The sequence below is a fragment of the Vigna umbellata genome, chromosome 11 (assembly GCF_029865625.1).
Source record: "Vigna umbellata cultivar VRB3 chromosome 11, Vumbellata_1.0, whole genome shotgun sequence".
NCBI classification, from domain to species: Eukaryota; Viridiplantae; Streptophyta; class Magnoliopsida; order Fabales; family Fabaceae; genus Vigna; species Vigna umbellata.
Window position 1 is genome coordinate 6,991,041 of NC_142175.1, and position 50,897 is coordinate 7,041,937.

General features: G+C 33.3%; 1 protein-coding gene across 4 annotated transcripts; it reads left to right on the plus strand.

The window, feature by feature from the left end:
• The first annotated feature begins 4,696 nt into the window (after positions 1 to 4,696).
• Positions 4,697 to 45,544, plus strand: LOC148190871 (uncharacterized). Of its 4 annotated transcripts, XR_015782859.1 has the most exons (15): positions 4,697 to 5,443; positions 18,493 to 21,554; positions 21,642 to 21,890; positions 22,027 to 22,746; positions 22,941 to 23,756; positions 24,341 to 24,973; positions 31,790 to 32,452; positions 32,722 to 33,465; positions 42,950 to 43,066; positions 43,259 to 43,336; positions 43,440 to 43,538; positions 43,681 to 43,773; positions 43,872 to 43,904; positions 44,722 to 44,804; positions 45,327 to 45,544. XR_015782859.1 is itself a non-coding variant. In XM_088101621.1 (13 exons), the coding sequence occupies exons 2-12, from the start codon at positions 18,531 to 18,533 to the stop codon at positions 43,768 to 43,770; spliced, it is 7,233 nt and encodes a 2,410-aa protein (XP_087957747.1). In that variant the 5' UTR covers positions 4,697 to 5,443; positions 18,493 to 18,530; the 3' UTR covers positions 43,771 to 43,773; positions 44,722 to 44,807. The 4 variants fall into 4 exon arrangements, 2 of the variants coding, with proteins under 2 accessions (XP_087957747.1, XP_087957748.1); XR_015782860.1 differs by lacking the exon at positions 43,259 to 43,336; XM_088101621.1 differs by lacking the exons at positions 43,872 to 43,904; positions 45,327 to 45,544 and having other exon boundaries at positions 44,722 to 44,807.
• Positions 45,545 to 50,897: the final 5,353 nt, after the last annotated feature.

Here is a 50,897-nt window from a genome sequence, read left to right on the forward strand (position 1 = left end):
TTGGGAAAGGCGGCGGCGACATTGAGCTTTGGGTTTAGGGTTCCTGTTGTTCTCCGATTTTGGGGATTGGGGTTTGTGGAAATTGGGAAATTAGGGATTTTCATTGATTGGAATTGTGGTTTTGATCGTTTTGTTTTTGCGAGTAGAGGTTGTGAAGTTTTCGAATTGGGGTTGGTTTTGATTGCGCGTTTTGGGATCTGAGGAGTGGCGCCAATGAAGGTGCCGGTGTGGGCTGTTCTTGTTGAGATGCATCGTGGATAGGAGTTCGGTGGTCTCCACCACTGTCGTAGGCTCAGCGTGACCGTGTTTGGAAGGCGATGGGGATGAATTAATGATTCCCCTGTGACAGCGGTGTCCGGTGGCGCGACGGAGGCTGATGGATGGACCTGATTTGGAGGCGTTCTCTGCGCTGGGTCTGACCCGCAAAGAGGCACGATTTCGCAAAGGTGTTTACAGTGGTGTTAATGGCTCACGGGGGAGAATCCTTGCGATGATGCGGCAGCTTCGTCTTGATGGAGTAGCTTTATCCGAAGAAATGATTCGTGGAGGCCGAGGCTCCTCTTGTGGCTTCTTTGGGATGGCACTCGGCCCAACGGTGGGCGCCAAAATGTTTCAGTGTACATGTTGTCCGGTGTGTCTTTGTTGCTCCTGGGTGTCTGGGACGTTTGCTCTTCTTCGATTGTTGTTGTTCATACTCGCCAAAGGAAGGGGAGGTACCTGCAAAGATACTCCGACGCTTAAGTCAGATGTGAGTTATGGAGCCTCAGCTCTCAAGAGAGTGATTATGATACTGTTCTGAAATATTATTTAGGGTCTCTAGACATAAAGAGAACGTACCTGAACTTTTCCCCTGTCATTGTATTTATAAGCAAAATAAAAATAACCACCTTACCTAAAAATGTGGTTAGTTACTTAACTATTTAAAATATCTAAGATATTTTATGTAATAAATATCTTACTACATAACATATATATATATATATATATATATATATATATATATAGTTAAGTTATTACACGATATACTCAATTGGTATCCAAATTAATGAATTCATTTTATTATGTTGGATATGAATCGATGCATCTGAACATGGTATGAGTCTCGTGGAAAGATTTTATAGTGACATTATATTAGTGTAATTCTCTAGTCTCAAGTAGAGATTATGTGGTGAGATTGGCAGGAGGTCCTAGCCTATCTCCAGTTATGGTTATAGGTGTTGATGGACTAACCTTTGTGGATGACATGATGTATTGTATTTGGCTATGATTTTTATTGTATGAGGAGTGGAGGTCACCATAAGTGCACGACCACCCGAGACTTTCATCAATGTTACATCTAGATAATAGAGTCTAGTATAATCATTTGCATCTTATATGAATTTTATTGTGAATGAGTTATAAGTAGTACTAGTATTATATATGCCTGATTTTTTAATTGTCTTTTGCATGATGGTAACTTACCCTTGTTTGTATTTGTGTTGGTATATATATTTGTACGATGATCGTATAATGTGTATGTTATATGGGAGTAGAGGAGGGAATGATGTCAAATTTAGTGCAAGTGAAGAGAGAGTCAAAAGAATAGTAGAGAAGAGTTTGAATTATCTTTATGAGTGTTGTATTTGAAATTTGAATTTAAAAATATATATCATATGTGAAATCCTTTATATTTTCTGGTGAATGATTGTATAAATGTTACAATATATATAGGTTTAATACCTATTTTGGTCCCTAGGTTTGGTAGGTTTGTTCAAAGTGGTCCTACCTTTTTTCAGATGTTCACAATTGTCCCATATTTTGTAAAAACTGTTCAAGTTGGTCCTTTTTCTTACAACGTTAAAAATGCTAACGGTAGAAATACATGGCAAGATCAGCCCAATTGACTTGTCAATGTTAAAAGTCTTTGGCCATAATTAAACCCTTTCAATTACAATTAAATTTACTTTACCTTAATTAAACCCTAATTCATTATCATAAAACCCTAATTAGAAACTTCTTCTCCTATCTGTTTTCAAGTTCTCCCTTTCTGTTTTATGGTTCTCGGACACACTTAGCCTTGGGCTGTCCTTGCGAGTTTCGCAAGATTTTCTTCTTCTCCTTTGCCTTGGTTAATGGTCATCTTCTACTTTTCTGGTTAGGCAACGTGCTTGACTAGTTGAATTTGGGTTCTGTTAATTAGGATTTCTCTACAAGTTTTGATTTCGCGATTTGGGGCTAGGGTTTTGATTTGGGTTATGTTGTTTAGGGTTTTTGTTCTTGATTCTTGTCTACAAGTTTTGATCCCGCGATTTGGCACTAAGTTTTGATTTGGGTTCTGTTGTTTGAGGTTTCTTTTCTTGATTATTCTCCACAAGTTTTGATCTCGTGATTCGGGATTAGGGTTTCGATTTGAGTTCTGTTATTTGGGGTTTTTGTTCTTGATTCTTCTTTAATGGTTTTTATCCTGCGATTTTGAGGTAGTGTTTTTGATTTGGGTTATGTTATTTGGAATTTCTGTTATTAATTCTTCTCTACATTTGGGACTAGGATTTTGATTTGAGATTTTGTAAGTTTTTTCATTTCGAGGGTGATGATTGCGGTTTGTGGTTTTTCGGTGGTGGTTTGGTTTGAAGTTTCCAGTGGTGGTTTGGGTGCGAGCAACTTTTGGGTTTAGTAAGAAGACGAGAATCTATTAAGAATAACTTTTTTACGTCATTAATTTTTATTTTTAAAATTGACACCTTAATTGACCTTAGTGTGTCACGCAATTAATAACTGAACATTCATTCAGTTTTGACGAAAGAGACAATTACACCGTTAACAATTAATCCCATAAGCAAAAAGAACCAACTTGAACCATTTTTACAAAATATGAAACAACTGTAAACATCTAAAAAAAGTATGACTACTTTAAACAAATCTACACCAAATAACTATTAAACTTATATATTAACTATGTAAAATAGGAAAAAAAAATGAGATGTTACCTATATTACTTAATTATTTATTTAAAAAACGTGAGAGGTTTTGTTTAATTCATATAAAACATGTTCGATGTAAAAGAAGATATGATATTTGTTCCTTTTATTCAAAATGTCTTGGATAAGGAAGAGCAAATGATTATTAGTGTCATTATTATTGATGTAGGTAATGAGGTCTTCACGTTTTCTATATTTTTACGTCATCACATTGATCATAATTATCTCTATGATAATGTAAGTGATAATATCAATAACTTCTTATCTAAGTTTAAAATTAAACAATAAAATAAATTTGTCGCCAAATGATTGTTTTATATTAATTATTACATATCTCATATTTCTTGAGACGTATAGACAATTATTAAGTAAGAGATGAGATAAGACAAGAGTCGCATTACTTAATTGACAAAAAAAGTTTAAAGACAAATAATTAATTTTTTTTTAAAATTTAATACTATATATACTGAAAAATTAATTGAAAGTCAATTAGAAATATTTAAATTTATGAAAACTTAAAAATTTAACTAAACCAAAATAAAATATAATGTTTACAACTAATTACGGAGATATCTTTCACAAGATACTCTTTTTTGATGGTGTCATCACGATGCCTCTTGGTCTGGTATATATTTATTAGAATCATGATAATTTTACATTCAAATTATTATTTAATTACAACATTCTATATTTTTTTAATATAGTATTTTATTATGAAATGTAATTTTGAGAGATAAAAAGTGGTATCAATATATTTTTCCTATTTATTATTATATGAACTGAAGGAAAGTTTTTAATGTACACCTTTTTATATTTCCACTCTTTTTAATATCTAATAAAAATTAATATTTATACTTTTTATTAATTTATTTTAAATTATTTTATATTTTAAAATAAACATATTATTTGTTTAATGTTAGAAGAATGTTGAATGAAGAAATTAAATATTTGTGTGTGAAACCCCATTGAAAGGGTAATGTGCTACGGATATTTTAGAAGGACTTCAGGAGTGTTCTAATCCAATCAGTCACGTAAAGAATAATAAAATAAAATCAATTTAAAATCCCAATAGATACCTAACGAAGAGGCATTACCTTTACCTTTTCTTTTGCTTTATTCTTTTCTTGTCTTTATTCTTTTCTTGTCTTTATTCTTTATTCTTTATTCTTTTCCTTTTTCTTTTTCTATTTCATTATTCTGTTACATTATCTCTATCTCATACTTCACTCTACTTCTTTCTAAATTTCGAATTTCATTTTCCATATATATCAAAATCAGAGCAGCAGATATATTTTGAAACATTTCTATATAAATAATTTTTAAATTTTGCAAGTTTAAAATTTGCTCTAATATTTATTAATTTCCTACATCAATGTTTAACTGTTTTTGTTACTTCAGTAAGTAGACAAAAGTTATTCTTTCAATTGATTTATCTTCACAGAGTTTTGGATTTGTTTGGCAACGTAATTATAAATTTAATTTCTTTTAAAAAAAATTTGTATTAAATTTTTTAGTACTTCTATTTATTTTTCTAAAGTTGTATTTGAAAATTATTTTATTTAAATTATTTAATCTAATTAATAAAAATATATTTATCTTTTCAGAAATTTTAATTTTTTATTTTTCAATTTAAATTATTGATACATTAATTAAATTTTTATTGTTAATAATATTCACATTGTTGCTTTTATTTGTAGGACTAAATCTTTTTTTTTTATTTTGAGTTATATAAAAAATATTAGAATGAATGATAATTAATAAAAAGAAATTAAGTAGACTACAAAATATATTAAAATATAAGGATGATATTAGTAGAAAATAAAAGACTAACAGCAATAAACTATAAAATAGTCGAAGTAATGTTGAACTTATAACTTAAAAACTCTTAAAATAAACTGCTTTCAAGTATTTCTCCCATAATTTTTGTTGATAAAACTAATTTTTGAAAATAATTAAATAAACTAATAAAAAGTTATTAGTCTTATCAAATCTAATGCAATGAGAGAATGATCACCCTAAAAGAATATTATAATAAAAAAGAGAACCCTAAATTAATTATTAACACAACATTTGCTATAAATAGATCAAATTCATAGCTCAACGAAAATATTATTTTCCACTGACAAAGGTAAAACCTCTGAATGCTGAAAGAAAAGTGCGTGAAATATATCATTTAACTCAATCGAAGAAGCTGGTGGGGATCACTTTCTCGTACACTCTCAGAACTCTTTTGTAGTGATTATCGGTGTTACGATTTGGAACAGTGACAAGTAAAGGCAAATCACAACTTAAGGTTATCCAATTCGAGTAACACATGTTTGTTTCGTAGCTTATATAAATATCAATCTATCAATAACTTGAAGTTTGACAGAGCAGCAGCAGTTCTAAACGAAGGGAAATATTCAGAAAGGGAAAGAAATGGAAAATGGAGTTGATGATGGTGACGAATCCGAGGTTTCTTATTCTTAGTCTGTCTCACACTCCAGGTTAGATCTCTAACAGTACCCTTAGTTAGTGTTACTTCAGATCTTTTAAGGATCCATTGCTCAAATGATACTCCAAATAAATATACAAGCTCTATTTAGCTGAATTAGTGTCGGTTATTGTGTTCATCACAGAAATTTATTGAGATAAACTAGATCACTTGGGTTATGCTTCGGAGTATTTATTAAGATTGATTAGATTTTCATACATAACTCAAAATCTATATAAGAGATTATGATATTATTTTTAATATTGTTACCACCATCAAATCATTTTATTATTGAAATTAATTTTTTTTGCTGTTTTTCAGCTTTGTCTGCATTCTTAGTATAGATTTAATCCTTATAAAACATAATAATATTTATAATTATTTTGGTGATAAGATTATATTATATTTATATGATTTTTACTACTCACTAACATCAACAAAAATTATATTTTTCTGCTTAGTTATCAAGGTTTTTTCTCTTATGGAATATGTGGGTAACTAGGAAATACATCAAAAAAATTTTAAATAATTTATGGTCGATTTTCTTTTACTCCAAGTCTTTTCAAGTGTCATGAATACCAAAAGTTAAACTTCTATTTAAAACATAAATATTTCAATTTATAGCTTCTGACCAATGACCAAAAGTTAAACTTGCAAGCTTTCTCACTCTGTTGTTTTCTTTTTCCTTTAAGATACACCATAATATGGTGTAAGAAGTTGTAAGTCTTTTTAATCTTCCCCACAAATTTGTGAAGAGAGTCACCATAATTAGTTAGGAGAGTTTTAATGACCTTTCAAGATTTCTTTTCGGATCTTGCCTTGAAAGTTTTAAATGCATCACATATTTCTTACTTTTCCTATAAAAAAATGAATAATTAAATCTATTATATAAATGTTTTATTGGACTACATAAGTCTAAATGCATCGGATCCAAAACATTCTTTGTTTTTCATGAAAAATGAGATTGATGTTGTTTGTCAACTCCACATTATTCACACATTTGAGAAATAATTTGTGAAGAACACAGTACAATTTCTTTTTGTTTGAAGATCTCTAATCATTCAAAATTCAAATTCCCATAATGATAATGTCAAAGTTAAAAAGAATCTTTAACTTTTACTATTAAACTAAATTGAATGATTTTAATATTTAAAAGAACAATTAGTTTTATTTTTTACAGCAATAATAACACCTCTGATAGAATCATAATTTGTTTGCTACTAGTGATAGACCGATAAACCTATTTTTTGTAATTATCCAACACTAACAAATCGTATTTCAAATAGGAAACATATAACACAGAAGCAATTGTTTCAAAAAAATTATTATTGATTTTTTATTTCAATGTCACCTTTTTTCACATCACTTTTTTTTTTACCATAAAGAAATCCCCAGAGCACACACCAGACTGGAAATCTTCATTAGAAATGAAAAAAAGAAGATTTTACTTTCCACTCATATGGTTTTGCAACCCAACATATCATAATTATGATTCAACATATTTATGTCTTGAACAACTATGAGCAATGTCTCTACTTCTCCTTTCTTCTTTGTTAGATTTGATCTCTCTCACTTTTTCTTATCATAAAGCAACTTAGTATAATATTAAGAAGAATAATGACCAAATTTATTACATCTAAAACATTATAACTTAGATTTTTCATGTTCATTTCCTCTGCCTCTTTTCTGAGTTTGATCGTTATGGCTCTTGATTTTTTTTTTTTCAAATCTCTTGCACATTTCTCCCTTGTCTTTTTCCTCTACATCTACCAGGTCCTTTGAAATTGTTGAAATGAATATTGGTAGAAGATTTTAAAGCTTGTTCCTCAACTTCTAGTTTTATTTTATATTTATGAATTAATAATAAGTTTTATAGTTCATCAAGTGAAATATCACCAATGTCTTTAGATTCTTTACATAGCATATACAACAAAACTAAATTTTTGTGCTAAAGATCGAAATACCGATTCAATAATTGTCTCTACAATTTTGTCACCGTATGAGTACACCATATTTTACAATTGGCATGACATCTGCAAAGTAGTCTACAATAATTGTCAAAACAAATATTTTTTATCACAAAGACATCATATTCAAATGACCTGCTAGTAGTCTTTGAATCTAATTTTTTTTTCATAAACCTACACACTAGTATAGGAAAGGGAAACAATTATGATTGTTTTTGACAATCGATAACAGTTCTACAACCGATCACTAGTGCAGAAAGGGCTTTAAATGTCTGATCTTTTGGCTTTTTGACGTCCGACCTATACCTAACGTCTTTGTGGGTGACGTTAGTCAGACGTCCGCTGTGTCAAGCTCGGCGTCTATATAGACGTCCGAGACACACACCCCGACATCTGACTAGATGTCCAAGGCACACCCCCCGACGTCTATAGATACATCCGATGAAGCGGCCCCGGACGTTTATATGCCTGAATGGGTTGTTTAGGGATTAGGGGGTTTGGACGTCGGTTTGTGCACTGTCAGACGTCTATAGACGTCCATTAGTGCACTAACAGACGTCTACTAGGCGTTTTTTTTAAATCAATTTATTTTTGCATTAAAACCACACCTGAAAAGCAGAACAATATAGTATAGTATATCTGCGTTTCATATAAAGAAAGTTCTACTTAATGTACAAAATAATCCAATACCAAAACTATCAAGATATAAACTTAAACTAAAACTAAGCAATGTTCAACAACAAATAAAACTGTTCCTAACTCCATCTTTGCAAAAGATAAGTTGTCCACTCCTGCCTTATCTGCCTAATTGTGTCCTCTGGTATAGGAGATGTACTCTTGAAGCGCTGCAAAATTGAAGAAAGATTCATTATGGTTTCGTATATGTTTAAAGATGAATTTGATTTGTAATGTATTCAAGGTATGCATCATTACCTCATTCTAATCATCTGTAATGACAGCTCGAATGATGGTCTTAATCCAACACATGACATAGAAGCCACATTCCCATGAATCCTACTGCTGGTTACACTAAAATGACAAACTAAATAGTCAAGAATTTAGATCGTTCAATAATATAGAAAATGAATTAGAACTATAAATGACTTACAACCTTTGAATATAAAATTTGAACTAGTTGACCTCGAGATTTACCAATAATTCTGTACAGATTTAAAACACAGTAAAATTATCATAACTATATTTATCATAAGAGTTTAAGGTGAACATCAAATTCAAAGTCATTTTTGGAGAAACACTTACCCTTGAAGCATGGTTCTCAAGTCATTTTTCATCTTCTTGTGCAACGAACAAAACCATATAATTTTACATTGTTTGAGAATGATGACCATTAGCTGCCAGTGCGACCTATCACGAAGGACAAATAGTTATTTAACTAAGTAATTAAGGAAACCTTAATAATGAACTTTTACATATAACAACATCTACCCATCAATGTATGGCACAAGGTATACGTCTCTTTTTGACTCATCCATCCATGTTTGCAAATAATGTTGTTTGTTTTCAAGTGTGTTACCAGAAGGTTGAATGGTCTGAGGTTCAACAAATCCGTACATGGAAGACCGACCTTGGTCTACAACGATTGTGTCCATGTACCTAAAACAACAAAGTTAAGTTGTTAGAAACTATAGGAATAAAAAAAAAGAAATATGGAAGACAAAATTAACTATCTTACATGCACCACAATTGAATGATGGAAATATTCAACATCTTGTCTCCCCCAATCACCTCCAATGCATCAGACAATGTGATATATACTGACACATGGGGGGCAGACCAAATACTCTCAAATCCTAGTATAGTTCTAATGGTGCTCTCTTCAACCTAGGTAATCTTGTCATTAGCTTTGATAGAGGATCATCCTCCGCTTCAGCCATGTCATCACTTCATGTATGATTTTATCATGAATCGGCTACTTCTGAGGACGTGTGAACTGAAGATAAGAATTTCATCAAAGAGTTATCAACAAATATTTTTAAACTTAACATAGAAATACTAATAACAAAGACATTATACCTGTGGAGTAGCGATGTGTGACATGATCAATGCTCTGGGCCAGGCTATAAATGATCCTATGACCTCTCCCACAAAATTAATTTCTGGAGTGGGTACAGGCACCTGAACTTGGGGATCTCGAATCTCGTCAATCGTCACAGGCACGTGGTGGGGTAATATGGGAACACCATGAATAGTCTGCCCTCCCTCAAGCACTCGTCCGACAGCCACAATGCGTGGGGGATCTCCATCAATCAACAACTCATATTGACCGCTATACTGAGTAGGTTCTACAGCAGAGCATGATCCTCAAGTGCTGACACGAGGTGGTGTGGGAGTTTCAGCGGGCCCCGTGTTGCCCTACGACATGGAATGCAACTTCTCTTCAAGCGCTCTTTGTATTTCTTTTTGTTCTTGTAGTTGCTCCATGAATCGTTGCTCCATTGATCTCATGCTTTGGTTGAGTCTTTCCTCCCACTGAAGATCCATCTGCCTTAGTGCCTCCTGACTCATTGATTGAGCAGTTTTCTGTGTAGGGCCAAAGTAGTCACGAAGATCAATTGCCCCAAGAACTCCACGTACACGTCCTGGATGCTCGGGCTTTCCAATGGCCGTTGTTAGAATGTCGTTCCTACCTTGGCCAACAAATGTTCCCTGAGTCTGCTGCTCAACCAATTCATCCTGCACATAAGAAAACCAAGTTACTTAGAAGACATGCTGTGATAGATACACAATCAAACAATGTTTAGAATTTGAACTTACAATTCTTTGTGAGATCAAGGCAGCTAAGGAAGATGTCATGTTCCCATCAAATTTAGTCCGAGCAGCCATCTACAGCTCGTACCTAGCAGGTGCAGGTGCTAGGTCCGGCGACTCAAGTCCCAAGACATCCACTCCTCCTCTGTGAAGGTATACTGCTGACATGGATTTTCATGTTGTCTGTCTCCAAAGACATATAGTCGTGTCAGCCTTGTCTTGAAATCCCTCCATCTTATCACTATATGCGATAACACTTTCTTTCTAACTTGTATTGTGTTTGGAATATCATAATGTTGCTATTTAAAACAAAACACATGTTATTGATTTGAAAAGATGAAAGAAATAAGTATATCAACAATATTGTAAGTAAACATACCTGAATATCTTGCCATAAGAGGTTCTTGTCGACCTCTGGGACGTCATCCCAAGTTGCATGAAGGAAAGAGACATGACTTTTTGCTAACTTACCCAGATAACTCCTAAACCTATCAGCATTTGGCCTTGATGCCTGACCTGATCTGGGGTCAATGTCAACATGTCTCCTCTGCCCATCAACCTGTCCGGATGTGACATCTACCAATCGTGTGATGCCTCGACCACGTCTAGTCTGTCCCGATCCTGAGTCTAAGGCCGACATACTTGAAAAATTATACAAGGTTAGTAATAATTCAATTATGATGAACATAAATATAAAGTCAATACAAAAATATCACAACCTATTAAGATATTGTTTTCTCCCAAAGCCCTTCGTTGTGATCACTACGAATTGCCTGGATGACATCGGCAACGTCATCAACTGGGTCTTCAATGGGTCTAGATGCAACAGATTTTGTCTCAAGTATATCAAGAGAATCGTCATCATCATGTCCATGCATGTTTTTTCCTTATAAAACCACTGACCATTTTTTATTCGTTGAATCATTTACGTAAAATATTTATCTTGCTTGACTAGCCATGATAAGTGGTTCATCAGTGTAATTCATCTTGTTCAACTCTACCAATGTGAAACCAAGGTCATCTGTTATGACACCAGAATTTATATCAACCCATTTACACTTGAAAACTGGGACTCTAAAAGTGACATAATCAACTTCCCATATTTCTTGTATTATTCCAAAATAACTCATGGATGCTATGATTGGATTTTTGTCTTTAGAACTAGCAAAGTGGACAACCTCAACTTGTAGTGTGACGTCACTATTTTGAACTCTACTTTTGTCATCTTCTACCTTTGTCTGAAAAGAAATATTGTTTATATAGTTCTCACCATATGTAATGACATCTGCGTTTGGTCCACGAGATAACCTCAATAAACTTTCAAAAACATGTGGAGTCGCATAAATCTTTTTCTTAAACCAATGTAAGAAGGTTTTCACATGTTCACTAAGATGTCATTTTTCACTTATTCTTGGGTTTGATGCCTTTATTTCATTAACGTGGTCAGAAATGTAAGCAATCACATCAACAGTGTTGTTTAAGATGTGCAAATAAGCTTAGTCAACTTCTTTTCTGCTAACACTTTGAATTCTCACACCTCGAACACCCTTACCTTCACATTTTCCTTCATGTCTGCTCTTGGGAAGACCCACTGGTTCACAAGATGGCATATAACTTGAACAAAATTCAATGGCTTCCTCTACAACGTATCCCTCTATGATTGAAGCTTCTGGTCTATACTGATTCTTGACATATCCCTTTAAGATCTTCATGTATCTTTCAACTGGGTACGTCCACCTTAAGAAGACCGACCCACATATTCGAATTTCTCTAACTAGATGAACAATCAAATGTACCATGATATCAAAAAAAGAAGGTGGAAAATACATCTCTAATTGACATAGTAGTCTTTTTCCTTCATTTTCCAATTCATCTAAACCTCGAGGGTCAACAACTTTCTTGCAAATGACATTAAAGAACAAACTCAGGCGTGTCAGAATACCCCTAACAGAAGGAGGTAATATGCCTCGAATAACAACAGGTAACAATTGTTGCATCAATACATGACAATCGTGAGACTTTATACCAACTAACTTTAACTCTTGCATAGAAACAAGGTTAGTAATATTTGAAGAATAACCTTGTGGAACCTTCACACTTCTTAAACAGTTACAAAAACTTTGTTTTTCTTTTTTAGAAAGTATGTGACAGGCTGGGGGCAGATAGGTGCGTCTTCCTATTATCTGTGGATGTAACTTAGATAGGATTCCCATGTCAACCAAATCTTGTCGTGCTTTTATTCCGTCTTTGCTCTTCCCTTTGACGTTTAATAAAGTTCCGATGACATTGTCACAAACATTTTTTTCAACGTGCATCACATCAATACAATGTCTAACATCAAGTTGACACCAATATGGAAGCTTAAAAAATATTAATCGTTTCTTCCAAATGTTTTTTGCAAGGGTACTTTAATGATGTTTTCCAACATAATGTCAATGTTTTTGACTTCGTTGTACACCTCTTCACCATTTCGGGGTCTGCACACAACCTCATCCTAAGCACTTCCATTAAATGCTTTTTTCAATCTATGATATGGGTGATTACAAGGAAGGAATTTCGATGTCTTGTATATACCGTCTTCTGTCCATGCTTCAATTGAAGGTAACTAGTGTTTTCTTCACATATGGGACATGCAAAATGACCTGTAACACTATAACCGCTTAAGTTTCCATACGCTGGGAAATCATTTATAATGCAAAACATTGCATGCAAACGGAACTATTCCTGAACATGTGAATCAAACACGTCGACCCCTTCTTCCCACAACAATTTCAAATCATCAATTAAAGGTTTTAAGTAAACATCAATGTCATTTCTAGGTTGTCTAGGACCCGATATCATCATGGACAACATCACATATTTTCTCTTCATGCACAACATAGGAGAAAGATTGTAAATCATCAACATAACTGGCCATGAACTGTGTTTGCTACTTAAGTTTCCATAAGGATTCATACCATCAGTTGCAAGTGAAAGTCTTAAGTTTCTTGGATCTGCACCAAATTCTGGAAATTTTTCATCAATCTTTTTCCATTGGGGTGAATCAGCAGGGTGTCGAAGAAGATTATCGCACTTTCTTTCGTCAAAGTGCCATTTAAGGTTCTTTGCATCTTCTTTAACAAAAAACATACATTTGAACCTAGGTATTATAGGCAGATACCACATCACCTTAGCAGGTGCACCATTTTACCTTCATCAATAGTGTTTCTGTCAGATTTCTTTTTAAAACGGGATAAACCACATGTTGGACAATACTTTAGTGAAGCAAACTCCTTTGTGTATAAAACACAATCATTAGGACAAACATGTATCTTTTGATATTCAAGACCCATTGGACATAAACAAATTTTGCCTCGTAATTACGAATAGGTAAAGTATTATTTTTTGGAAGCATCTCCTTTAACAACTCCAACAACTTGGTGAAACTTTTATCGGTCCATCCATTCCTTGCTTTTAAACTAAACAACTTTAAAGTTGCAGACAGACGTGTAAAGTTCGAGCATCCGGGGAACAACAGTTGCTCTGAATCATTTATAAGAGAATCATACAAATTAACTCTTCCAAAATTATCTTTACCGACATCACGTATCATGTCCTCTAAATGATCACTCATCCATTCTTCCACATAATTCGTTCCTCGTGACGTGGTAGGCTGGTCCAATACTTCTCCATGCCAAGTCCAAACGGTATAAGTCCTCATGGTGTCGAACATGAATAGATGGTCACGCACATTGCCTAAGTCTTGCCGTATTTGATTAAGACAACACACGCAAGGACAAAAATATGTCCCGTTCACAGACTTAGCATTTTGTTCAACGTATTGCAAGAACTCTGAAACACCCTTATCATATTCTTCACTGATGCGACTTTCATTCATCTAGCTTCAATCCATTCTATGTTCGTAAAATCATCAGTTTAAGTTTTTAACTCTCACAAGGTTAGGTCCTACCCATTCAAAAAAAATATTTTTCATAATTTGCTAAGACACGTGCAAAGAAGTCTGCATCATAAATTTGATAAGATTTCGACAATATTTCACATTAGTCTCTGAAATACACGAAATGAGAGTAGTCAACGATGACCACAATTAAATATGCATCCGGAGAACAACACAAATGCTGAACCGAAATTTTATCAATCTTATCCATAAACTCCAACTTACATGTTATTGCAAATTATGAAAATTAATTTTCTCAAACTATCCAATCGGACAATTCAAAATTTAACACAAACGATTAAAAGATTAATCGTTTGTGTTAAATTTCAAACGAGAACTAAGTGTCACTCAATGATTTGATTCTTATAATCTAACATGACAATTATAATAACACAACTAATACATGCATATTCAAAAGCCAATAACACATGCAAACCTTAAAGTAAAAAACATACATACACAAAACCCAATAACATGCATACAAAAAAATTATCCACGAAGAAGCTAACCTGAAAAGTAGATTCCAAATGAAATAGAGGGAAATCGAGGAGTGCACGACCTAAAACGTAGGCCAAAAACAGTCAAAAACGTCGCCCAAGAACACGTAAGAAATTGCACAGAAAACGATTTTTAATCGGTTCAAATCAAAGATATTTCATCACAGAACAATTTAATCGGATTAAAAGTAAATTTAAACGGTCCAAAACAGAGAAAACGCACCTGGAAATGCAATGCCACAAAGTGAAATCGCGGGGAAGATGTCGAACAGTGAGCATAACTCCTCACGGGTTTGCGTTTTAGTATAAATGGCACTGGACGTCCGGTACTGGAAGGCCCCGACGTTTATAATATTATAGACGTTGGGGCCATAACTAATATGACGTGTTTTGGATTTAAATATTGATATTCACGGGGGGTTTAGACGTCTGCTGGAGGGGCCCCGACGTGTATAATATTATAGACGTTGGGACCCCTCCACAACGAACGTTTAAGAGGCTGAAACAATTAACTCTTCAACTACCCTGTCAGTCGCTTAAACGTCCATTGTGGAGGGGCCCCGACGTGTATAATATTATACACGTCGGGGCCCCTCCAACGAACGTTTAAGAGGCTGAAGCAATTAACTCTTCAACCAACCTGTCAACTGCTTAAACGTCCGTTGTGGATGGGCCCCGACGTCTATAATATTATAGACGTTGGAGCCTTTCCCCAACGGACGTTTAAGAGGCTGAAACAATTAACTCTTCAACTAACTGTCAGCCGCTTAAACGTCCGTTGTGGAGGGCCCCGATGTCTATAATATTATAAACGTCGGAGTCCCTCCACAACGAACATCTACAGTCAAAATTATTTGCGAAAATGTCACCAATCAATTATTTACGTTGGTGTTTTCGTGGACGGACGTCTATTAGGTGACGTGAAAGGCAACTTTTGCACTAGTGAATGCGTACTAAGACAAAGTAAAAAAAAAAGTTTTTAGCCTGGATTATAGACCGGAGCAAAAAAAAATCCATATTTTGCTTTGGTTAAAAAAAAGGAAACACTAAATTGAAAATAAAAAAAAATGGGTCTATGACAGTGGTTATGAGAAGAACAAATGCCATAGAACATTTTTTTTCTTTGGTTTTACAAATAATAGAGGCAATAGACTATATTTGATATGATATAATTATTTATTTTTAAGAGTTTATGACAATGGATGTTAGAAGAATCGTTGTCATAGATCCATTTTTGCTTCAGTTATAAAAATAATCAAGGCCAAAAGTATTTTTTTAATATTTTTATATTGAATTAAATCAGAGAGCGTTTGAACCAAGTTTGCCTTCTTGGTGGTCGAAAGTAACATATAGTCTAGAAAACGAAGGAGTAAATGAGGAGTGTGTTTTGTTCATCTCCTGTTTGCATGTTATTCTCCAGCAACACATAGCTTCCAAAACCTATAATGACCACAATATTTCAAAATATAAACAAAAAGTATTAAGCTTTATCTTGAGAGGAAAAATCTGAAACAACCTAGGAATGAACTAAATGGGCACAATCAAAGAAAGGGTGTGGTTTACATGAGCCATTGTAGAATTTTTCATTGCCAAAATCACAAACCAGACCACTATCTACAATTGTGTACAAGAACCAAGGTATATTACACGAGTTAATATGTCAAATCTGCAATATTGTGCAAACACAAAAAAAAAAGACAATTGCGCTTACCACAACAACAAAGACAAATGAAGCGATGACGACAACAAGCAACAAACACAGCTAGACGACGACAAGGTGCGAAGCAGTGATGGCTACTAGGACATGAGGGTGGCCTTCAAGTTGAAAAATGAAGTCAATCGACGAGTGGAGTACGACACTCGTTCGCGAAGGAAGGAAGAAGAGAAATGTGAAATGGTAACTTACGTTTCTTTTGCGAACATAACTCTAGGCGATTCGTATGGTAGCGATTATTTGTAATAATCGAGACCATATGTCCTTCCCAAAAATTAAAAGAGAAAACACGTAACAATTTTGAAATTTTGATTAACCTTTTGGATCTTGGTTGTTTAAGGAATCGTTATAAAAAGTAACTACGATAGCAATTGTTCAAATAACCAAGGTTATATGTCCTTTCGAGAAAAAAAACATGTGGCAATTTTTGATTAACCTTTTTACCTTGGTTGTTTAGAAAACTGCCGCTGAAAGTAGATTTGACAATGATTGTTCAAATAACCGACACCATTGTCCTTCCCAAGAAAAAAGTGTCAATTTTGAAAATTTGATCAACTTTTTGGTCTCAATTGTTTAAGAGATTGCTGGAGAAAATAGATATGACACTAATTATTCAAATAACCAAAGTCATATATCTTATTCGATAAAAAAATAAAAAATAGCGAAATTTTTGAAAATTTTTGAAAATATTGACACACCTTTCAGTTTTTATTCTTAATTAACCAATGTAAAAAATGATATATGTTTCAGTTTTACAATCGAGACTTGTAAGTTCGTAAAATTTTAAAAAATGTCACCGAGTGGTTGCAATGTTGACATATTATCATACTCACCATCAAAATAACAAATTTCTATTGTTATAGAAAGGATCCTCCTTCACTTACCATTTGTTAATGCAAAGAAAGTCTTAAAAACGAAGAATTTTGCTTTGATACAAATATTAGAAGGATGTCAAAACGAACTCTTCGTGAAGGGCTATGTTAAAATTGGGAAAAACTAAGCTTTCATCATTTCATGCATGTGAATGAAAAGAATTTTAAGCTTTAAAAGAAATAGAAGCACGAACCTTTAGAATCAGAAACTAGTGCGACTACATTAATAATATACATATCAATTCAAAAAGGATGTAATATCCTAAAACAATCAATGTTGAAAGAGTTTGTTACAATAATCAGAGAAAAAAAATAAAGAAATCTACGATCGATGAAGGTGGGAAAATTGTACACCCAAGTTCTTTTTTCAACAAACTTTTAAACTCCTTTAAACTCTTGCGCCCAGTTATAATCAAACACTTCAAAATAAAAAGATTCTTATCAATTCCAACTTAAGCGAAAGTCTAACCTCGTTTAAGTAAAAATACATTTCTCTTTGATAGATTTGGAGGTGTCCTTTGCATGAATGATAAGTAAAAATATTGTTGGGTCTCTCGAGGAGGAGGTTCTCTATGGATTAGAGAAACACGAATAACATTTGAGCAAACTATGCTCTTTACCAAAAACCTTAAGACAATAAGTTAATGAGTCTTTCAATTTATGCTCTAGTTTCTCATTTGTATCCAATGTGGAACTTGAACTCACACTTAGATTCCAACATTTATTCCATGTTCTATATAATCTTCCTCACTTGCAAAGACTTTCACTCGTCTAAGTCTTAAGAAAACAATAGTGGAGAGCTCCCAAGTAGTATACAAATAGTCATTTTTAATATTTCAAAATAATACAAGCCATAATATGAACTCGTTAACATTCAGTTGGAGACGTGCAACAAATGGCAATACATAAAGGACTAATAGGGTAGAATATGAAGTGAAAACAGATTAATTATTAAGTCCATGGAGTTATTTCAAATCTTAAAATTTATAAAACTATTTTAAATATTTTTAATTCATTAAACATAAATAATTTAAAATTAAAACTGCAAAACAATCGTTTTAAAGTCTATAAAATATGACAAATATATCACTTAACCATTCAAAACTTGTAAAAGGTTTTTAAATACCAATCCAATACATTACAAACTTAATATTTTTTTTCCATGCTAGTGTTTAGCTTGTCTTTATAAATTGATTGATTTGATTTTAAGACATGTATTATGATTTTTTTTATTTATTAAACATTATCTTTTTTTCTCCAATACCGATTGATTAATATGTTTTCGTTTGACGTTTTGTTGGCAAAGAGATGTAGTTTGACTTGGTGAGATAATCCAGCTCCAAGATGGATTGTTTGGGGCCTTTTAACAAATCTATAGAAGAAGTTATTACTTTTGTATGGAAACATGGTGTTCGACATTTGAGTTACATTATCCATTATAACAAAAATGTTCTTGAACTTAAGGATAGTGTTAAAGGTCTTATATTTGAACAAGAGAGAATAGATCATGAATGTGATCAGGCTGCGAAAAATCTACAAAACATTGAAGGTAAGGTTTTTGAATGGATTCAAAAAGTGAGGGAAATCAGGACCACAGTGGAGGATTTTGAGAACAATAATGGCCACCAAAAGGCCCGATTCCTCAATTGTTATGTTTTTCCGTACTTGTGGAATAGACATAGGTTAGGAAGAAAAGCAAAAAAGTTTGAACTGGATGTTAAAAAGCTAATTGATGAGTCCCCCAAGTTTGATGAAATTTCTTACAGGCAAGATGTAGCATCTAATGATACCACATTGTATAATTATGGTTATGTAGAATTTGGTTCTACAAAATCCATAATGGAAAAAATAATGACTGAACTTAAAGATTCCTCTGTTAGAATGATTGGAATATATGGGCCAGGTGGTGTTGGTAAGAGCACTTTAATAAAAGAAATTGGAAGGAAAGCTAAAGACAGTAAGTTATTTGATTTGGTGGTTAAAGTGGAAATAACAGCCAACCCAAATCTACAAAAAATTCAAGAAGAAATGGCTTATGTGTTAGGATTACGATTGGAAGGGGAAGGTGAAAATGTGAGAGCTGATTGTCTACGAAGAAGGTTAAAGAAAGAAAAAGGGAACACCCTTTTAATCTTAGATGACCTTTGGGAAAAATTAGACCTAAACAAGCTAGGGATTCCACTTGATGACGACGACGACGATGATGATTTAAGTAATGAAAACAAGAATCTTAATCACCAAAAGTTGGAAAAAAACAGTGATAAAAAGGATCCTAGTCGCAAAGTATTGAAAACAGAAAAAATCCGTAGTGGTCAAAAAGGGTGCAAAATTTTGCTAACTTCACGGGATAAAAAAGTGTTGTGTGTTGACATGAATGTAAAGTCGACTTTTTTCCTGAAGGCATTGGATGAAAAAGATGCTTTGGTGTTGTTTCAAAAGTTGTCCGGTATACATAATAAAATGTCTGACTCTAAGCAAGAAATTGTGATGAAGTATTGTGCAGGGTTACCCATGGCAATAGTTTCAGTTGCAAGGGCATTAAGAAACACGAGTGAGTCAGTTTGGGAAGCTACAATAGAACAACTTAAAAAGCAATATTTGGTTGGAGAGCAAACACCAATGGATATTTCAGTGAAGGTGAGTTATGACCATCTTGAAAATGAAGAAATCAAGTCTATTTTCTTACTTTGTGCTCAAATGGGTCATCAACCACTAATTATGGACTTACTGAAATATTCTTTTGGGTTGGGTATACTTGAAGGGGTGTCCTCTATTTGGGAAGCTCGGGACATAATTAAGACATCAATCCAAAAGCTAAAAGACTCAGGCTTGCTGTTGGATGAAAGTTCTAATAATCATTTCAATATGCATGACATGGTTCGAGATGCTGCTTTGTCTATAGCACACAAGCATCACAATGTTTTTACTTTGAGAAATGGAAAACTTGATGATTGGCCCGAACTTGAAAGTTGCACTTCTATTTCTATATGCAACAGTGATATCATCGATGAGTTTCCTGCATTCATAAATTGTCCTCAACTTAAATTTTTCCAAATAGACACTAAAGATCCCTCTTTGAAAATACCTAAGGGTTTTTTTAGAGCAATGAAAAATATGAGAGTTTTAATAATGACTGGTTTTCATATGTCAAAATTACCATATTCAATTCAATGCCTGTTCAAACTCAGAATGCTTTGTTTGGAGCAATGTACTTTATTAGATTGCAACTTATCTATGGTAGGACAACTGAAAAAATTAAGAATTCTCAGCTTCTCTGGATCTCAACTTAAAAGTTTGCCAGCCAAGTTACAATGCATGGATAAGTTACGACTGCTAGACATTAGCGATTGTTCTAAATTGAACATTATTCCACCTAATCTTATATCGAGTTTGACGTGTTTGGAAGAGCTATATATAAGAAAAAGCTTGATCAAAGTGTTGGAGGAAGAAGAGACCAACAAAGGTCAAGATTTGTTTCTTTCTGAACTAAGGAATTTGCATCAATTGAAAGTGGTGGATTTAAGCATCTCATGTGTGTCACTTTTACCCAATCACTTGTTTTTTGACAGTTTAAAAGATTATAAGATTGTGATTGGACACTTTGAATCATTTTCTGTTGGAGAATTTAGGATGCCCGATAAGTTTGAAGCATTCCGAGTTTTGGCATTGCAACTGAAGGATTACATTGACATTCACTCACAAGAAAGTATAAAGTTCTTGTTTAAAACAGTACAAAGTTTGTTGTTGGGAAAGATAGCTGGTGTTGAAAATGTTGTCAATGACTTGAATATAGAAGGATTTCCAGATTTGAAACACTTATCCATCGTAAATAACAATGAAATAAAATATGTCAATTCAACAAAATTGTCTAATTATGCGAATGTTTTTCCAAATTTGGAATCTTTGCGTATTTACAATTTGGAGAATTTAGAGATGATATGTAATGGTCCAGTCACAGTTGCGTCATTTGATAAATTAAAAGCCATCAAAGTTGAGATGTGTTACCAATTGAAGAATCTCTTCTCCTTTAACATGATTAAATATCCTATTGGTGCAGAAATAAGTGAGATTTCTGAATGTAGTTCTTACATGAATAAATTTCTTACTAGTATAGAAATGATTGAGGTTTGTGAATGTGGATCATTAAAGGAGATCCTTCAAATACCAATGGATTACGGTAAGGTTGAGTTGCTTAAGTTGCACACTCTGTCACTTCAATCGTTACCAAAATTTACATGTTTCTATACCGAAGTGAAGAAGTCTTTCTGGCCACCTTTAACAGAGGCTCAAACTACAAATAGAGATGTCACAGAAAGTACTATTCAAGATGACCACAGTGAGCAGAAGCCTCTTTTTTCCGGTGAACTGGTATGTATATGACATTACACATTTTTCATATAATATTAAATAATTAGTTTAATGTGGTAAATATATTAATTGTGTATGTGTTTTCAGGTTGAAATTCCAAACTTAGAGAAATTGACTTTATCCTTACTCAACATTCGTAAGATATGGAACAACCAACACTCATCAAGTTCCTACTTTCAAAACTTGATAAAATTAGTAGTGAAAGATTGTGATAAATTGACATATCTATGTTCATCATCTATGGCTAGCAGTTTGAAGAAATTGAAAAGTCTTGTCATAAGTGGGTGTTGGAATATGGAGAAAATTTTTGAGATCGAAACAATTAGTGAAGACAAGGTGAGTATTGGTACAAATAAGTGAAATGTATGCAGTTAATTTAAATTTAAGTTTAAGGTTCTTTATCATATTCCACCTTGTGTATTTTTCATTTGGCTTCTATATGTAAAAATTGTTCATTTTTATTAAAATGCAGGTTTGTGTCTTCCCTAAGTTGGAGGAAATTTGTCTTAACCAAATGAATAGGCTAACAAATATATGGAAAACTGAAGTGAGTGTTGATTCTTTTTCTAGTCTCACTTTGGTGAAAATTGAAAACTGCAATAAATTGGACAATATTTTTCCTAGTCATATGGAAGGATGGTTTGAAAGTTTGATCAACGTGGAAGTTTCTAAATGCAAGTCTGTGAAAGAGATTTTTGAAATCAATGATTTGCAAGAAATAGATGAATTTGGTGGGATAGATACAAATTTGCAAGTTATTCTTCTTGAAAACCTCCCAAAGTTGAAGCAGTTGTGGAGCAAAGATCCAAATGGAATTCTCAACTTTCATAAGTTGCGGACCATAGAGGTATCTCATTGTGATGAACTAAGGAATTTGTTTCCAGCTTCTATGGCAAAGGATATATCAAATCTTGAACGCATGTCAGTATTGTATTGTGAAAAAATGGTGGAAATTGTTGCAAGTAAAGGTGCATCAGAAGTTAACAATGATCCATTAGTGTTTCCTGAACTAAGCTATGTGAGATTGTATTCACTATCAAACATCAAGCATTTCTACAAGGAGAGACATCTTATAAAGTGCCCAAATTTAAAGGAGTTCAGTGTGGTGAACTGTGTGAAGCTTAAAATATTTTCCGAAGAAATCAGTAGAATAACAAACAAAGAAGAAAGATGTATTTTCTCAGCTGAAGAGGTAAGCAATACTCCAATTTTCTCAAAGTTTAGGCAAAACGATGATAGTAAATTTTTTTATTATATGTTAGGTAGGGAATAGAAAATAACAAACAAAAGTAAATATAAAATCATAACAATTTGAAGGGGGTGCTGGAGGTATTTAGTTCATTCTTCATAGTATTTACTTCTCTTTCTTTTACTTTTATTGTTTAGGTATTGTCGAATTTGGAGTACATGGAAATTGACTTCAACCAAGCACAAAAATTACTACCCAACTATCAAATGCACAATCTAAAAGAGCTTAGTTTAAAAGATGTCACAAGTGTCGATCTTTTCAACCAGTTTTCGTACATAATGCCGAATCTAGAAAAGTTGAAATTGACTTCCTATTATCCAGATGAAGAGTCAGAGTCAAATGGAGACATTGCACACAAGAAAAGATTGGTGATCGTATTACAGTTGAAGGAACTAGTTTTGTTGTATTCAGATATAAAGGATCTAGGATTTGAACGATACCAAGTTCTCCAGAGACTAGAGGTTTTGAGCTTAGAAGATTGCGACGAATTGAAAACTTTAGCTCCTTCATCTGTATCGTTGAGTTACTTGACATATTTGGAACTAAAGTCATGTTACGGATTAAGAAACTTAATGGCATCCTCCACGGCCCAAAGCATGGTTCAACTTAAGACTATGAAGGTAATCAACTGTCTTAATTTAAAGGAAATAGTAAGCAATAAGAAAAACGAAGAAGGCAAAGTGAAGAAAATTGTATTCAGCAAATTGATCTCTATAGAACTTGTGAGGTTAAAGAACCTGGCAAGCTTTTGCAGTTACAAGGACTATGAATTTGAATTTCCATCACTGGAAATATTGATTATAAGAGAATGCATGAAGATGGTAAAATTCAGTGAGAGAGAGCCAATAGTACCAAAGTTAAAGGATGTATTTGGTGTGGAAGGAGATGAAAAAGCAAAATGGCAATGGGAAAGTGACTTGAATGCCACCAGACAAAAAGTTTTTAATGAAAAGGTATTTACTTCTGTGGAAAGAAAAAAAAATTAAAATTATATATCTTTAGATTATATATCTTTCCTTGAATATATATTTTTATATATTATTCGTATTTATATATATATATATATATATATATATATATATATATTATAAAGTTGATATTTTAAAATAAAAATTTCACAAACGGCTATGGTAATAAGTGAGTGATTTTTAATTTAAAATAATTTAATTTTTTTAAGGATGATATAAAACTGTTAATAAGTTTACTTATATATATTTTCATTGTTATCACTATGAGCTCTTTTAAATTAATAAATTTATTTTAGATATATAAGTATTTTAACAAATTTACAGTATTACATATAATACTTGTCTAAATATACAAGGAAAAACTAGTATTACTATCTATTTTATATTATATTAATAGGTATGTTAAAGTAAATGAGTATATTAAATTTAATTAATATCTACAAAATATTTACAATATTAGTTTGATAAAAAAAAGTAATGTTAAGGGTTAAATTTAAAAATAAAAAATAGTTAATCTAATTTTTATTTTAAAGGTAGAGAATTAATTCAATAATTTGTCTGATTCACAGGTGAGTTTCGCATATAGTGAAGATCTGGGGCTTGATGATTTTATTATAGAGCAACTATGGCATAGCAGTGATTGGGTGCGGCAAAAGAGCTTTGGGTATTTGAAAAAATTGAGTGCATGGGGATGTGATAGTCTAGTGCATATAATTCCATCTCATTTGCTTTCTTGCTTTCACAATCTGGAAGAGTTACAAGTAGTGGATTGCAAAGCTGCACAGGTCATCTTTAATGTCAGCGACGAGAACAGGGTGATGACAAAACCTTCCGGATTATTCCGTCTGAAAATATTGTCTTTATATGATCTACCAAAACTGACGCATATATGGGATAAGGATCCCGAGGGAATTATTGGCCTTCAACTCCTAAAGGAAATAACTGTTTGTTATTGTTGGAGTCTTAGAAGCTTGTTTCCAGCATCAGTGGCCAAGGATCTGACCAGACTTCAAGTGCTTGAAGTAAGAAAGTGTGAAAAATTGGCAGAAATATTTAAGGAATTGGAAGAGATATTTATGAAGAATGAAAGGAGTGGAGAAGAAGAAGGATCAACACAAGAGTCTGTATTTCATCGTCTCACCACATTGACGCTAGAAGAATTGCCAAGCCTCAAATACTCTATCCACTGCTCCAAAAAACAGGTAATTCTCACAACTTTGCCTTTATGACCACTCAAAATTAGTTTATATATATATATATATATATATATATATATATATATTAATGCTTATGGACACTATCTATTCTTACTCATATTCATTTCTTTTATAAAATATAAATTTCTTTTTGTTAATAGCTTGATTATCCGAGAAAAAAATTTACTGTTTAAAACAAAAAAGTTATATTAATAGCTTGATTACTTTAGAAAAAAAAATTACTCACTACTAAAAACGACTTTGACGTGGATGTTTTTCAAATTTAAACCTTGATAAAAACACTAATATTATATGGAAAGACGTAAATTAATGTTGAAAAAAAAAATATATTGATTGACGTTGGTAATTGTTTTGTTTTTACGTTAACTGACGTAAAAAATTATCCAATTTTTTACCTTAATTAAAGTAAAAAATTAATAATCTCCGACGTTAATCAATGTCTTTTTTTTTATTTTCTAACATCAATCAATTTTCTTTTGTTTTTTTAATAAATAGTGATACATTTCTATAACTTTACCAGCACCATAAAGAGAAAAAATAAAATGTAACTTAATTTTGACATTTTATATATTTAGAACTCAAGTATTAAATATGGACTATAAACAAAAACTAAGTGAATATACTATAGTGAATATATAATAATATTAACTTGGTATTTTTCGTTTTTGATAGTTATAGTTATTTTTTTGGTTGGAATATTTGTTTGATTACTCCTTATAACCCTTATAACCCTTATTTAAGAGAAAACCCCACGAACCCTTATTTTGGGTCTAGTGTGAACTTTAAAAATTATTTGAAAAGTTAACTACGACAGATTTTTAAACGATCATAACATTTAGTCTAGTTATTTAATTTGACAATATTATATATGTATTTGGAGTAGGAAAATATTTCCATTCACGTGGAATGTGGCTAGCTATTCTTCAAGGTTTTCTAGAAAAAATGTCATTTTTTATTGTTTTTCAATTTGTTTTATTTTTTCTATACTTTGTAAAAATATTTCATATACTTAGACATTGAATTTTGATCTACAATTTTTTGTGGGAGGTTTCTCATGATATTTTGGTGCTTTTAACAAATTTTCAAGTCCTTTGGAGTTATTTTGAATACACTCTCAATTTTACCCATAACAAGCAAGTTTGACAATATCAATATTAATAATACAACAAACAAGTTCAATAATATCAATATCAACAATACAACAAACAAGTTCAACCTTCTTCAAAATGAAAACGAAAACAAAAACAAACCTTCTTGAAGGTGTGTTCGTCAGAATAAAGTGTTGTCGCTAGTAAGGGAGAAAGGAGAACACATTTATGCTTCAAAGATTACCTGGGCACGAAACCAATCGGTCAAAACGAAAGAAAATCAATGTGCATTTGTATAAAATGAAAGAAAGATTACATGTGTTGGTCGTTGAAAGTTTCGTCCAAGAAAGGTTTGAGCATAGAAGAGGGTCTCGGACAAAGATAAAATGAATGAATTTTCAACCTCTTGCTCAAAATTTTAATGAATTCACTAACATATAACGTCTTAAAAGTGATATTCCGACTTCTTATAGCCTTTTGACGTTTGAAACTAAAACATTTGACGTCATACATGAGTACATTTTCACCTTTCCACCAAAGATTTTCATGAAATTTACCCAATATGATGTCAGAAATTCAGAATTCTGACGTCTAGCTAATAACCAATTGATGGCGGAAAAGTCTAAATTTTGACGTCCTACTTGAAGTTCTATAAACAAAAATGCCATCAACCATTTTTAATATTGGCTTTTTCATTTTTGACGTTGAACATAAGACGTTGAAGCCTTATTTTACACTAGTGACTGTTTAGAACAAAACAATTATATGATACCACAACCTCGTTTGCTAGTTGATCCAAATTCTTAATGTAGATAACTTTGTTAAATATTACATTCAAAAAGAAGCACAATTTTGTTAATGTGTCTTTAACGTTCTTAGGTAATATGCCCCAAATAGTTATTGGTAGAAGTTGATACATTAATACATGACAACCATGAGATTTTAAACGAAGTAATTTATAATCTTTCATAGATACAACTCGTTTAAAATTAGAAAAGTAACGGTGGAACTTTCACACCTTGTAAAAACTTACAAAAACTTCTCTTCTCTTCTCTTGTTTACACAATGTGTAATATATTGGAGGCAAATATGTCCATTTACCATGTAATATTGGGAATAATTGTTCTCTTATACCCATTTCAACTAGGTCCAAGCGAGCATTGAGACCATCTTTTGTCTTCCCTTGAATATTGAGGAGTATTCTGATAATACTGTCAAAAAAATTTCCCTCTATATGCATAACATATAAACAATATTTAACATCAAACAGCCTCCAATATGGGAAATTAAATAAAATTAATATCTTCTTCCATATGTTGGTTGAAGTGCCTTTTTTTTGCGTTTTTTCAAGAATAACCCCAATGTCATATACACACTCATATACTTGTGATCCACTTAAAACCATTGGAGCTAATTCATTTTCTTGAAACTCGTTAAATGTTTTCTTTGATTTCTTATATAGATGGTTTGTACTAAGAAACCTCTAATGTCCAAGGTATATTGTTTTCCTTTCATGTTGTAGTTGATGGTAACATGTTCCTTCTTCATATATAAGGCTTGCTTTATGACCCTCAGTGCTATAGCCACTTAAATTACAATAAGCTGAAAAATCGTTCATTGTACAAATAACATGACATGCAACTTGAACGAATCACCGGTGTACCCATCAAACATATCAACTCCTTCCACCCATATAACATCTCCAAATCTTCAACTAATAGGACTAAATAAATATCAGTGTCATTTTCTAGTTGTCTTGGACCTGAGATAATCAAGGATAACATCACATATTTGCGTTTAATGCACAACCACAAAGGTAAATTGTAAATCACTAACATCAAAGGACATGACTTATGTTTAATGATCAAGTTTCCATATGGATTCGTTGCATCTAAAGCAAGTCCAAACCTAATATTCCTTGAATCATTAAAGAAATTTGGGAACATGGAATCAATATTCTTTCATTGCGAACCATCTACCAGATGCCTCTAATTCCCATATTTTATACGTCTATCTGCCTCCAATACATGGAATTAATATTCTTCCATTGCATACCATCTATCAGATGCCTCAAATTCCCATATTTTATATGTGCATGCCATGTCATGAGTTTTGCATAATTTGGACGACTAAATCATTGTTTCAACTGTTGAACAAGAGGAAGACATCACAAGATTTTTGTAGGAGGACCCTTTAAAATACAAGAAAAGCGCTCGAAATTGGGGGAGGGGATTGCGAGAGAGCAGGGTTGAATAATTTTTTCAAAAAATATTTCATAAAACAATGCTTGTCAGCGATAGCAGGGGGTTAGATGGTCTGATATAAGCGTTAATTAAATGATTGTGTTAATAAGGTGTTTTAAGTAAACATTTCAAGTAAAGAGAATAATAATATAAAAGTTTTATAGTGGTTCACTCAACTTAAGCAACGTCCAACAATCTCCCTCAAGAATTGTTGAGAGGTTCCATTAATCTTATCCAAGATTACAACTGAGTTTAACCAATTTCTAGTTGAAAGTATATTATCACCACTCCTGGTCCCCTAGTCAATCCTGACTAGTCTGAGTATTCTAAACCACTCTTGGTTTCCCTAGTTAATTTTGACTAGTCCGAGTTTAACCACTCTTGGTATCCAAGTATTCTAACCACTCCTAATATCCCTTGTCAATCTTGACTAATATGAGTTTATCCATTCCTAGTTTTCAAGTATTACAACCACTCTTGGTTCCCTAGTCAATTCTGACTAGTACATATAGCTTAATACAATTGTTTCAATAAAAACATAATTAATGTTCAATTACAAATCAGGTTTGCATAACTCTCAAGGAGAGGATCAATATAATACAATACAATACAATATGTAACCATTTAAGATTCTTCCTCTTAGGTTGAAGAGCATAAGGCGATATATGCTTGAGGTAGAGTAGAGATAATGTTTAATGATCTTTCTTGAGCATATATTATCTTTCTTTCTCTCTATCTCTCTCTCTCTCTCCTTTTCTTTATTCTAGGTTCATTTTCCTCAATTTGAACAACTTCTTCTCTTTAGTGGATCTTTTTTATATAGCCTTCTTGAGAAATGACTGTTCGACATAGAGTTGACTTTTGGATAGACTTCATAGCCTTTTTAGGAAGTTGGTCAGACTTAGGTCTATGTTACAACGTGACAATACTTTATTAGTGCTTTCATTCAAATGTAGTTAATTTGCTCTTTTAGTGTAAAGCGTGAGGAAACATTTTAAGAATGTCTTCTTATCACTCAACACATTTTTGTCCTTTGTCGAACACTTATGAACAAAGCTTTTTTATTGACATTACCTGCACAGATAACTAGAACAAAACATGCAAGCAAAGAAACACATTTTTGTACAACATTAAATGTTTTAAACGTTTATGATTGTTAAGCACATTGTGTGTTCAAAGCATTTTGTCACATGTTAGCATGTTTTGATAAATGCATTGTACGGAGGAAAAAAATTTGGTATATGATCTTTTAAGCCTTTTCTTTCATAACGTCGTCTAGGCTCAAATATATCATTTAGCGATGCTTATCACAACTTGATGTTAATATGCCTTATCATTTTGTTCAAGTAGTATGCTGATTAGACATTTTGTTTGGAGTTTTATAGTGTTTGACACTCTTTATGTCATATGCCTTGAACATGTTTGAGATATCAGATAATTGTATATCTCCTAAAGACGTTTAGCGTGTTATTTTGATATCCTAGATAATGTTGTGTCACACTGTTAGTAGCTTTCCACATTTGTATGTTGAATTTTAAGCATGAACACTCAACTCAACATTTACATAGATTATGCTTCTTATGTATCAGATGTTGCTTTCATTTAGAAAAATTTACTTCAAGCATTGCATTCTTCATGTTTATCTTGTTTGATACACTGGATATATGGTTATATCTAATAGACACATGTGTCATCCAACATTATCCTTTAGTACATGTCATCATTAAACATTATATCTTATGATTAATATTTCGTTGAGTTTTTGTTTGTTAAACTTCAAAACACGAGTTGTTGGATAATCTAGTTTCTCTAGACGATCTTGTCTCAACACCTTTACTAATCACATTCAAATTTACCCTCTTTCTATTTGTATTGTGATACTTCACATTGTGGAGATTGATGTAACTTGGCAAACATGCTCTTGTATAAAACACAATCATTTGAGCATGCATGAATTCTTTTTATGCTCCATACCCACGTGACACAATATCTTCTTTGCATCATAATTGCATATTAGTAATGTGTTACTTTCACGAAGTATGTCACTCAACAACTCAAGCAATTATATAAAGCTTTTATTAGTCTACCCATTTCTTGCCTTCATATTGAACAATTTTAATACCACTAACAATCGAGTGTACTTAGTGCATTCTGGATACAAAATCTTTTTTGCATCACTACACAAGTTTTCATACACATGAGCAAATTGGAAAGAATCATATTCGACATCATCTATCATGTCCTCTTATCGATCACCCATTCCAAAATAAACTTCTTCTGCTTCTAGTTAAGGGTGAGTTATTGACATGCTTATTAATTCACCATGCCATGTCTACTTTGTGTGGATCTTTAGGAATTCATCACCTAGAATATACTCTCGAAAAACTTAAGTTAGTAGTTTTATCTCATTAAAACAATTAACACACAAGTAATTAAATCTTTCGTTAATTTTTGGATCATTCATCTTTGAAAATTCAAGTAATTGCTTCACTCCTCCACTTTCATATTCATTTGTGCGTATCAAATTTATCTAACTCTGATCCATTGTTTTTTGTAAAAACCAACACCTCTCCTTTTAGGTTGAGCTAAGAAACAAATAAACACAATTAAGAGTTTCCAATCTGTTGGACCGCCTATCTGGTTTGTAATAAAAGATTTTGTTTCATATAAAAAGAATGGGTTCATTCATTTCATGAATTTAAGTTCATAAACTCATTAGAGTTTATGAATTACCTTGAAATCATAACAAGTCATTCACATAATGCACGTTGCATACAAAGCTATCGTATAAAATGCACATAACTTAAGTTGTATTCATAACTTACCAAACTAAACTATTTTCTTCAATGCTTTCAGTTCACTCATTTCATGTGTTTAATTAAGATCATAAACTCGTTAGAGTTTATCACCTACCTTAAAATCATAACAAATCATTCACGTAATGCATCTGAGTTACAAAATTGATCGTATAAGCACACATCACCTAAGTTGTATTTACAACTTACCAAACTAAAATATTTCCTTCAATGCTTTCAGTTTGTTATTGTAAGCCCAGGGGACAAAAAGCTACAAGCTTAGTGGCTTGTCGCTAGCCTAAGGCTCAAAATGAACAATGATGATAGTGGTACTAACGACAACATAGTTTCCCTACAATTTGCATGTTGCCTCCAAGAAACCTGTAGCGAAAGACAATTGTGAAAGATAGACTCAATATACATTAAGGACCTCAACAAAGAGGAAAAATAACTACTTGTCAAACGGACCCTGAAACTAACACATTAATAGTCTATTTCTAAACTAAAACTCTTCAATTTCTAGTGTTCACAGTGAAGCTTGAAACTTATCTATCCAAAAATGCAACAGATATACATACTTTTAAGATTTAAATGTACATTCATAATTCATCTTAAAAGTTATCAGTTCAAACAAATTTGGATGTTATGAAAATCTAAATCTAATTTCTTTTGCAGGTGAGTACATCAAATTTGGGTGAGAGAGATATACAAGAGTTATGTCTTGGCTCACGACCCATCCCAAACTCCAACTTCAGTTTCTTGGAATCTCTAACTATGGATGGTTGCGATTTTTTATCATATGTAGTTCTACCATTCAGTTTGCTTCCTTTCTTAACTAGTTTGGAAACGTTAGAAGTTCGAAACTGTGATTCTGTCAAATCCATTTTTGATGTCAAATGTACATCACAAAGCAGAGATGTGACATCTATAGGGCAAACACTCCCTTTTTCTCTGAAGAAATTAACTATATCGAAACTGCCAAATCTGAAGAATGTTTGGAATGAAGATCCTCAAGTAATTGTAAGCATGAACCATTTACAAGAAGTTTGTGTTAAGAAATGTGAAGGCCTTACAAGTGTGTTTCCAGCATCAAAAGACAAATATCTTTTGAAACTTGAAAATCTAGTAGTGAAAGAATGTAAAGGATTGTTGACTATTTTTGCAGAGGATAATATAAATCCAAGAACAAAGCTAGAGCTTAAAATTTCATGTCCCTTTGTGAGATCATTGCAACTAAGGGATTTACCCAACTTGAAATATTTTTACTACAGCTCACTGTATTGTGACATTTTTACAGATCTAGAATCACATACCGAGAATCAAGTCGGTTCTGGAAAGGTATGTACTTACTGTTTTGTCACTTCCTCTTCGACTGTAAATTAAAGATAGAATCATCGGTTTCTATAATTGTTTGTCATTGTTTCATGAGTTGTACGAAATATTGCGAAAATTAAAATATGAAAATTTCACGTACAATGCCATCACGTGGCTAATTTGCCACCAACTATAACTTATTAGGAATCTGTCATATTTATGTCATTGTATACAAAAGAGATGGATCTCTAGTTATCAAAAAATAACATCCTTTTTCATGTGCTTTTTCTCAGCTAATCAAGTGTTTGAAATTGGGGGAAAGTGGAGTAGATATGATTTTGCAAGGAGAATTTAAGAGAAACATCCTACACAACATAAAAGCACTTACTCTCTGCTTGGGTTCGGATGTATTTCGATATAAAATTGTAGAACAGGTTCCTAATATAGAGAAACTTGTGGTGTGTGATGGCTCCTTCAAGAAGATGTTCTGTCGTGAAAGTCCTGATAATGTGTTACAGCAGCTGAAAGTATTACAGTTGGAGTCCCTTGAAGAGCTGGTTTCCATTGGGCTAGAGAACTCTTGGACGAATTCCTTTGTCAGAAACATCGAAACCTTTGAAGTCATTAGTTGTTGGAGTTTAAAAAACTTGGTAGCCTGCACAGTGTCTTTCTCCAATCTGACATATTTGAAAGTATATGGTTGCCATAGCTTATCATATTTGTTGACATCCTCAACAGCGAAGTGTTTGGGTAAACTCAAACGAATGGACATAAGACAGTGTAATTCAATGGAAGAGATAGTGTGTAAGGAAGATGGGGAGGAATCTGAGGATGAGATAATATTTCCGCAACTCAGTTGTTTGAATCTTAGAAGTTTATCAAAGCTCAAAAGGTTCTACAGAGGGAGTTTAGGTTTTCCATCCTTGGAGGAACTGTCAATAACGTATTGCGATGGGATGCTAACTTTTGATTTCGAAGAGGTTATTCCATTGGGAACCGAGCTCAACTCTGTATTGTGGGAGATATATCTGAGAAAGGTACGTGTTTAATATTTTTAATGATTCTTGTCTTTATAATATATAGTGATTTAATTTATCACTTTGCCATATATAGAAAAACATATAACCATAGGTTATATTATTATTCAATCATAATTTTTCCTTGTTTATTTTTTAAAAATAATTATCTTGAATCATATCTAATACTAGTAGAAAAATAAGAAATTATTACAATTTTTCAACTAACATTAGTTAATTTTAGTTTATGAAAGAATTTTTTTCTTATATATTTATTTATTCCTAAAAGAACTCATGACAGAATAATTTGTTGTATATAATTTAGTATTTACATAAAGTTGTTTTAAAGTTTATTAACAATAAACTATAAGTGATGGAAATTATTCAAAAATATGACATTGGAGGTATTAAATAATATGGGCACTATTCATCATCAACGGAGTTCTATTCATTGTTGAACATAGAATTGTCTTAAATTGTATATAAGAAATTTTAGAAATTTCTAGATATAATGGTATTTGAATGATTTCAATTGAAATTTCTTATTTTTAAGTTAGTTTTGCATAAATTAATTAAAATATGTAAGATTTTAATTTATTATAAAGCAACTTAATTTAAGGAAAAATAAATCTATTTAAAAGTTATTTTGATAACTTGATTCTAATATTGAGTCTAAGTTTACTTATTCGTGTGATTCACCTAAATACCTTGGTACAACCTCCACCCGCATTCCTTTATTAATGTGATTCACCCTTGTCTTGTATAAGAACATCTTAATAGTGTATAACCCACCCCAAACCCAATATTAACATCACCTGGCGAAGGCACAATCAATCAGGGTGCCTTCAAGATCTCACATATCACACAACCCCAAACACAACGTCAGGTTATATCTCACGATATTCCCTCTTGAAACCCCATGCATCATGGAAGGCATTTTTGAAAATGAAAAAAAAAGGCCAAGAATCTACACCCTCTTGCATGAACTAAAGAACCCTCATGCCCATTACATAGAAACATAGTTACACAACCCAAAACACAAGGAACCCCATTTAAAAATAAGAAACCCAATGCATCAAACCAAGAACCCATGCCACACATGTTGTTTACGTGACTATCAATGGGTCCCATGTACATGTATTTAGACTGACCATATCACTATTGGGTATATTAAAGACAAGCATTAAAGGGAAATGATAGCGGTTATTTTCGCTTATATGCAGCGGTTTCGTAACCGAGACATATACAGACGAGACAAAAAGGGGTAGGCTTTTTGCCTCGGTTCCGAACCGAAGCAAAAAGGTGTGTGATTTTTCCTCGATTCAAATCCAACCGAGGCAGTAGAGGTTTTTTTTTTCGTTTTCACCATTCGCCATATGAGTTGTTAGCCCTTGGCTACAATCCATCAATGCCTACCACTCCATCTCATACCACCATCATCAAAGATTCCACTACGAAGAAGAAAGAACGAGACCGACATGCTCCCACCACCACCTGCAGAGAATCAAACTCCACCACTCCTACAGACACTAGTACAAAATGGGCTTTTAAACTCGCACAATAGACCTCGGTTTACACCAAACCGCTGTCTATTCAGACACGGTGGCAGTTTTGTAATTAACGAGACCTTATAGGCCTCGGTTCAGACTTGACCGGTGCCAAAAAAGGTTACTACTTCGGTTGTGAAAGCAACCGGTGCCTAATTAGTGGTTTCTGACACGGTTAAAAAAAACCGGTGCCAAAAAGGGGTATACTGCATCGGTTGGTAGGAGGGACCGAGGCGTATCAGCCTCTACTGCCTCGGGCCAAAAGGACCGAGGCATATAACCCTCTTATTTCCCCAAATATTCGCGAAAACCTACCCTCACTCTCGCCTTCCTCGCTCCCGCGCCTCCCTCCTCTCACCTCGCCTCCCTCTCGCTCTCGCGCCTCCCTCCCCTCACCTCGCCTCCCTCTCGCTCTCGCGCCTCCCTCCCCTCACCTCACCTCCCTCTCGCTCTCGCGCCTCCCTCCCCTCACCTCGCCTCCCTCGCTCTCGCGCCTCCCTCCCCTCACCTCGCCTCCCTCTCGCTCTCGCGCCTCCCTCCCCTCACCTCGCCTCCCTCTCGCTCTCGCGCCTCCCTCGCTCTCGCGCCTCTCTCCCCTCGGTCTCGCTTCGTCACTCTCTCGCTGGCTCGCTCCGTCGCTCTCTCGGTCTCCAAAATCTCCTGCGAGTGCGTCGCCTCTGGAGGGAAGAGCAAGCGGTGGTGGTGCGTCAATGGTGGCGGCGGTGATAGTGGTGGAGGTGGTGGTCAGATTAGGGTTTTTCTGATGTTGATGGTGGTGGTGTGAATCTGAGATTAGGGTCAGATTGGGGTAAAATTAGGGTCAGATTAGGGTTTTTCGAATCTGAGATTTTGTTTTACTTGCTTCTTTGAATCTGAGATTGGGGTATTACTTGCTTCTTTGAATCTGAGATTGGGGTAAAATTAGGGTCAGATGTGATGTTGCCTGTGTTAACTTTTCTGTGTTAATTTGCTTGAGGCACCAAAATTAAATTCTTCTGTTAATTTGCCATCATTTTCAAAGCAAGCTAATGTGTTCAGATCTACAAAAAGGGGTGAGGGATTTGCTTAATCTGAGTTCTCTCCTTCTTCAAAAACCCTACTGATAATGCATAACCAAAATAAAAAATAAAAAAAAAGACCCTACTGCCTCGGTTTAGCCTTCAACCGAGGCAGTATAAGGAGAAGAACAATCTCGGTTCTGATAACCGAGGCCGAATCGTACCGTTTTTTGTCTCGTTCCAGAACCGAGGCATAAAGTTGATCACTTTTTACCTCGTCTGAATATGCCTCGGTTCAAAAACCGGTGCCTATTAGCGAATTTAACCGGTGCCATTTCCTTTAAATGTACTGGTGAGAGCATCAATTAAACATAAAACAACCCAAACAAAATAAGAAAAAGGAGACGGAAGGAAGTTTCCTCCTTCGCTGCGAATCAGAACAAAGAAAAGAAGAACGAGAATGACCGCCCTTGCGTCCCCGCCGCGTCTTCGTCACACCTCAATCACGCCATTGAAGATCCCTTCATCGCGCCTCCATTAGAACAACGAAGAGGAAGGAAGCCTCCCCCTTGCAAACGAAAGAAAATGGGAGAAAAGAGAGGAGCGGCATAACTTCTATCTCTGTTTGCAAAATTTAACCCTAAACACATGTTATTACCTCAGTTATTTTTTTAACCGAGGCAATAAGGGTCTACGGCCTCGGTTCTATAAAGAACTGATGCCTAAACGTTCTCAAAAAAATAAAAAATAATTACAAAAATGTCACCGCGCCAATTTTAGGCATCAGTTCCTTTTGAACCGAGGCATATACCTTTGCGCGATAATTACATAAATGTCACCGCACCAGTTTTAGGCATCGGTTCTTTTTGAACCGAGGCATATACCTTGAACGATAATTACCAAAATGTCACCGCACCAGTTTTAGGCATTGGTTCTTTTTGAACCGAGGCATATACCTTGCGCGATAAGTACAAAAATGTCACCGCACCAGTTTTAGGCATCGGTTCTTTTTGAACCAAGGCATATTCATTTGTGATAACTACAAAAATGTCACCGCGCCATTTTTTGCTTCGGTTACAACTTAACCGATGTCAAATGCACGAGTTAAATCTTGTTTTTTTATTAGTGAAGGTTCACAGGAAGATATAAACACCAATAAAATATGAGTTAAATCACATAAAGGATTGACATCATTCTCTACCAAAAACCTTAAAGCAATAGGTTAATGGATCTTTCATTTTTATATAGTGTTATACTTTCTCATTTCTATTCAATGTGAGACTTTGACTTACACTTAGATTCCCAACAACCACATGCATTCACGACACATCTAAAAAAGGAGAAGAAAATGTGATTTCATACTACCAACATAATCATACACAAAAATTTAACTCCCTTTACCTTCACTCACTCAGGTAGTTTCCCCTCATTTGGTTGCTACTCTAGCCCGATCCTCTTGCCTTGACAACTTCCAATACTTGCTTCTTTCCAACCCTTCACACGAATCTTTTTGTACTCCTTTCCCTTCTCTCTTTCTTCTCCTTTTATATTCTAAACCCTAGGAAAACCCCCTCCTTTCTATCATGTTCTACTTTTTAAACCATTGGAAGTCTATTTTTATCTTCTTTTGTTTCTGGTTCTGTTTGCAAAATAATAAACTGTTGGAGATTTTTTGAGTAAAAGCTACATCTTTTATTGAATTGATGAACACTTTAAATACAACAAAAAATTCAAACTGCACAAAGCATAAAAGACGAAATACATGGGACACGATTCCATGTTTAACAACTTCCTAAAAAATTTGAAACTGACTAAGATGTTTGAAACAGTCAAATATCTTTTAAAAAATAAAATAGAAATTAAATGAAAGAGTAAATTATTGTAACTGCTGCTGCAACTGAAGTATAACTTTAACACTCCTCCTTACTTTGGTTGCTGCAAACTCCAAGCTTTTCTCTAAGAAATTCAAACTTGCTTTTTGGTAAAGGCTTGGTAAATATATAAGCAAGTTGAAACTCAGATTTGCAATATGTCAAACTAACTGTACCTTCTTTTTGCACTTCTCTGAGAAAGAATAATTTGATATTGAAATGTTTGGTTTTTCCATGAAAAACAGGATTGCTTGAAATAGAAATAACAGCTTGATTGTCAACAAATATTTTAGTGCATTTTTCTTGCTTCATATTTAAATCCACTAGAATCTTTCTTAACCACAAGGCTTGATTTACAGTAGCGTTGGCTGCAATAAATTCTGTTTCTACAGTAGATTGTGCTACAGTGATTTGTTTTTTACAGCACCATGAGAACACACATTATCCAAACAAGAAACAGTAGCCTGAAGTGCTTTTCAAGCCATCTGTGAGCCTTCTCAGTCACTATCAGAATATCCTTGTAGTGTATCATCCTGACTTGCAAAAAAATTGATTCCAAAATTTAATGTTCCTTTCACATACCTCAGAACCTTTTTTGCAACAATAAGATGTGTCTCAGTTGCACAATTTGTAAATCTAGATAATAGACTTACAGAATGTAAGATATCAGGTCTAGTAGTTGTAAAGTACATTAAGCAATCAACTAGACTTCTATAAAAAGTTTCATCAACTGGTTTGGCTTCATCCTTTTTGCTCACCTTTTCCTTCTGGCACATTGGAGTATCTACGCTCTTGCCTTCATTCATTTTAAACTTTTTTAGAATTTCTTTAGTATACTTCTTTTGACAGATGAATACTTCTCCATTTTTCTGATTTATTTCCATTCCTAGAAAATAAGCCATTTCCCCCAAATCTGTCATCTCAAAAATTTGCTTCATATCTTCTTTGAATTTTCTCACAAGTTCTTCATTGCTTCCTGTAACCAGCAAATCATCCACATATAATGAGATAAAAATGAAATGTATTTCATCACCTTTAATGTAGAGGGTAGCTTCATTAAGACTTCTCTTGAATCCCAATTTCATCAAGTACTCATCAATTATGATGTACCATGCTTTAGGGGCCTGTTTTAGGCCATATAAAGCCTTTTAAAGCAAATACACATCATCTTCTTGCCCTTTCACAATGAAACCTTCGGGTTGTTCAACATAAATCTCCTCTTCCAATAAACCATTTAAGAATGCTGACTTAACATCAAGTTGGTAAACTTTCCAACCCTTTTGTACCGCTATTGCAAGCATAAGTCTGATTGTGTATAATATGGCAACAGGAGCAAAAGTGTCAGAAAAATCAACACCAAAAATTTGAGCATACCCTTTTACAACAAGTCTCGCTTTATGCTTGTTGATTGAGCCATCAGAATTCAACTTTGTTCTAAATACCCACCTCACACCAATCACTTTTCTATTTGTGGGTCTTCTCACCAACTTCCACGTTTCATTTTTTTCAATCATTAAGAGTTCTTCTTTCATTGCTGCAATCCATTTGGAATCTTTTTCTGCTTCCCAAAAATCTGTTGGTTCAAGTACAGCCGCATTACATCTTTGGAAATATCAAAAATTGATCTCATACCTCTAATTGGAATGTCATCAATCCGATCATTTGTATCAAGTTGAGATTTTGAAACTTGATCATGAAATTCAGCTACTTGTTCTTTATCCCACTCATCATTTTCCATGAAATGAACATCTCTACTTATTAAAATTTTCGTAGTGTTTAGTTGGAAAATTCTATAAGCTTTAGAGTTTGAGCTATACTCGACAAAAATCCCTGCTTCTGCTTTTTTGTCTAACTTATCTCATTTTATCTGTGGAATATAAACAAAACATAAGCAACCAAATACTTTGAGATTTTTCAGAGAGGGTTTAAAACCATATCAGGCTTCATATGGAGTTTTCTTTATGACAGCTTTTGTGGGAAGCCTATTAAGAAGGAAAACTACAATGTATGTAGCTTCAGCCCAATACTCTTTTGGCAAATGTTTCTCAAACATTAAACATCGAGCCATTTCCATGATGGTGCAGTTCTTTCTTTCACTGACTCCATTTTGTTGTGGAGTATATGGTGTTGTGAGTTGGTGTTCGATTCCCGCTTTCTCACAAAAAGAATTAAATTGATTTGAAGTGTACTCCTTGCCGTTGTCAGATCTCAACGCTTGGATTTTATAACTACTTTGTGTTTCAATCCATTGCTTGAGTTTCCAAAATATACTAGCAACTTCTGACTTGTATTTGAGAAAATATATCCAACACATTTTGGAGTAGTCATCTATAAAAATCAAAAAATACCTGCTGCCATTTAGAGATGGAGTGTTGTGAGGTCCTGCCACATCTGTGTGTATCAATTGCAACTTTTCTATAGCTCTCCAAGTTGACTGTTTGAATGGAAGTCTTGATTGCTTTCCTTGTTGACAAGTTCTACCGTCTGGAATTTCATATTCAAGACAAGGGAGATCTTGAACCAATTTCGTTCTTTGCATATTCACAACTGCTGGATGATTGAAGTGTCCAAGCTGCTTGTGCCAAACTTCAGTGTGGACATTTGTTGCAGAGAATGTTGTTTGCTCCTCCTTCATTGGATCAATCGCAAAACGTTTTCCTTTCATTTGTACATTGAATACTTCATTGTTATTTGTATCTTTGATCAAACACTTATCACTTTCAAAAATGACTTTGAAACCTTTTTGAATCAACTCTCCAACACTCAACAAATTTTGACTGATGTTAGGTACAAATAACACATCTTTGATAAGTTTTGTACCTGAAACACTTTCAATTGCTATTGTGCCTTTTCCTTTGACTTCAATATATTCTCCATTTCCAATTTTTACTTTGGAAATCACAGAAGTATCCAATTTCTTAAAGAGATCACGATCAAATGTCATATGATTAGTGCAACCACTATCAATTAGCCACTTCTCACTTGAATTGGGAATGGCAAGGCAAGTGGCCACGAAAAGTTGCTCTTCTTCTTCATCAACAACTTGGGCAACATTCTTTTGTTGGACATTCTCTTGTGTGACTATCTTTTGTTGATTGTTGCTTCTGCAAATTCTTTGATGATGTCTCATTTTCAAGCATTTTTCACATTGTTGGTCTGGTTTTCTCCAACACTTTGAATATGGATGATTTTTTCTTCCACAATGTTTACCAGGAGAGAAAAAAGGGTTGTCCCTGTAACTTTCAAATTTTTTTTCTTTTCGCCCATAACTCGAGCTAGCCTTCGCAGCCAGTGCCCCTTCAATAGATCCTTCAGACCTCATAAGCCTTCTTTGTTCTTGTGTCTGCAACGCATTCAACAATTCTGCAAAACTAATATTGGACAAATTTTTGGAGTTTTCCAGGGAAGTAATGGTAGCTTCAAACCTTTTAGGAATAGTTACAAGAATTTTTTGTACTAATCTGGAATCAGAAAATTCAGAACCAAGTAATCTTACTTTGTTTGTGATTTTGAGTAATTTGTCAAAGTACTCCTTCACTGTCTCAGATTCATCCATCTTCTGGAATTCAAACTCCCTAATAAGATTTAGAATTTTCATTCCTTTAATCCTTTCATCGCCTTCACACTCCTTTTTTAAGAAATTCCAAACTTCAAAAGATGATTTTATCATCATGATTCTAAGAAAGATTTCAGGAGAGACAACAACAAATAATGAAGCTCGTGCCTTTGATTTTCTTGATTTTCTCTCCTTATGAGTTTTGATCTGTGCCACTGTTGGGTTTGTAGGTAATGGAAGAACTTCCACTAGTGCAAGAAGTGGAAATAGCACCGGTTATAATTGGTTATAGACACCGGTTGGAGAAAATAAATAGTCATTAATATCATACTTAATTTGTTTACAATAGCCTACTAAAATTCTAGGCTACAGAATATATATATATATATATATATATATATATATATATATATATATGTAATCTTATGAAACAATTATTCAAAATAATTGTCATAATTGGATTACTCTTCTTGTTATTACAAAAGTTTTCATAATAAATTGTCAATAAAAAAGAATTGAATTTCAATTTCATACACTCAATTTAAGAGTGTCAAAGCAAACCCACGTTATATGAATTGACTTATAACAAATTGAACTAATGAGTCACTTTAATCAATTATTTTTTGGTGAACTAATTTTTTTTTGTTAGAATCAACCAACCAGAGATTGATAGATCAGGTGGATTGATTCACTTACTACAAAAACATTCAATTTTACCAGAGGTTTATTTCCAGCGGTTTGGGAAATCTCCGCTAAGTTTTGGCGGTTTCGTGAAACCGCAGTTAAGTTATAAATATTTAAAAAAAAAATCACTTTCAGAGTAAAATATTATTTTGGTTAACCTAATCTGCCTTCCTTAGCGCGTTTTTATTTTCCTTCACTGGCGTTTTGAGTTCATCTCTTCATCTCCACTTCAACTCTTCATTTCCACTTCGACTCTTCATCTTTGTCGGCCACCATCTCCTTCACGCCGTCATTCACTGCGCCACCTTCATTAGATCTCCATCTTCTTCACCTTCCAGCCACCACCTCGCGCCCGTATCGATCACCGTGAGTCATCAGAATCAACAACAACGTCATTTTTGTTCCCTCATTGAATCAAAACGCAAAACCCTAAATCACCACCACAGTCTACAAATAGATCAACCACAAATCACAAATCAGCACCTGCAAAAAACCAAAAATTGCAATCCGCTACCACGAGCAACATTGCGCCACGAGCAAAAAGCTTTTTTCTTCTCTATTTACATGATGCATGTTTTATGAATTTGGTATTTGGTTTCAGTGTTAGTTTATAGTTGGTTTTTGTTTAGCTTTGTTTTCTTCTTTTTGTGACAAACCCCGAAAATCAAGAAGGTGATATGAGGAGTTTCAGGATTTTGACGTTGCTACTCGTTCTTTAGAAAAATAAGTTGTTGAAATGATGTGAGTAACACGTTTCATCATGTCTCAACTGGAGAAAACCAACTCAGTATTTGGGATTTTTGTTTGTTGAAATATTTACGGTTCCTCTTTTTTCCATATTGTTTTAAGGTTCCAAAAACTAAGGCGGTCCCTACTGCAGCAAAGAATATAACTTCTTCTAACAAGAAAACTCAGCCAAGTGGAAGTTCTGATTCTGATTCTGATAGCAGCTCTGATGAGGACGATGTAAGTTTTATACTCAGTGGGACATCACCAAATTGTTGTATATTTTATCTGGAATTAAAATAAGAAATTATATCAAGTAGATTGTTCAGTGTGTTTCTGTTTGGACAATCTTTATTTCGCCAATATATGTGGGAACATTGTGCAATAATTTTCTATTTTTTGTCTCGTGGTTTACTTGCTTGATAATATTAGAAAAAGAAAATATCTGCAACTACAAAGCTGCCTGCTTCATCAGACGATGATTCAAGTGAAGACTCTGATGAAGACGATGTAAGTTGTGGGTAATTGGATGCAATTGATAACTGAGCTTATTTTACTCTTATAAATTTGTTATTGGGCGTTATGTTCTGTTCTTATAATTGTTAATATACAGGATGTCAAGCCCTCTGCAACTACTGTGTCAAAGCCTGCTGTGTCAAAGAAGAAAGTTGATAGTTCTGATTCTGATGATAGCAGCTCTGATGAAGACAATGTAAATTTACTAATTTTATTTATCTTTTAATAGTGCTTTTTGGTTCATGTTCTGGAAGTCAAATGATTAGTTGTTTGTGATTGTTTTTATCAAGTAAATCAGATATTGAACTTAAACAAACCCAATGTCTCTGTGTTTCCAGAAGAAGGCTGCCAAAAAGGTTTCCAATGCCAAGTCAGTGCATGTGTCTAAGCAGCCTGTTAAGACCTCAAGTACTAGTGATTCAGATTAAGAGGTATTTTATTTAAATCTTCTCCATTGGTTTTGGTTTTATAGTTTTTAATTAAATTCATCTTTTCTGATATTTTGGTGAAATTTATTGAACTTTTGCAGGATTCTTTTGAAAGTGACTTTGAAGAGGAAAAGGTTGGTTTAAATTTGGTTTTATTTTATGCATATTCCGCATTGTGAAGCTTTGTGTATTTGGTGTTCACTCGTCAATTTGAATTCATAAAATTTTGGAGAAAACTGCAAAACCTGCTAATCTTAGCAAGAAACAAGCTCTGTAGTGAAGACCCCTAAAAATACTGTTTTGCTTTGGAAGGTCCATGCTTTGACTGTAGAGATGTTTAGTAGGTTATTATTTATGCAATTCTTATTGCAAGTATTTAGAGCATTATCTTCAACATCTTGGGCTGTGTTCCGAAAATAAATAAAATGAAAAAGGACAAAATTTGCATGGCAAAAAGTAGTGGATGGAAGTTGCTTGGGACCTTGTGGCTTCTGATCATAATGAAGTTTGTTCCATTTGGGAATTGATGAAAGAAACCTTGTGATTTTATAGCTGTAGTGATTCAAGTTCGTAAGCTACTATCGGTTAATTACTGTAATTAGACGTTTATCTTTTCTATCTTTAATAAAAACAACTTTATTATCTGATTCATTCTCGTATTATTTATATTTTATCAATATATTTTTCCTTTAATTATTTAATATCATCAACTCGTCATATTTTCATTATATATTTTTAACTCTTTAACTACTAATTTAGGATATTAATTGGCAACACAAAAAACAGTAATAAAATATATGAAAAATATTTTTTAAGAAAACAATATGAAGTGTCAAATTTGTAATTATTTTTCTAATATAATTAATAGGTAGAGACATTGTGATAGCAAGAACGTTTTTGTCAGATAAAGGATTCTAGCTTGATATCTGGTAAACTTCCCTCCCTTTGCAGGTTATTCTATTCAATGCTTTGTTCAGGTCCTAAACTTGATTCACACCAATTCAAGGATATTCTTGGTGAGACTACGGCTGCTGGTAAGAATATCACTATCTATTTCTTGTTCAAGTTGTTCCTGCAAATATCAACCATATTCTTGATCTTAGAAATGCATGTGTGTACTGTACATATAATTTAACACAATTGATATAATTAAATTTACAGTAATATCAGTGTTTCATTTGTTGAATATATATATATATATATATATATATATATATATATATATATAGCTATGAAAATATCATTGACGTGATGATAAAAAGGTTATTTATCATTATGTGATATAGCAAAATATAATTGCATTACCAATGTCAAAATAACTGTATGATTCTTTATTCAGCTCATTATTCTGTACAATTTTTGCTAAGTTTTACTGATTGAGATTTATTTGTGCTTTAATTTACCATATACTATTTGATACATACTCTCTCTTTTAATTTGACAACTCTAGAATTGTACAATTCAACTGAAAAAATAAGAAAATTTGTTACCCCTCAGTTTTAAAGTTTTCAAGAATTTTTTTTTTAATTTTTTGTGATTTCATTTTTATATTGTAGGTATTTGATCAAGGGGCCAAACAATGGATGTAATGAAGAAGAAGAAGAAAATTAGATATTGTTATTGAATATCTTTAGGAGTCATATTTTTAGTATTGAACATTTGTATTGAATATATGTATTGAACATCTATATAGAACATATGTAATGAATATCTATTAGTTGTACAAACGATATTAGGTTGAACAATGTTGTTTATTTTATACAATATTATTCAATTTTAGTTCATATTAATTTATTGTTTGTTTTCTCAATAAACCCATTTTTTTTATAATCTAATTTTATTACAATAAAAAAATAAATAAAAAATTAACTGGATACATTTCCGGCGGTTTTAAAACCCGGTTAACTAAACCATGCAAATTAGGGGCGGTTTTAGGAGAACCCCAGCTAGTTCCGGCGGTTTTTCAGTAACCCCTGCTAATATCGGCGGTTCTCACAAAACCCCTGGTAATTCCGGTGGTTTTTGAAAACCCCCGCTATTTCTGGCGGTTCTGCAAAAAACTGCCGGTAATTACTTAGCGACGCAGGTTTTTCCGGCGGTTTTCCTAACCGCGGGTAACATATTTTCCTGGGGTTAAAACCGTCGGAAACGGAAAAATTAACCCCCAGTAAAAATCTAATTTTTTGTAGTAAACTCTCTGTTCTTTGATAATTATATAGACTTGCAAAGGCTAATTCTGACTTGAGCGTCGGAGTGTTTGTTGCAGGTCAACCCATTTGTATTGAGAACGAACGCAAGGAGAGCGAAAGGCGAAGGACCGATCGGTTGAGGAGGAGTGTTTTCGGGCGGAGGCAGCAGGAGTTTTTCCCGGTCCCATTGAACAGAAACAACGTGGAAACGTGTTAAAAAGAACTCTTTATTCAACGTGCATAACTAATTCAAAACATAATGGTTCAAAAAGTCGTGTTCAATTACATTATTAAAAATGATGGAAATAAAGAGAAAATTCCAATTTTGTCCCCCGTCATTTCTCGCATCTATCATGCTTCTAGAACATCTGTAACATCATCTGCTCACATATAACATAATATATGATCATCGCCCATAATTTCATTCACAAACACAAACACATATTGGGTAAACTGCCATTAAAACTATCATAATAGCAAGATATAACACATTGATTATATCAGTCATAAACAACCACCTCATACATAGTAATAATAACAATAGAATTCCTAATCCTCTAACATTTCAAACATGTCGAATTACTCTATCATCAATCCCCGGTCCCTGATCCTCGATCATTGACTCTCGATCCTTGACCCTTGATGTCATCACTAACATATCACACATAGACCCTTGATCTATCAAGTCATTAGCACCTATGCTAACTACCTTACTATCACCATTATCGTAACACCACTATAACTCATATCATAACTAGGAGCATCTTCCATAACATAATCATTATCATAGATATATCCCCATCATGACTATCCCAATCATGAACCACACCATAAGCATCACCAAACCACGAACTCCATCATGGCAACACTCTATCACACTCCTGTACCCTACCTTACCCACTTGTAGTCTCCCTTACAGGCCTGCTCGAGTCATCCCTCTGTTGGCTTTCGACCTGTTCCCCTATCACACATGGTGAAACATCTATCGTCCCACCAAAGAAGATTCAACACTCAAACAACATTGTCTTTTCTACAACTATTTGCCAAAGAGAATATCATTATCACCTCCTTTTCAACAACCAATGCCAAAGAGAGTACTCCCTTTTCAACAACCAATGCTAAAGAGAGCCGTTAATCGTAAAGAGTCTCAGGATTTACTAGCTACAACAATAGACTAATCTCCAACGCTCATGCTCATTAATTAGTCACACACACCCTTGTGCATTCCATCACAAATTCATGCTCCATCACCAATAAAAAACACGACCCTAAACATATAAACTATTCTCATTCCCTACACATCATCATGTTTTGTAGTTCATATGCTTGTCCCACATCCATTCTTCCCCAAAACGCTCTTATCTAACAAAAATACACTGGGATAATCGATTATCACTAATGATAATCGATTATTATAGACAACTACAGTACCAAATTTTTAGCATTACAATATTTGAAAGGATAATCGATTATTAACCCAAATAACTAATTATTCTACTGACGAAACTAAAAAACAGCGTGCAAATAATTGATTATCATTTAAGATAATTGATTACTGTCGAACCCAAACTCATTTTGGATAAACATCAAGTATTAAAAAGACATAAACATCATCCCTAAACCATGAACAATCATACTTAACACATTATACATGCATTCAAGCTTCACTTACCCTTGTAAACAAACCCAAATATATACATTACATCATTTGAATCATCCAAAACTCATCTTTATGTAGATTACCACCCAAACAAACCTATCATACTACATATGATCATCATACCACTCTTTACAATCAATATTTGCACGGTAAAACCCTCAAACAAGATACATTTGTCCCCTCTTAGCATTAATACATATTATCATAGGAAAACCTTATAAAACCATACATACTTTCATAGGAAAAATCTAACACAAACATGATATAAACCTTATTATCATGTAGAAACATCCATCATACATGCATATAATTCCTTACTACACCCAAATCACTTCTCATGTCAAATTTTGTACTGACTGGGAGCTTATCACAAAATAAGAAACTTATTAAATGTTAAGAAGAAAACAAAGGGAAGATAAAAAAAAGAGTTCCCTTTCAAGCAAATCACAGATTTAAAATATAGAGTTTTAAAAAGGCTTGTTTTAAAATAAAGAGAAGCCTTTAATGGGAATACCTAGGTAAGCACCATTGGCCATATCCAATCTCTTGTTAAGGACATAGTAAAACAAATTTTGGTCTAACTTCAAACCATTTGACCGTGACCCTTGTTGCACCAATCTAGGCACCAAAATTGTCATTCATACATAACCAACATATTCATGACAGATTGAGCTTTATGATTTTAAAATAATAACTAACATTAATGAAAAGTTAAAATTTTAAAGTATTCAAGGATTGTAAAGTTAAAATTAGCTTTCCTCACTTGAGACAAGATGTTATCCTTTAACCAACAACTCCCTAAGGCACCTAAACACAAGAGATCACCTAAACCAACACCAAAAACCTCAATTAGAGTTTTAAGCCTACCATTTAGATCAAAAAGCAACTAACAGTCACCAAAAGTTACATGCCCTTTACGCTCTACATACAACCAAAGAAATAGATTTCCTAAAATAGAGCAAAACCAAACTTCCTTTGTTTGACACTTCGATCAACTGCTCATGTAGAACTTTGAAATGTAGGAAAACCCTAGGAAGGGGAGAGGCGGGGAGGAGGGGGCAGAGGGTGTGTGAATAGTGTTTTAAATTCTTTCGCAAATCAACGCTTAATAACTATGGTAGGGGTTAGACGGTTTGCAATAGTTGTTAGATGTGTGTGTTTTCAATAAAGAATTTAGGAAAACATTTTAAACAAGAGAAACAATAACATAAGTATTTTTATATTGGTTCACTCAACCTAAGTTACCTGTCTAGTCTTCTTTAAGACCTCTTGAGGGTTCCACTAATCTTTTTCAAAAATTACAAATGAGTACAAATCACTCTTGGTTCCCTTAGTCAACTTGACTAGTTCGAGCTTAATAACTTCTGGTATCAACCCTAGACAAATGTCTAGATCGTTTAACTCAACTTAGTTAAACAATAGAAGTTTTTTAATTCACTTCTAAATATACAAACACAATAAGTGTTTTGAATACGATTACATATTCAAATAACTCTTAGTGAGATGATAAATACAACACAATAAATTTGAGAACTTGTAAAGCTCTTTCTTTTAAAATGAAGAGCTTTAGACGATGTGAGCTTTGAGATAGAGTAACAAAGTAAGTATTCAATGATCTTTCTTATATTGTCTCTTTCTTATATGTACAAGTCTTCTTTATATAGCCTTCTTTGAGAAATAACCAATGGACATAGAGTTAACTTCCAAATAGACTTCATAGCCTTTTTAAGTAGTTGGTCAGAGTCAGGTCTATGTTGTAGAGTGTCAATGTTTTATCAACTCTTTCTTTCACAAGTAGCTTCTATGGTCTTTCAGAGATAAAACATTCCATGAATGTCTTGTATGGTCTTTCAAAGATAAAACATTTTGTTCTTTGTGTAGAGTTTCTTAATAAAATTTGGTTTTTTCATTACCTACATAAACAAAGAGAGCAAAGCATGTAGGTAAAGAATCACTTTTTCATACAACATGAAATGTTTTAAACATTGATGATTTTTACGCACGTTACATGTTTAAAACACTTTGGCTCATGTCAGCATCCTTTGATAAAAGCATCGTTTGAAGGTAAATTGTTTGACGTGTTACATTTAGATGATATAATCTTTAAACGCTTGTTTTATAAAGCTGTCTAAGTTTCAATGCATCGATTAACAATTGTAACGTTCAAACGTTTAGAGATTATAGTATTTAGACATTCTGTTAATAGTTCTATAGGCATTTAGCATCTTTTTGTGTCAATGCTTTAGATGTGTTTGAGATGTCAGATAATCATATATCATTTGATAGTGTTAAGTGTTTTACAAATGATATTTTACATGATTCGTTTTGTCAGACGCTTAGTGGCTCAAAAGTTTTAAATATTGAATCTTGAGCTATAGTGTTTAGCTCAACGTTTACTTGAATGTTTACATTAGATTAGACGTTGCCTTTGTTTGGATAGAATTTACTTTAAAATACTTCATTTATTATAAGTGTTTATCTCGTTCAATACTTTGGATAGACAAAAATATTTAATAAACACATTTCATTTAGTATTATTCTTTAGCACATAGAATTGTTAGACATTACATTCTATAAGAAATATTTCATTGAGTATTGTTTGTTTAACTTTAAAACATTAGTTGCTAAACAATCTAGTCTCTCTAAACAATATTGTCTTAACAAAGTTCCCTTTTTTGATGGTTAACAAATAAATATGCTAAACAAAATATATCTATGAAGATTTTGTTAGACTATATAGTTAAGAACGTTTAATCATTTTATAGTCTACAAGATATATTCTAGAATGTTGAATATTAGGGAATGTCAACGGTTTCAGAGTATAAATCATAAAATTTGTTTGATAAACATCAAGGGTTTATGCAATCATAGTATTAAAATTTGTTTGACAAACGTAAAAAATATATGGCATTAGAGTTATATTATATTTTGACAAACATCGAAATTTTATGGGATTAGAGCTTTGTACTAAAGTTTGACAATCGTCAAGATTTTAATGGCATCAAAGTTTGATAGCATCAGAGTGTTAGAATCAATAACAAGGGTATACTCCCCCTGACTTTGGTACCTAAACAATGTTTAGTGTTTAGTATATTAAAATTCGATATCATTTAATGCATTCTCTCCCTTTATTTGATGCATACAAAGAACTTTGTTCACTACAAGAAAAATGCAAATTATATACTGATATTTATATACGGATTTTAATCCGTATATAATATATGTATTATATACGGATTTTATATACGGATTTTGGAAAGTGAATTACATACAGACTT

Bases quoted from the DNA above. Each gene is read 5' to 3' on its own strand.
- LOC148190871 (XM_088101621.1), top strand. From the start codon at position 18,531: ATGGATTGTTTGGGGCCTTTTAACAAATCTATAGAAGAAGTTATTACT. The intron at 33,466-42,949 runs GTACGTGTTTAA...TATTGTTTTAAG, and splicing joins GGGAGATATATCTGAGAAAG to GTTCCAAAAACTAAGGCGGT. The intron at 43,067-43,258 runs GTAAGTTTTATA...TGATAATATTAG, and splicing joins GCAGCTCTGATGAGGACGAT to AAAAAGAAAATATCTGCAAC.